The sequence below is a fragment of the Colossoma macropomum genome, unplaced genomic scaffold (assembly GCF_904425465.1).
Source record: "Colossoma macropomum unplaced genomic scaffold, Colossoma_macropomum, whole genome shotgun sequence".
NCBI classification, from domain to species: Eukaryota; Metazoa; Chordata; class Actinopteri; order Characiformes; family Serrasalmidae; genus Colossoma; species Colossoma macropomum.
In genome coordinates, this window is record NW_023494786.1 from 9,671,011 (window position 1) to 9,722,592 (window position 51,582).

At 39.3% G+C, this 51,582-nt stretch overlaps 1 protein-coding gene across 1 annotated transcript; it reads left to right on the forward strand.

The window, feature by feature from the left end:
* Positions 1–3,154: 3,154 nt before the first annotated feature.
* arhgap32a (Rho GTPase activating protein 32a) lies at positions 3,155–34,273 on the forward strand. The gene is made up of 22 exons (XM_036560517.1): positions 3,155–3,440; positions 5,850–5,967; positions 8,719–8,809; positions 8,910–9,004; positions 9,385–9,469; positions 21,080–21,166; positions 21,983–22,120; positions 23,194–23,286; positions 24,106–24,228; positions 24,326–24,403; positions 24,837–24,918; positions 25,303–25,452; positions 25,547–25,649; positions 26,640–26,784; positions 26,923–27,005; positions 27,173–27,280; positions 27,590–27,735; positions 27,844–28,045; positions 29,343–29,482; positions 29,599–29,670; positions 29,760–30,434; positions 31,290–34,273. The coding sequence occupies exons 2-22, from the start codon at positions 5,879–5,881 to the stop codon at positions 33,605–33,607; spliced, it is 5,103 nt and encodes a 1,700-aa protein (XP_036416410.1). The 5' UTR covers positions 3,155–3,440; positions 5,850–5,878; the 3' UTR covers positions 33,608–34,273.
* Positions 34,274–51,582: the final 17,309 nt, after the last annotated feature.

Consider the following 51,582-nt stretch of genomic DNA (forward strand, 5'->3'; position numbering starts at 1 on the left):
TGGGGAGTCATTTGGAGGGGCAGTGCCCCACCAACCAATCATCATGCCCCACTGCTTTTTGTAGATGCTTCTATAATGGCAGGTGGCAAAAACAAACAAAGAGAAACTTGCTGCTAATGCTTGCTGTGTGCACCATGATACACTATATGGACAAAAGTATTGGGACACCTACAGGAGGTTTTATGATATCCCATTCTAAATCCATAGACATTAATATGGAGTTGGTCCCCCTTTGAAGCAATAACAGCTTCCACTCTTCTGGGAAGCTTTCTACAACATTTTGGAGTGTGTCTATGAAAATTGTTGCCAATTCACCCAGAAGAGCATTTGTGAGGTCAGACAGTGATGTTAGACAAGAGGGCCTGGCTCGCAATCTCTGCTCTAGTTCATTCCAAAGGTGTTTGAAGGGCTCTGTGAGGGCCAGTCAAGTTCTTCCACACTAAACTCACCAAAACATGCGTTTATGGACTTTGCTTTTTGCACTGGGACAGTCATGCTGGAACAGAAAAGACTTCTTCCCCAAGCTGTTCCCACAAAGTTGGAAGCATACAATCATCCAAAATGTCTTGGTCTGTTGAAACATTAAGATTTCCCTTCTCTGCAACTAAGGGGCTTAGAATGAAAAACAACCCCATAGCATTATCCCTCCTCCACCAAACTTTACAGTTGGCACAGTGCAGTCAGGCAGGTAATGTTCTCCTGGCATTTGCCAAACCCAGACTCTTCCAACAGACTGCCAGTGGCAACATGGTTTACACCACTCCATCCAATGCCTGCCATTGTGCTTGCATGCAGCTGCTTGACCATGGAAACCTATGCCATGAAGTTCCGGGCACAGTTTTTGTGCTGACGTTACTGCCAGAGGAGGTTTGAAACTCTGCAGTTATTGAGTCAGCAGAGCGTTGGCGACTTTTATGTACTGTGCGCCTCAGCGCTCGCGGACTCGCTCTGTTACTTTATGTGGTCTGACACATGGCTGAGTTGCTGTGGTTCCTGAACGCTCCCACTTTTCAATAATACCACTTACAGTTGATTGTGGAATATCTAAGGGGGAAGAAAGTTCACAAACTGACTTGTTATTTGACTTGCTATTACAGTGCTACACTCGATTTAGTGAGCTCTTTAGAATGGCCCATTCTTTCACAAATGTTTGTAAAGGCAGATTGCATGGCTAGGTGCTTGATTTTATACACCTGTGGCAATGGTACTGAATAAAACACCTGAATTCAATGATTAAGAGGTGTGTTCTAATACTTTTGTCCATACAGTGTATATAAGGCTACATCCATTAACATAGTAAGCTTTTAAAGGATCACTCTGTGTGTGTTTTAGGGATGTGCTGTATTTGTAGGAAGGTAAATTAGCAGATTTCCTAAATGGCTAGCCCTTTGGTGATTTGCTGCAAATGTGGCTTTCCCCCACCCCCCATATTTTCCTTAATTTTTAGTTTTTTTTTGTTTTGTTTTGTTTTTTTGCTGCCATTGTTTTCAGGTGCCCTGCTCATGATTTATTTCTTGCACCTAAAGTCCACCTAACCTAAAATGGCTTGAACAATTCTGAGCAACTGATGGTAGTCTATCTGTAGTGAAAAGCAGCTACAGAATAAAAGTTCTAGTGTTTTAAAACTGTGTTAGTATGAATACTTGAATATCTATTCACATATATTTCATATAATCAGCATGTTGTATTTCAGAGAGAACCATAAGTATGGTACACTCTTAAATGTGTTTTTGTTTCATAATGAATGGTAATTTTTGCCATTTAGTATAGTCATGTACAAAAAGCTCTTGTTAGACATAAACATCAGAGCCCATAAAGCTGTCATGTCTAGGTCTACTGACCATCATCACAATGAAACATTTCCACAACATATTGATCTGTTATAATGGGTTTCTACATTCACTTGGGAAAATTTATAACTAAACAAACTGATAGTTAAACTGTACCACATGTTTGAGTAAGAAAAATTACTGCGTTTTAACTGGCCGCATGGAGTTGACCACACACGGCTCTCTCATATCTCTCTCACAGGACGCTTGTCCTTTCAAGCCTGTCCACTCTGCAGCCAATGGAAGAACAGTTTAGGCTACAAGTGACTTTCAAAGCTTAAATATAAACAGAGCTGGGCAGAATAGAATAAGAATCCCCAAAAGTCTTAATCTTAATGGAAAAATGAGTAAAAGTAGCTACCAAAGTCAGCTTGAGTTCTTCAAGTACTGGGTACCTACAGAGCTACAGTCTTTTTGAGCTACTTTTGGTCTAAAACAAAATGCTAAAGCTCAAAATTGTGAAGTGTGAACAGCTGAAAAGTAGTGCTGTCACCAACAAAACAGGATGAAAAACACTAAACATGAGCAACTAAATAGAATTGAATTTTCAAAATGTCCTCACAAAATAACTTGAGGATTAAACAAAGTCATTCACGGTAGTTTGATGTAAAATGATGCACAGCACATAAACTTACTGACCTGGAATTTCTTTACAGTGGTGGTGATAGGAACCAGGTGTCATGATGTCTGCATGCAAATATAGCAACATACATACAGATATATATTTGTGTTACAGACTGTAGTCCATCTGTATTTCTACATACTTTGTTAACCCCCTTTCACCCTGTTCTTCAATGGTCAGGATCCCCCACAGGACCACCACAGAGCACGTGTGATTTGGGTGGTTGATCATTCTCAGCACTGCAGTGACACTAATGTGGTGGTGGTGTATTAGTGTAGTATAAAACATAGTAAAGCAATGTGTCAGGCACTAGGCAGCGTATTAGTATCATTTCATTTTATGACATTTTATGAGGGAGATTTTAGAGGCATTTAACACCTGGTAAGTCAGAACATAAAGGACTTTAAATGATCCTTATAAGTTAATTATGCACACATTTAGAAGGAAAAACAACAGAATGCCCCAAGTAAAGGTCCATTTTGAAATACTAAAGTGTAGGTATCAACATTTGAAAACATTCAGGAAAGTACAAATCCGTCAAAACTGTATTGAAGCGCAAAACACACTGACACACCACAACACCCGCTTCTGTATACAGAGCAGTTGTAGTGACTAAAGTCCTCTGCTTTCATACATTACAGTGAGAATTACATCACCGCTTCTGCTCTGCCCGTTTAATGACGCAGGGAGTCACCGCATTAAAGGCAAAAGGTTCCTGGACGCCCCGCCCACTCTGCCTGCGTCACCCGGCCGACCACGCCCCTCGGCTCCGGCGACACAGCGAACTTTTTTTGCGCGAGCTGCGCTCGAGCCGCTGCCGTGCGGGATAAGTTGATTCGACCGTTGATTTGATCATTTATCAGTTCTGTTTTTACTCGCGTTTGTTTTGGAGGAGAAATGGAGGAAATGGGCAGTAGGACAAAACGAAACGCTCTCGGTTGAGCCAGCCGCGCTGTGTGTGAGATATTCAGACGTTCAGCCGTGGACAGGTGAGTCGTTAATAAGATCATATTTACGTTAGCCCTCTGGCTGTTTCGCCGTCGTGTTTTGTTTGTGGAGGAGGTGCTTGCTTTGTTCTCTTGGCGTGTCCTGTGAAATTTCTCTCTTTTTGGCCCTCTCTGACGGCTCATGAGCAGGTTACTGGGAGAAATACTCGGTTAAACACGTTACAGTCTGTGTACATGTGGAGTCTGAGTGTAAAGTGACCTCCTGTTCGGTTCCAGTGAGGGCTAGCTGTATGGCTAACGGTCGTGTTTTCATCCTATTGCTTGTTTTCCTGAAGAAAGAAACCATCGTCTCCTAATTTGTCATGTCTGCAAGATTTCAAGCCTCTGTTTTCTGCTTTGGCCTGTTCTGGTTGCTATAAGACTGTAGGAGTGAGCTTCAATATAGCAAACAAACCACACGGGCAAGACGTGTCAGTGTCAGAGGTGTATGTCATTTCATCTCATCTCACAGGTCCAGAAGCATCTTTATGGAGGTACCCAACTTATTCTGCTGTGTGTGCTGTAGTGGAAGAACTCCCGTCGCTTAGCAACTAAACATTAATCCAACGTTCATCTACTGCCATAAAATCCCACACACAGCTGTAGCAGATGAAGATCTTACAACAGCCATCAAACAGCATGGATCATCTCTCAGATTGTAGGGGGCTCTTCAGCAAAGTCACATAGCAAATCTTAGAGCATACACTGAAAACTGAGAATTTGCAGTTGAGAGTTTTGAATGAACAAATTCATTAAGACACAGGTCATTTCACTGCATGGTTACAGTCATGTTTAGCTAAAAAGGACTCAACATCATAAATTCATATTCTCTGTCCTGTCAGGTAAAGGTGAACTCTGCTGAGTCAAGGGTTCGGATGATCCTAGTCAGCAAAAGCATGTAGCTGTTTGAAGGAAGACTGCAGTGAGCTGAATTTTGCTATTGGCTGCTATGTCTGCTACATACAGGCCTAATGCAGGCTTGAAGTGTATTCTTTCCCCTTATGTTGTTATGTAGGCAGTGGAGGGAGGAAAATGCACATAGGTCTACATGATGTCTGAACTTCCTGTCTAATTAGCGACAGTCAACCTTAGCAATTGCTAATTCTCTATTAGTTATTGATTCTTACCACTGATTCTGTTACTCTGTCAAGTGGTTAAGCAGTTAGTAAGAGTGTTAAGTTGATCACCACTATTGATCCCAGTGATTATGTATCAAGTGTCAAATACAGTGACTGCTCTTTGTATGCTGGCCTTCTTCCATGCAGAGGGATAGCTGTCTAAATAATCATTGGGAAATTAATTTTATTTCCAGAGGCTGAATATCTAGATTGATTTTTCAAAATTAGAAAGACGAGCACTGTTGTAAGTAGGGGTGTGCAGTGCTATTCGAATCATATCAGTATTAACAGATATTTGCTTAAAAACAAAAACTATGAGCTTTGGACAGATGCTTACATTGATGTATATTTCAAAGCAATATTTGCACTAAAATGTCTGCATTTTAGTAATATTACTGTATTTGCAACCCTTTTCTGATACATTTGAGCACACCAGCTGTCCTTTACACCATGGCAAAATTCCATAATGAATGGGCCAATAGAAATGGTCCAAAATTACATAGAAAAAAAACCCTCTATACTGACTTACTTTAAAAGTAAATATCCTTTTTTGGCTAGTTACCATTTTGACAATGATAAAATGTTATATTTCTCTCTAATACTCTTCCGTAATCATTATTTCTTTATTTTATAAATGTATATGAATTGATATCTGCAGATATGTACATGAAAAATACAGTGTATTGGCACTGGCCCACGATTCCCATATTGGTGCATCTGTAGTTGTAGGTGTGGATTCGTTAGTCAAATTTATAATACATGCATTCACCAAATACATGCTTTACAATACATACACTTAGGACTGTCATGGTTACTCAGTTAAACTGATTTTACAAAATTATTGTTTGAAATTTTGTCTTTTGTATAAAACAGAACTGATTACAAGGTGATTTGCCAGATGGTAATACATATTTTAGAAACTGAGCCAGATTGACAAACACATTTATGTGCAATTTTTGCTATTTCTTCTTTATAAAGTCTTTTGAAAGGATTCCCTGTTTATCTTCTTGCTGTATTTTTTTTCCAGAATCTTTGAAAGGCTATACATGGTTTGTAAAAAAAAAAGTTCATTTTTGCTCTTCAGCTTTTGTTTAAAACCCTGATTACTTAATTAATAATCCAAATTAGATTATTTGGTCACTAGTATTATCGAAAGCGTCAGCTCTGCATATATATGTTCCAGCATACCTGCTGCCACAGCTCAGAGTGGGTTAACGTCTAGTCTTACAGCTAGCCAAGGTTGAAGCTTTATTCTGAACAGAGGACCAATCTCTTTTCCTCCCTCCCCTCGCAGACGGGCAGCTGTTGCAGTGAGTCAGTATCATGGAGGCAGGCAGTGAGACTGCTGCAGCACCACACAGCACAGCTCCAGCACCTCTGGGAGACGCATCCAGTCATGATCTGCTCCAAGGGTGAGTCTCAGCCTGCTTCCCTCAAAGCCTGCCGCTCCTCTCCTCATCGCTTTCACATTCGCTGTTGGAGGATTATGATTAGTCATGCTGTTGAATGTGTATGGGTGTGTATGTGCGTGTGTTTGTGTGAGGGACTTTTGAAAGGTCTGGCTTGAATCTCTGTATGTGCTATAAGACTTCGAACGGCATCTTTTTGGAGGACAATGTATGTAGAACACCATGGTTATGTTTACACAAGCATTTTCTGAGTTCAGATGATTGGTTGCTTCTCCTGTTCGCTATGGCCTATTTCAACAGCGCTGCAGCAGATCCCTGTACGGTTTGCCCACAGACAAGATAGATGAGACTTCCGTAGCAATACAACAGGTCATTTGTATGCGGCTAGAAGGCTATAAAGTGAAACTAATAGCAGCAGGGCTCAGGCATCTTTTACATGACACTTCCAGTAAGAATATTCTGTAGCAATGTACTTTTAATACTTTTATTAGTAATTTTACTTTCTGTATTGTGTTACAAAGTAATATTCCAATTAGAAGTGTCATGTAACAGATGCTTCAGATGCTGTTATGCAGTACCTTCTAGCTGCGTACAAATGACCTGTTGTTGTCAGTGGCATGAAATTTGTAAACTGTTTTTGCAGAATTATTCACAGTCTAGAATAATTTCTTTTCCGATAACATTAGGTATTCCCTCAGTGATACAGCATCAGATGGATGTAAGTTGCTGCTCTCATTTCCATTATAAAAGAATCAGGTCTCACTAATCTATGTGCTTGTCCTGATCTCTGGGGGCCAAAGGCTTTCCCCAGTTCACTTTGTCTCCACTGCAGCAGATGGGCAGTTAAACTCCAGTCTTTCATTTCACCTTTTCTGGGCACAATAAAAGGCTCCCCAGTCCCTAAAGCTACACAGGCTCACCTTACCTGCCCTGCACAACTACTCATATTTCAAGCTACATTTCAGGCCAGATCTTTATTTCAGATTTCATTTGTGGCTGACTGGCTCAATTGATGACTTTGTTAGCCACTAAAATGCACAATAGCTTGCTTGTTGTGCGCATTTTGTTGCTGTTGATCAGATTAGGTATGTCTGACGTGCTTTGCATTCACTTTCCTGTGTACTGAGTCATTTGGAGATTTAAAATCTAATGTGGAATAACGCTGCAGTCTTTCCCATATCATGGAAAAACAAACGTCCATCACTTTTTTTTTAAATATAGAAGGTTGATGTAGTATGTGAAACATTGTTAAAGTTTACAGCACGTACCTTTCACTTAGTCCAAAAAAAAATTGTGAATTCATTGTTTTTGTGATGTCACAAAAACCAAAACATTTACTTATATCCACATATTCACACACAGTTTAGTCCTGCCCATTCACGCTGAGGTTATAAGGAGTGTTTCAGGCTTTTTGACTGAGCCGCAACACAGAGCAGCCATTCAGGACTGAGGTCATTTACGAATATCGGTCTTAAAGGCACAATAAGAAATCCAGCCTGTTTAGTTCAGAGGGATTAAGGGAATTGGCAAATGCTCATGCCGAAATGAGTTATGATAAATTGTGTTTTTGGCACATAAACCCACACAAACATTATAGGTGGACCTCAGGGACAAAACAATAAAATAAAATAGAGTCATTTAAGTGGATCATGTCACTGTCATAAAAACCTTGTAACTCCAGTTTTTTCAGTTTTTTTTTTTCCAGCTGCTCCCATATGTTACCATTTCTCATTCAATGGACTAATGGAAGTGCTCCAAAATTACCTGGAGTAAAGCTTTGGTGCTTTTACTTGCACTGAAGAAGAGATTGTCTCTTACTACAGTGTTTTGTAGTATAAACAGTTTAGAATGTACTGTAAAATCTGTTTGGATATTGTAGAGCTGGTATGTGAAGCATGTGAACCTGGTGTTCTTCAGATATATGAGTATGTTTACATACTCATATATCTACTAGTATAGTATGTGCGATTGATTCTATTCCCTATCTAACCTCATGCTGTTGTGATATATCCAAAGTAAAGGTGATGATGGTGATTCTGTAATTGTGGGCACATTTCATGTTCGTGTGATATACACTATATCCAAAGTTATGAAGACACCCTTCTAATTAGTGAATCCAAATAGTTTGGTGAACCCATTGCTGACACAGGTGTTCAACTGTGCACACACATTTTGTATAATCTCCAAAGAAAAGCATTACCAATAGAATGAACACTGGAACAACAGCACATGAGCCTGAGGTCACCATGCCAAATGCCAAGCGATGACTATGGGGTGTATAAAGCCCCTGTTTAGCAGTGAAACTGCGATCTCTCAAGTGATATATATCACCATCCAATACCTTAGGGATGAGTTGGTTCTGTGAACCACAACTAATCATCCAACATCAGTACCTGACCTTACTAATGCTGTTGTGGCTGAATGCACGCTCCCAAGCCCTAGTGTCAGCTGGTGTTCTCAAATGGCCTTTTATTAAACAGTTACAAATTCTAGCAGTGATATTTTTGCAGTTCATTTTGTTAGAAGGAAGCATGGCAAGCAAGTTCTATTTGAGATTTTTTAAATTTCATTCATCTTCTTCATATATATCTTTATATTCTTCCTATATATATATATATATATATATATATATATATATATATATATATATATATATATATAAATGCATCAAAGATGTAGCACACCTTACATGGGCCATTATACAGTATTATCCAAGGACCCTTTTCTTAATGTCCTAACCCTTTTATATGTTAGTATGTGCCTGCCCAGCCCCCACGTGCTGGAGGAGGAGAGGAGGCCACAGACAGCGGAGAGAGCAGGCTGGGAGGACGCTATCGCTCTTATGGTCAGAATGCACTGCGCATGCTCCAGAACACTGTAGCTCTCCACCCGCATACGTATAGACTGCTGCTAAAGACTGCGTGCGTGTGTGCGTGTGTATGCAGGCGAGGAGTGCAGATGTGGTCCCCGAGCTGCCTGCTGAATCGTCTCTCCGCTCGTGCACCAGCACCGCCAGCATGAAGGTCAAGAACGTGAAAAAGTAAGTGCCCCTCCCCTCCAAGCTGCGCCTTTAAAGATATGATCGTGCCTCTCTTTTTTTTTCCCTCTCTCTCTCTCTCACTTACACACTCTTTCTCTCTCTTACACACACACACACACACACACACACACACACACACACACACACACACATATATATATATATACATATATATATATATATATATATATATAATGTATATGTCTCTCCCTTTGTTTCTCCTTTTCCATCTCTCCATCTCCCTCTGCTTTTCCCTCCCCCTTTTTCTTTCTCTTTCTCTGCATCTCTCTCTCTCTCTCTCTCTCTCTCTCTCTCTCTCTCTCTCTCTCTCTCTCTCTCTCAGCCCCAGCTGCATAATGATGAGTTCTGCTCTCTTGCAGGCTGTCTCTCACTAAAGGCCATTTTCCTCGCCTGGCAGAGTGTGCCCACTTCCACTATGAGAACGTGGACTTTGGCTCAGTTCAAGTGAGTGCTGGAATACGAATGTAGCCCAGATTAAAGTTCCAATTGTGACAAACACTTTAATTTTGCTGTTGGCGCAGGTCTGGGGAGGTTGCAGGAAAACAACTGTCTCGTTTCTCATCCTGTTAATTGAATTAAGCACCACATTTGAAACTACAAGCAAGCTCTGTCTGTTTTTTCTGGTTTGTTGGTGTGCCATGTCATCCATCAGGCTAGAGAATAAATCTTTTCCACTTTTGCTGGGTTGTTGGTTTGCCACAGCATCCATCAGGCTAAGTGTGAAGTCTTTTAGATACTCATTTTACATACATCTTCAGTTAATTTAGAGCTACAGTGTACTCAAATGTGCTGACAGGCCATGTGTTATTTGTGTTTGTTTATTGCTCAGTGCTGTACACTGCTTTCATATTGACTTTTTTGCAGTACCTTTGGGCCTCCAGTAGAGGACAGTAGTTATCTACATTATGCAATTGATTCTAAGCTCCTCACTTTGTCCGCATGTTCTAGAGTGCATTGATGTGGGGCATTGTTATTCTGGTAGTCATTCTGTACATCACAGTGCGGTAACATAGCCATGAGAGGGCGGATTTGCACTCACCTTTCTCCTAGTCATGTAATTTTTAATCTTTTCTATGGACATTGGGTTGAAGAATAGCTCCATGTATCCTCTCGGATTCAAGGTCACATACTGTGTGCGTGAGTGCGTGCGTGTATGCGCGTGTGTGTGTGTTTCCAACAGTACTGCAGTACATTGTAAGCTCCTCCCGTGACTGATTCACAGTCCTAAGTGTGTCACACTGCACATTGCGGTGTGGAGCTGCAGCCTTCGCTGGAGCACACACACCTTCACTGGAGCAAATGCAGTACTGCAGGATGTAGAAAGATGTACACAAATCACAACTACTTCAGTTTATTCGAATGGCCAACAGACATAGGGGAGGGCGGGAAACAACCTAAAACATTTTGTTTTCGTGAAATAATTTTAAAAGTATTTGAGCAAGATATTTTTAAACACCCACAACCTGCACATCTCTACTACAAATGAAAATGTAAAATTTGTCTCTAGCACCTACTGTTTTTAAACAGTTCAGTCAAAAGTGGCGCGAGTGCAAGTGTTACACCTTTCTTTGTTTTAACCATATAAATTTTCCAACTAAAATCATTGTAATACGTTATATCATAATAATGTGAAAATGGACCTTGTCAGATGTGGCAAATCTATTTTTTTAATCATAAAGTAGAACAGCAAATATTAGCACAATAAAATGTAAATGTATTTTACTTATATGGCGTCTGTTGTATGATTTTGTGCATAGAAACTTCCAAAAGATTAACCGTTTCGAATGTATGTGAGAAGGATATTGACTTCACACATCGTCTTTGAAACATATAGAATATGAAAACAGTTTTCAGGATAAATCTTGAAAAATGCCTGTCCGACTGTTGACAGAATTCACGGGTGACGTTACTGTGGGAATATGAGAAGATGACCAAAAACATGTTCTGCTTGAACCTATTTAACTGCGTAAAGTTTGTGTTTGTTTGTGGCCCCCTCTCCCTTGCTGATGACAAGCCTACTACATTAAAGAACTAGTCTAATATTTTTTGCGTGAAATTTGTAAAGGAAATACAAAAATCTGAACACGTATTGAGTCCAGATGCTTCCAGATAGGAGTACTGCAAGATACAATTAAGCTCGTAACATCCTACGTAACGTCCTTTGCTGTGTTGGCTGAGTTTTGGGTCATTGTCTTGCTGCATGATGAAGTTCCGCCCGATTAGGGTGGATGAATTTCTCTGTGAGCTGGCAGACAGGATCTTTCTGTAGACCTCTGATAATTGCTGCTACTATCGTGAGTTACATCATCAATAGGGATTAGTAAGCCCATTACTGAAGCAGCCATGCAAGCCCAGGCCATGATGCTCCTTTTATCATGCATGATTGATGAGTTGTTATGTTTTGGATCATAAGCAGATCCTTTCTTTCTCCACATTTTGGGCTCTGTATCTCTTTGGTAGAGGGTAATCTTGGTCTCATCAGTCCATAAAGCTCTGTTCCAGAACTCTTGTGGCGCATCTCTGTATTTATTTGCAAATTTCAATCTGGCCTTCTGATACTTAACACTGATGAGTGGTTTGCATCTTGAGGTATGGCCTCTTTTTGCTTTCTGAGTCCTCTTTGAACCATGATACCTTTATTGTGCGCTGTGGAGGTTGTTGATGTCACTAAATGTTGTTTTTTGATTTTTCTTTACAGCTTTCACAGTGTTTGTCATCAACTGCTGTTGTTTTCCTTAGCCAAACTTTTTGATGTCTGGTTGTTAGTACACCAGTGGTTTCTTTGTTTTTCAGGACATTCCAAATTGTTGTATTGGATATATCCAGTGTTTGTGTGATGGTTCTGATTGGTTTTCCCTCTTTTCTCAGCTTCAGAATGGCTTGCTTTTCTACATGTTTTGTCTTCACAATGGCTTGTCTTTATTGATAACAAATACAGTCTTTATAGGCAAACCCAGGGCTCAAACCAAGAATAGACATTCAGAGCTATTGATTGTTTAAACAATCAATCTAACAAGGCACATATGGGCAACAGGAAACATCTGTCAGTCACACACATACACACACACACACACACACACACACACACACACACACACACACACACACACATTTTCTAAGCCACTCATCCTCCTGGGTCACAGGGGGTACAGAAGCCTATCCCAGGGCTCACTGGGCGGAAGGCAGGAAACACCCTGGACAGGTTGCTAGTCCATCACAGGGGCCTGTCAGTCACATGTTCCAATATTTTTGCTCACTTTAAAAATTAGTGTTCAAACAAAATGTTGTTTGACACATCTAGATGTAAATATTAGGAAATAAAAGCTGTAATTGTGATCTGTAATCGCATATTCATCTTTGGATGCCTTGATGTCTTCAGTGTATAGCAAAAAGGAGACTGTATCAATAAATAGGGTTAGAAGTTGTGGTCACAAAACACATTCAGTCACTGTGGTGTTTGTGCATTAATGTGGTATGTAAGGAAAATGGACTGGTGTGATTTTGGACCAATGTTTTGAACACAAATTGAAGCAACCTCTTTTGGATAAATGGTGTTTCATCCCCCAGTACAATTCCAGAGACTTGTAGAATCTATACCAAGGCAAACTGAAGCTGTTCTGGTGTATTGTGCCAGTTCAACACCTTACCAAGACACTTTATGTTGTTTTTTCCTTTCTTACCTGGCTGTATATACCCCTAATACAATATTGCCGTGTTCTCCAACACTGTATTTTTTGTGCTATCGTAACACTTGCAGAATGCATCTAAGTTAATCTTACTGTTGTCTGTTCTGTTTTGAAACTTTCTGGATAGTTGTGCATTTCTTTATGCCATTAATGTCCAGTACAGTTGTGCGTGAACGTCAGACTCTCAGGCGCAGAAATACAGGTAGCTGAAGCTAGTATTACCGGAGTAATGGTTATCAAGCTAATTTGTAAAATAATAAACATTCAAGAATTGAATTGAGTTGAATAAGTTCAGCTGTGAAAAACCTTGGACTGTGCTTTTTAGCATGTCTTATAACTTCATAGTCAGGTTATGAAATGTGCTTAACTAAAAACCCTTATGAACTTTCTCTCAACTGTACCATATTTTGGATTTACCCCTTCATTTCATTTGCGGGTGTGAGTTATGTACGTTAGACCTGTGATTACTTACAGCTGTTTGTAGGACATATCAGTGGGTGTGGCTCTTTAAAATGTCTTCCCCTGCTTTGTTGGCCCTATATTGCTTTCAGCAGCGCAACAATGGAATATTAATGCCTCTGTGTATCAGATATCGGCAATATCCTGCCATCATGTAAAGAAGAAAGCCGTCCTATTTTGTCCATGTCATGCATTTACAGATTTAATCTCTCTCTATGCATGAGCACAATGGCTTTCCTCAGTTATCTGCCTGATAAATATGAAGCCGTGAAGCCATCAACCATGTCTTAACACTCCACAGAGAGAGACTGTCTCGATAGTTGACAGTGTTGTTTTTCCGTGTTCTGTTCTCCAAGCTGTTCTTAATGCAGGTACTTTTTCTTTGTGTCATGCTTTGTTTTCATTTACTAGGCTGTAGGTCTCAGAGGAAATTAATCTGTAGAGGGAATAGTGTTCATCCTTTAGATTTATATCATAGCATGTCATTAGTTTATTAATTTAGCTTCTTGTGCTGTTTCTACAGAGGTTCCCGAAAGGGGGTTCTATGGGAAAATATTTGTTTGGCTTCAGTATCAAGCCATTGATTCTAACATCCTACAGCACAATGCTCCTCCTTGCCATCTATTCTGCCAGCATACTAGACCTGCTTTTCCCCTGGCAGTTTAGGACTGGCTACAAATAAGAGTTGGAAGAATATTTGCAATAAATGCTTAGCATGTAGTGTTAATGTTAAAAGGCAAAAATCAAGGTTGTAAATGCACAAATAGCCAGTGGTTTTGCAGTGAGACAGTGAAGCACAGAGTTAAGCACCATCGAGCACTGTCTTTGCTGTATTCCCTGAGGCAGTGTAGATGTCCCACATACCTCGGGTCAGGTTTACGGAGTTCCAACAGCACCTCTTGCTCCTCTCTGAATGAGGAAGTGGGCAAAATGCAGTAGAACTATGTCATATATTTGCTTTTAATCATTATCATGATCTTGGCTTTTGTAATACTGTTATTGCAGAAGGCTGCAGTATGCAATTGAACCCTCTAACTAATCACAGTCTTTTTTACTGTATGTTGTGAGAATCTTGATCAATCACAGTTCCAGTTCTCAGTTCCAGTATTTATGTAATCCGAGAGAAGTAAGTTAAAATTGACTAAATAATGCAGGCTAATCCTTAAACATGTCACATAATTGGTCCACCAATGTGTTTTAACCTCTGGAAGTGCAGGCTTATTATTATTAACTGTATGACATAGTATTTGGTAACTCCTAGGGCTGCATGACATAGAGAAAATACCAAATGTTAAATAAATGTCTGTGTATTGTAATTGTGGTATATACAGTAAAGTGAAACAAGTATTCAGACACTTAGGTTATTGATATTTAATATACCTCCAGTGCATATATCTGTTTCAAATTTACACACATAATCTTTTGACTTTTGACAAAAAAGTATGTATTCATAAGCATAAACAAAGATATATTAAAAAAATCGATAAGGAACAAAGTATTCAGACCCTACAAATGAATAACAACAGTACTTTGTTGACAGTCACAGCTGTGAGGTGTCTAAAAAGAAGTTATCTTTTTGTGTCATTGTTGTTCAGTTTTGGCCCATTTTTTTTGGCAAACCATCTTCAATTCAATTCAGAGTTACAAGGGTGCCTCTGATGTGTTCACAATTTCAGAATCCTCCATACATTTTAAATGAGATTTAAGTCAGGAGATGTTTGAGGTTGTCGTCTTACTGAATCCTCTCCCCAGATTCATTTTATTGGCCAATGAGAGTAAATTCCCTTCCAGTGTCTTGGTACATAATTCCATTTTTTTTTCTTTCGAAGACGTGTAACGCCCCAGTACTGTTTGCCGAGAAGTAGCCCCATATCATGATGCTCCCACCTCCATACTTCACTGTGAGTATGGTGTTTATGGAATCATACACACAACCTGTCTTTCTTCAAACATGGCAGGCTGAATTATTGCCAAAGAGTTCTATTTTAGTTTTGTCTGATCAGAGTACATGGTTTGTCTAAATGCTTGTGTGCAGATTTTAGACATGCATCTCTGTGCTTTTTTTTTAGCAGAGAAGTCTTGTGTGGGGGGGAAGGGATGGAGATGATTGCAGTGAAGTTCATTGCTTATTGTTCTCTGTGTGATTGTTGTTTCTGCTGCTTTTCGAGCGACTGCAGGCTTCTCTTTTACTTTCATTATCATTAGTCTGAAAGCGTGTTGTGAAATCGTGCATGGCACACCTGTAGATGAGTAGTTGTTCCTTGAAATTTCCTTTTGCATATTATTGAACCTATTGTATTGACAGCTTAATCGCTTTTTTCCATTCAAGTGTTGTTTAGTATAATTTTCTCTGAGAATGATTGCTACTTATTGCTTCAAAAAAAACTTCCCAGTGACAACAAATTTTATAAAGGCACCTGTTAGAGGTGGGTGGTATAATAAAAATTCATACCACTTTATAACGTATATCATATTACTTCAAGACATTTTCAGAATACACAATATATCACAACATTGAAAAAGTTGAAAAAGACCAACTAGTGCCACATTTTAAAATATACTGTCAAAACTATGAATCCAATGATTTATATTCAACATTTCAAATACTACATTAAATCCAAGCAAATAGGACAAATTATGCTCCCTTTTTAATGAAACAGAGTTTCCACACTATGTTCAAAAAAGCATATTACGACATATTGTGACATAATTTATCACAATAACAATAAATATTGTTGTATTGCCCAGCCCTAGCACCAGATGCAATTTGCATGAGAACTTTTTTTTATAGTTTTTTTGCTGCAGCAGCATCAATATCTAGAACTTGATTTATTTATGTAATATGCAATATGGCAAAAATGTAAGACATTTTTACGATACACAGTGTTGCAGTATTTTGTCTGACTTTTTCTGACAGATCTGACAGAAAATGATCAAAATTATGTAAATTATTAACTATGAATCAAATGATTTGTATTGCATTGCACTAAATGCAAATAAACATGCAGTTGGGATGTGTTTTTTAAATTCTTGCCCAAAAATACCCATGATATACTCAGAGGAATGTATTGTTACATGTGATATAATGTATCATGATGATGGTACATTTTCTCATATTCCCCAACTTTATTCTGAATACTTACTCCCCCTCACTGTAGCATTATAATCACGGTTGTCTGCATTATTCTATTTTTTTCACAATTAAACTGGAGAGAAAAACTGCGTAATCTGTAACCTTACAGTAATAGTATTTTGTCCATCCTGTGCAGCCCCATAACGAACCATTGCATGGACAAGCTTTCACTGATCTGAGACTGAAATTTTCTCAGGTTTCCCCGTCCCAGTCTCTGCTGCTCCTTCAGACTCCAAGATTAACTCTCCTTCCCTTTATCCGTAAATCCTAGATCTGTAAAGGGAGGGGTCTATGTCTGGCTGTGGCCATCACTCAACGCTATGTTATTAGAGCGTTTCCGAACCTGAAGCTTGCCCTGGTCTCCAGGCACTGGTAGTATGAACTGGGATGAGTTTTTGGCAGTTCCTGAAACATCTCTGTCCTTGTGTAACCTCAGACCTTTCCTCTGTCTTATTTGATGATGGCACAGAAAAGATTACACTAAGCACTTTTCTTAGTAATTTGTCCCCTCAGATTTAGGGATAATATTCTGGAAGTAGTAAGGTCCTGTGGGTTTTTTGGAGTCTTTTTGCATTTATCTAGAAAGAGAGAAGATGAGCACATCATAATCTGGGTCAGCAATGGATTATGTTTTCTCATATTTTTGGGCTCTAGTGAAACTAGATTAATTTTTGGTCTTTAGACAAGAAGATATCCTGCTGGTGTCACAGACACGGTGGCTTACTGCAAGTCTGTGACAAAGCTTCCGTTTTATCCAGAATTCCAGGTAGGACTGCGCGGTATGTTGTTTGTTAAACAATATTGCAATATTTCGCCTTTGCCCTGCTGATATTGCACAAAGCCGCAATATGCAAACCAGTTAATTAATTAATATCACAAATGTTTATCTTGCACTTTGTGCATCCTCACTCAATTTGAGTTTCTGTGTTTTTTTTTGTTTTTTTTTGTTTTTTTTTATATGAATCCATTGCATTACAGCATTAACAAACATGAGTAAGTTTGGTAAAAATGCACAGGCCCCTCTAAACATGTAGGGCTCAATATCTTGTTTTATATACAGCATCAATCTTTTTTTTTAAAGTGAGGAAATTTAAACCCATAACACTGACTTTGTTAACTGGCAGTCTGGCACACTACATTCAGTCAAACCAATCGCAGTAGCATTGATAGTAGCATTTTGTCCATATCATGCAGCCCTGGTCCATCCACTTGATTGGAAGAGATTATATTAATGAAAAGCTGCAATAAAAAAGCTTTCTATTATTTGACAGGTTTGACACCATACAAGACAGTAAAAGGAGGCCGGGAAAAGGTGAACCAAAGATCAGTAGGTTATTTCTGTTTAGCCTTTGTGTAGCTTACTGAATTTTCTTGAGGATTATTGTTTCCTCAATTGCAAAAGGCTTATGCTGCAATTTATTGCACAATAGGAATTTTAAGCCTCGGATTGTGTGACACGAGCAGTTTCTATTGCTGTTGCATTCCCGGTGACCTTTTGGTGCTGCTTTTTACCTAGTTTTTGAGCTGCAGTGCACACACTCACCAGTGATTTTCCTCCTGGGTAAAACTAGAGTTTTCACTATTCAGTACTAATATTCTGAATAATATTCTGTAATATTCTGAAGTGTAGCATTGCATCCTGCAGTCACAACAGTTTGACAGAACTTAGGATTTTGTATCCTTTTGGTGTTTTTATTCATCAGTGTTCCCTCACTGCAATGCCCAGTATGCATTATTTAAACATGTCATACAACCATTGGGAATCCCACACTGTGATAAAGCGAGCATGACTACTAGCATAGCCACTCCTGTACAGACTGATAGATACAGTTGTGATATTTGGCTTCCTAGCAGTATTGTTAACTTGCTTCCTTCTGCATTAGACAGCTGTTCAGCCTGTCTGCAAGTATCCAGCCCAAAGTGCTTAGTTATTCAGAGGTTCCTTGCACCTTCAAGATACATCAGAAAGGGGTTTCCCTAGTCTTTCAACCAGGAAATCTCACTCTAGAAAATATTAAGACGCCACTGTAGGAGGTGAGTAGGCATGTTTACAACAAATGGCTAGTGATGGTTAAATTTTTCATTTTGGCCGGAGTGTCTCAGCATTATTGCTGATTCATTGAGAAGATCTGTTTGAATCTATGATTTTTTAAATTGATGTCTGAGTAATTGTGATGGCCATAATGACATTCAGAGAGGAGCGTTGGCCATGCATAACTGTCCTGAAGTCCTGCTCTTTCTCTCTGGGTTATGTCAGAGATATTTGTGGAGTGCTGAGCTGGTAGAGGGAGCTGGGCCAGCTCTCAGTGCCACTCCACTTCATCCCAGTGCTGTTCTCAGTACAGGCCAGGCCAGCCCAGCCCAGCCGTGTGCAGCCCTGCATAGCCTCAGGGCTGCCATCCAGCACAGCAGAGGAGGGGAGGGGAGAGGAGGGGAGAGGAGGGGGGGAGGGCCATAGGGAAGCTCCCTCTCTAGATTCGTCCTCCTCTCTAGTTGCATTTAGACACGGAGATATATGCGTCTGCCTGCTGCAGCAGTTGAGCTGGGCACGGCTTTAGAGGAGCAGCTTGTGGAGGGAAGTACGGAGAGAGTCTCCCAGGCTCTTGCTGAAAACGTTATTGGAAATCTTAGTGGAAATGCGCTTCTCTTCTGCCTGATCCAAATTCGGCTTCCAGCTGGTTGCATTTGATGAGCCTGAGCAGAAGCCGGCGGGATTGCGCGTGTCTGTGTGAGGAGTGCGAAGGACTGCTGCTCGTCTGTGTGTGTGTCGTGCAGAAGCCTTGCGGAGGGAATGAGAGACCAAGGCGTGCATCAGAATGGAGCTGGCCTCAGTTGATGAGGCAATACAGACTGCATCCTGGTGAGGACTGATTGATTGAGTCTTGGTTAGATGTTCATTAAGAAACAAGTAAAGGGCTTTCTGGCTGTACAAGTGCAGTCTGTAGTGAGAACATGCTAAGATGCAGCTAAGATTTTATAATTGTTTTTGTGTGTTTGTGGTGATTTCTCTGCTAACAGCAGGTTCTTTCTGCCACTTTTTGATTTCATCATTTTAAGACTTTTCCTTTGTGTTTGGTTAAAAACAAAGTAACTGTTTACACATGTACTCTTAATAAGGCACATCCATAATAATATTGATCTGTACCAAACTGCAGTCTATTGTAATGGTGAAGTTATGAGTGTACTTTAAGCCTTTCTTGCCATCCTCACATGAATCATCATCAGCAATTTACTAATAGTATTTTAATTATTTTGTTAATCTTTTCTGGGATATTATCTTTGTGATAATTGTACGTATTCAATTGGACGATGGTTCGTTATATTCTGCATGTGGTTTTTCAGTACCGCAGTACTTGGAAACCCAGCAACTTATCATTTCAATTACAATGAACCGCTTAACTAGGTCATTTAGTCTCTAGTGAGATTGCTGTAGTTATAACTATAAATAAGACATGCTTTCAGATTTTGGTGCTCTTTGAAGTTGTTTGTTATTGGTCTACTTCTCTGTGAATTGGGCATTCCAAATTTTTGGTTCTTTTATCCGTGGGGCTGATGTATATTGTATGATGCATGAAGAGGTTGCAGTAGTGAGATGATGCAAAGTAGTAAATTGCAGCAGACACTACAAAGCTTCCTTTAGTTTTTTTGTGCAGCTGGCACATATGTATTGTTAATTAGCAAGCATCTGTGGGAAAATATTTTTAATTTTTATTTATATATATTATATATATATATATATATATATATATATATATATATATATATATATAGGGTGATCTCTCAGTACGTCCATTGACAGGCTGATTTCTCGTGATGTTAATTGGAAAATCTTATTTTTTATTCACATTGCTTTTGTTGTATTGCTGTTTTGCTATTTGGTGTCAACCAGAGGAGGATGGGTTCCCCTTTTGAGTCTTTGTTGTCTTGAGGTTTCTTCTTCTTGTTCTTACGGAGTTATCCTTGCCTTTGTGACAATGCTTAGTAAATACAGTGGTGTGTGTGTGTGTGTGTGTGTGTGTGTGTGTGTGTGTGTGTGTGTACCTTGTATAGTATATAAAATTTCATGTTACTGTTACTGTAGATCTTCACTCTTGGGCACTGTTCATAAGGCTGCATGATACCTATGTAAGTCCTTAATGACAAGTGATATAGACCTACTTAAACGTTTATAAATGCTTATTCCAGTAGGCTTCATTCATTGTAATGACAAGATGATGTAGGTGTCTTGCAACCTTATGAACCCTGCCTTACGGTAAAATGTTTTTTTTTGTCAATGTTTTGTTTATTGATGAAATTTCCCAAGATTGAGAGGCTTCAGAGGATTAGATATACATAAGAAATGTATTTTAGTATGATTGTATATGAACACAATCCTAAGTCAAAGAAAAAAGGGAAAAAACCCTCAATCCAGTCATTCACAGATAATATCTGTAATCCCCTGCAATTTAGGACACAAAGTGTTTGTAAATGTGTTGGGTGCTGGCAGTTATGTTTATCTAAGCATTTGTAGTTGTATAAGTCTAGACGTCCAAGGCACTGTTCTGTGAGGCTCCTCATGCGTATTAATTCATAAATATTTAATTCACTCTTACAGGTTTAGCTCCCAGTGTTTTCCTCATTGTCTCTTTTTCTCTGTAGCGTTTAGAAGAGCTATAAAAGAGCTACCTTCCATATGAGAGCTGAGAATGCTGACATGACTCTTCCTGTGCTTAGCTCCAGCTACTGGGCTGTCCATCTTCCTCCTTAATCATTCCTCTCCCCTCTGTCTCTCCCTAGCTCTCTCTGGCCAAGGATCAAAATGATCTGACGCGCAGCAGCCCAGACTCAAAGGAGCTTGTGTATCTCGTCCAGATCTGCTGCCAGGTACGGCTATGCTCTTTAGAGAAAGCTCAGCACAGATAAGACTCTATGTGGATACATGTGTGAGAGCTCTGTAGGGTTCTAGAGAGGAAAGCACCACTCTGGATCACTGGTTTGTTATGGCAACAGTTCTGAAACCAAGCTTTGCCATTGTGGTTGAAGAGGGGAAGTTATAAAAAGAACTCAGTTCAGATCAAAAAGGCAAAGCAACCACATGCAGTGCCCTAGTCATTTTTTCCTTCCTTCAGTCTGATTGTGAGTTTAGAAAGAGACGAGATGTTTGGAGTAGAGAGACTCTGCATGGATAAGCTGGAGGTTGAAGGAAGAGCTGTATATGTTCCTATATGAATAGGAAAGGTTTTGTTTTGTGAATATGAGAAGTATCCCTTAACAAAAGGAGGTAAGATCTTAGGAATTTCTAAATATATGCTTTTAACTCCATTTTGTGGAATGAGGTATATTGAGGCCAGACTGTGTGTAAGAGAGCTGGGGGATTTCAGTCCTTTGAGGTGTGTGCTGCTCTACTGATAAGGAGTCGTCTTTCTCTACTGGAGCAAATCTTATTATCTAGCTGTATGAATTCTCAATGCTGCAGGGCAAAATCCACAACTGGCCAGTTGAATTTAGACCTAGCATTTTCAACCCACTAGTGTTTTTGTTTGTAGAATGATGCTAATGCCATAAACCTCTATGAGCCTCCACCAGGCTCCATTCTCCACAGTTTTACTGAGGTGATTTGAAGGTTATGCTCAGTCAAAAGCTCTTCTGTTCTCCCTACACTGTGCTTGGTTTATGTGACATACCCCTTCTCTGTGCCAGGGCCGTAAATGGATTGTAAGAAGGTCATATGAAGACTTTCGTGTCCTTGACAAGCACCTCCATCTCTGTATTTATGACAGAAGGTTCTCTCGGCTCACGGAGCTGCCCCGATTAGACAGCCTGACGGAAAATTCTGAGGTAACACCCCCGTCATATTTCTCTTTCTCATGAGTTGTAGCTATAGGTTATAGCCTAATAGTACTCATATATCTATAGAGAGGATTGTAGACAGATTTTTTGTGGACATTCGTATTGTTCCACAGTTTTAATCATGGTCAGTGGCAAAATGAATTATTTGATTAAAAGCAGATAAACTATTTAAAAATGTACATTCCCTAATAGTAATAAAAATAATTTAAAAAACAGACTGTGATAATGTTTTACAGTAATAGACAATGACAGATCAAGTTAAAAAGAAATACCAAAGAGGTGTAGAATAATTTTTTTACTGTATGGAAGGAAAATTTGGTTGCTGTTACTGGCACAGAACATTACAAAAAAACTATAAATAAATAAGCATGTACTACTATACAAAAGTTTGGAATAATTTGACATATTAACAATTTTTGTTATTTTATATGTAATACTAACTTCTGTGGTGAGAGTTGAACTATACCAATATTAGACATCATTTTTTTAAAGATTTTTTTATTCAATATTCAAGACTTCTGTGAGAAAAGTTATTAAATGAGACCTGCTGTAAATTCTATTTTTGCCAAGTCATCTGCCTTGAGAGTTGATCTTCACTATAATTAATTCTGGATATTAACTTTATTTTAATTTAAGTCACAGTGTTTCTCAGCCATTTTAGGATCATCTAGCTCTGTTCATCATTCTGGACACATCTAACTTGTCATAGTAACTGTTTGAAGCCCATGAAGTTGCACAGGACAAGTGTATCGGAATGATTTTATACATCTGCAAAGTTGCTTTTATATTGTTGTGAAAACATTGATTCCAGTTTTTCGAACTGTAGTTCCAAACTTTTATATTGTACAAACCAACCTGGCTCTTGAATGAAAAGGACATGGTAGTAGCTGAGAGAGAGAAAAAGCACACTGACAACATTTCTCTAATGGAAAGAGAGTACAGTGTAATGTATTTAAGCTGATTGATACAAATGCATTGGAATGTAGTTAGGTCAGCTTTTTAGTGAAATTGAGGAGTTCATTACTTTCCGTGTTCAGCGGTCTCTCCTCTTGCTTCCTCAGCCTCTTTCCCAGATGCTTACTGCCTACCTTTCCCGCCTCTCAGCCATTGCTGACAACAAGATAAACTGTGGGCCCGCATTGACATGGATGGAGGTAGAGTATACAATAGTGCGCCAGTCGATTCCACTTTTGCTGTGAGCTCTGTTAGTCCAGTGAGCTTGAAATTTCTTTTCTAATAGCTTAATACACAACATGCTTTTTATGTACTTGGAATAGTGGGATACGTACGTGTTTAATTGCAATTACATTCTAAGAACTGTACAATTTCGTTCTGTTCATGTGTTACAGTTTTTACCAGACAGTACAAGGCGGTTCAAACCAGCTTTGTGTTTCAAGGCTGAAGCAATTCTCTCACACCCATATTCTCATGTAACGTTAGTCATTTTACAAATACAAGGCATCTTTGTTCCTGAATCATCTTCTATTTCACAGACACAATGCGTCTGGTAGGCCTTTGTGTGGTCTGTACCTATTAGGATGTCAGTATTTAGACAAAATATATTGGAATTACATTTCGTAGTGCAATTCCCGTTTGACTTTCATTGTGACAAATTATACTGGTGAGCACTTGATATTTTCTCAAGAAATGGTTGAACTTAACAGAAAATTATATATGCTTGTGAGAATGAACACTCATTGAGTAACTGAGATGAGTCAGCATGCCGACGGCAAACAGTGGTTCGTGATGATTTGATCTTTTGTAGAAGGCACTGTTTAATGTTTAATACTAGAAATACTTGTTTTTCATTCACTGTACATACTCAATGTATTTTGTAGCCTTTTGCCATTATATTCAACAGAAAGCAGCATAGAAAGGCAGTTAACAAAAGATAATGTCCCTCCTATTTTGATCACATCAGTGGATTTGATTGCTGGCTTCTCTCTCTCTCTCTTTCTCTATCTCTCTCTCAGATTGATAATAAAGGAAACCACCTGCTGGTCCATGATGAATCCTCCATTAATGTTCCAGCGGTTGCTGCCGCTCATGTCATAAAGCGCTACACAGCCCAGGCTGCCGACGAGCTCTCCTTTGAGGTGACCACCTTTAGCCTAGGTTTTGCACTTCTGTTTGATTCTAAATTTTATTTTTTTTTAATCAGCCAATGCATTTTGCTGTCTCTTCTGTTTTTAGGTTGGAGACATAGTTTCGGTCATCGATATGCCTCCCAAAGAAGACACTGGCTGGTGGAGGGGTAAACATGGCTTTCAGGTGTGAGCAACATTTTGCATACCAGAAAAATATTGTTTTGTTTGTTTTACTTTTCTGACAATGGTATTTTTCTTGATGACGTCAAAAGAAGGAAAGATCAAAGTGTTATCTTTTAAAAATTCTACCTTAATCCAGAATCAGGCTTACCATTTTAGTGCTATTTTCCTTGAGCATTCATTATCCAGGGGAGTGTAGCAAAGATATCAATCACAGTAATGTGAACTGGAGCTCTGTGACCTTTCCAGCACTCAGAGATGCTGAACTGTATGAGAGAATAGTTATTCTTCTAACCAAAAATGAATGCTTCTGTATGGGAATGATATTCCTTTGCGTATAGAAGGAAAAAAGTGCTTTTGTGTTTTCTGTAGTTCAGATATGATAAGTATTTTTGTATGTTTGTCAACTATATCTAAAGCTCTTCTCCCAACTGCAGGTGGGATTTTTCCCTTGTGAATGTGTAGAACTAATCAGTGAAAAAGTCCCTCCACATGTGACCAGTTCACTGCCCAAACCAGGTATGTTCTGCAGGGTTAATAATCAGATGATTTGAATGAAATAACTGCAGATGGAGTTCATTGAAGATAATCAGACGATATGAATGAAACCAAGGATTTAGAAGCATTTAAACGTATTTGGATTTTAAATTGCTGTGTGGGAAAATTGAGAGTCCTCTGGGACAGACCCATTTTGTGTATAGCACTACAGCTTTGAAAATACAAGCCCCATCAGTCATTCTACTCCCTGCTTTGCTTGTTATAGTAAAGAAGCTTTAGGATATTTACCATTGCAGCATCTCTTTTAAATGCTCAGTTTCACATAGTATAATTCAAAATACATTTGGTCAGCACAGCCAAGTGTTACTCGAAACAGCTTAAGGTTTCGGTATTGGTGTCCATCAGTGTCTAAGAAGCATGGGAAGCTGATCACATTCCTGCGGACTTTCATGAAGTCGCGGCCCACCAAGCAGAAGCTGAAGCAGAGAGGGATCTTGAGGGAGAGAGTGTTTGGCTGCGACCTGGGAGAACACCTCCTCAATTCAGGCCATGATGGTGAGCAGAAATCAAAAGCAGTAGAACGCTGATGTAAGATACAACAGCCATGTATTATGCGTCACTAGAGTATGTTTGTATCTTTATCATTCAGTACCTCAAGTCATCAAGAGCTGTGCTGAGTTCATTGAAAAGCATGGAGTTGTGGACGGAATTTACCGCTTGTCTGGGATTGCCTCCAATATTCAAAAACTGCGGTAAGAAATTAAAAATAAATGCAATAAATCAGTGGCTCGTAATCCCAGTGTTCATGATTTCAAGTATTGTACATTTTTCAGGCTTGTCTTATGAATTAAATCAGATCAGTTGGACACAATACAAATAACAAACATACATGGGATCCCCCAGACTGGTGCTAAGAGCCACTGCAATAAATAGTGAATCAACTGTTCTATTACCATATTATGTGAAAGACCATCGTTCATTTATGTAATTTCCAGTCTAAAGGACAATAAGAAAAATGAACAGAAACCTCACCATCTAAACAAAATTTTATTTTTTTCATTTTTTAATGTGTATACTCTTTGCCTTCATGACAGCTTTCTGTTCTTGCTTTCAGTTTTTCAAAGAAATCTGCAGGGATATTTTCCCACACCTCCAAAGTTTAGTCTTAGAAGTTAGTTGAATTTTTTGCGTCTCATGATCCAAGTAATCACTAAAGACATTTAGTGATGAGGTCTGCACTCTCAGGTGGTCAGCTTCTTTGGTTTTCTTTTTCTCTGTAAGGGATTCTTAGCAGCTACACCTCCTTTCAGACCCACAGCACTGACTTGTCTTCTCACAGTGGAAGGATGGACAGAATTATCTTTGGATTTTTTTCAGATCTGAAGCAAGAGTGCAGCTTAATTTTCTCCTCTCTCTCAAAGATGAAAGCGTCAGGTGGTGTTTTTCTGGTGGTGACAGTTCTGGTGGTCTGGCAGGTCTTGCATGGTTGTTAGGAGCCCCATCTTTTAATAATTTTTTGACGTTTTGGAAACTGTTCTTCACTTATTTTCATTTGATTTCCCCCTTTCCTTATGTAAGTAGATTATGTTGAATCTAATCCCCTCAGAAATATCTCCTGTAAAAAATAAAAATTTGTTCATAATGGCTGTTTTGACTGGAAATTAAATAAATGCATGATCGTCTCTGACTTGAACATAGTATTGTATATAAATAAAAAAATGCATCTTCTCCTGTTTCCTTAGGCATGAGTTTGACTCCGAGCACATTCCAGACCTCACTAAGGATGCATATATCCAGGACATCCACTCTGTAGGCTCCCTGTGCAAGCTCTATTTCCGTGAGCTTCCCAACCCCCTTCTCACCTACCAGCTCTATGACAAATTCTCAGTAAGCACAAAGGCATTAGGGATTTAACACGCTAATCTTACAAATCTAATATATTCTAGCTAAAGTGCACTGTAATCACAGGTTGTGTAGTTGAACATATAAATATATATATTTTTGTGCATGTGTCTGTTTTTATAGGATGCCGTATCAGCAGCCACAGATGATGAGAGACTGGTCAAAATTCATGATGTCATCCAGCAGTTGCCTCCTCCCCACTACAGGTTTGTTTGGAGCACAGCACACTCTAGTGACCAGACTGAGAACAGCATTCTATTTTATATTTTCACCTCATATAGGCTACATACATCTGCCAAATAGATCTCAAAATAAATCTATTGATGAATAATATGTTGGTTTTAAATAAGATTTCTTGTTTTCCATTTTTCAGAACCCTTGAGTTTCTTATGAGGCACTTGTCCCGCATGGCGACCTTTAGCTATGTTACCAACATGCACTGCAAAAACTTGGCAATTGTCTGGGCTCCCAATCTCCTCAGGTGATTTGCCTTAAGTTGTGTGATTAAGCAGATTTGTACACAGAGATTTGTATATAGAGCAAGCCTGTCAGGAATTGCTGCAACTTGCAAACCATTTTTAGTACAGTAACAATGAATGTCCTTCAGCAGCAATACTTAAACGCTGTGTCCACTAAATCTCTACAGTAGCAACTTGTAATTACTTTTTCAGTGTTATTTGTTAATAATTGTACTGAGGTAGTTGGTACTGAAGTGCTGTTTCTGCAGCCAAAGTTTAACATTAAACATGGAGAATATGTTCACTTTCTTAAATGTTCCTGTGTGTTGCAGGTCCAAGCAAATTGAGTCGGCCTGCTTCAGTGGCACGTCTGCATTCATGGAGGTTCGCATTCAGTCAGTGGTGGTAGAATTCATCCTGAATCATGTTGATGTGCTCTTCAGCCCCAAACTCAGCACTCTGATCCGTGAGAGTACAGGTACCAAAAAACAAAGCTTTGTTTCACTCCACCAGTGGCTGCTCACTTGCCTGGATTGATTTTTCGATGAGGATCTTAAATTGACACGTTTTAGTAATGTGTTTGCAGGCCACAGCACTTTATCCCGGCCAAAATCGTTGCTGGTGTGCTCGCCATCCACTAAGCTGCTCTCTCTGGAGGAGGCGCAGGCTCGGACTCAGGCTCAACTCGTCTCTCCTGTGTCCCCCGACAGCAAGTACATTGAAGTAGGGGAGGGTCCAGCCGCCCTGCAGGGCAAGTTCCACACCATCATAGAGTTCCCTATGGAGAGGTGTGTCCATTTGTGTGTACTAAATAAATGCAGAAATGTGTAGGTTTTGTGCATTTTGAATAAGACATTATCTTCAGTAAGGAAGTGAGCTGTTTCTTGTTTTCTGAGCCTTTATGTTTCTTGGAACGCTGTTGTACATTTACATTCAAAAGTTTGGAATCTCTTGTTATATTAATATTTTTTGTTTTTATACACAATAGTAATTTGAAGGTATACTAGACATTAGTATTTTTAGAAGTTTTACTCAATATTTTGAGTTACCATACAGTGGGGTCCAGAGGTCTGAGACTACATTATAAATCTGGGATTTTTTTTCCATTAAAACAACCACAGACAATTTTAGAATTTTGAAAAAAAAATAAAACAAAGAAAGCTCAGTATAAATTATCATATAATATATTATATATATATATATATATATATATATATATATATATATATATATATATATAAAGTATCATATAAAATGAAAGAGATGTATTCAAGATTCTGCACTATTTCTAGGTTACTTATCCAATTTAAGAAAAACATTGTTCATGTTAAGGCCTTTGTACAAAAAGGTCTTATCCCTTCCATTTAAGCACATGTTCTGCTGGCTCAGGTGGATTTGATCTACTCATCAGAGCCTCTACACAAATGTTTGTAGTTCATGCCAGCTCAAGTGTACACTGCCATTAAAGCAAAAAGTGCACATAGAAGAAATACTAAAAAAATTCAGAAAATGATGTAATATTATAATATTATGTAATATTTTAAATTCTACTTCTTACTCAAGTTGGTATGCCAATAATAGAATTTGTAATGAAAAACTTAATATTAGAAAAGAATGCAAAATTGATGCATTCTTACTACTGGATTTTGGATCCCATTGTACAGTATAAATTACTGTATATGGTAAATTATGTACAGTAATAATCTTTTTATCAATTTCTTAATCAATTTTTTTTCATTATTACATACCTTATCTATCTAGAAGATGACTTATCTTCAACTATTCTGATATCTAAGGTTTTATGTCCATTAAACCAATTTGAGTCTTCTAACACTGTCAGATACTTATGGTCTTTAGAGGTCAGCTTTTTTTCATAAAATTCAATTTTGTGAAACTAATTAGGCTTAGTTTTGATTAAGACTAGGCTGCCGTGATTATATGATCAAATTGTTGTGTATTGAGGTGTTGTTTTTTTAAGTAACTGCCCTCTCTGTGTGCATTTGTCTTTGTTTAATTTCCATTATTGTTTACAGAGCACAAACAAGTAATGTACCTGTTGTGTAATAATACTGTATGTGCCCATAGAAAGAAGGCCAAGGTAAAGAAATCTCCTGTGGCAAGCTGGCGTTCATTTTTCAATATGGGAAAATCGTCCACCACAGCTAAGCGCAAACTGCACCGCCATCCCAGTGAGCCCAACGAGATAAAGACCATGGCCCTCCCAGGTTAGGACTTTTGCTTGTGCATTGCCCATGTTGTTTACAATATTTCAAGTGTATAGTAAGTGTAATGCACTGAAAGGATTTAAAATGTTTAGATAGAGCTATGACTTATTTTTCAGGTGGTAGAGGAGACACTGGAACATTGCGATCAGCAAAAAGTGAAGAATCTCTTTCCTCACATAACCTTGAGGGTAAAGTTAGATTTAATTTTTTTCAGTGTTCATTTTTATAGTCAGTATTTTTGTTCCTCCATGTCAAGTGAACTACTTTTCTATTTCAGGTGGATCAGGTGTCTATCGACCACGCAGACCTCGGTCCACTAGTGATGCCCTGTCCAGCTCCTTCAATGAAGAGCTATTGAACAGTAAAATCCACAGAGACTTCCAGTCCGGCCAAAAAGACAGCAGAAAGGACCCAGCCGTGTCCACCTCTTGTGTGCCTGCTCTCATATCACCCCCTCACTCTGCTGATGCTGCTCTTGGCATGGCTTCTCTAGACTTTGACCCCATGTCCTTTCAGTGCGGTGCACCTCCAGCTGAGTCCACTGTATCTGATGGAAGAAAGAGGGACAGCAGAAGGAAGAATGGAGGTAGCTCCAGTGAGTCAGAACCTTTGAACAAAGTCACCAGTCCTATTTTTGCACCTGATGTCATCCCAAAGGCCATGGAGGATGCAAATCACAGACAGTCAGCTTTAGGGAAATTTGTACCAGCTATTAAAGCTAAAGTAGAACTTGAGTCTTCTGAGAGTGTTCCAGAGGGCCTGACCCAGAACTCTGAGGAAGCTTTGGAGACGAAAGGTCTGTCTTTGCCCCCCCCTCAGGGGATCCAGTCCAGTGAGTCAGCAAGAGGTGATGAGGGTCAACATAAGCTCTCGTCCTTATGCCAGGCAACGAGTGAAACCCTAGATGAAACCCACAGTGAACAAGCTCAGCCAGTGAAGCAAGCAGAATCAGGTCAGTTCAAAGACCTTTGCCTTAAAACTAGGGGTGGAGAGAAGAAATCGAGACATTATACTATCATGATATTTGGGGTTTAAAATTGGTGCATGGCCCAAGTGTTGATGTTTTGTTATTAATAATCTATGTTAAGCTTGTTGTTAGCTTAAACTTACAAAATGCACTTCCGTCTTAATCCACAAGATGGTACTGGTGGGGCCAAGGTCTCAGTCTTCAGTTATTATTAAGAACAATTGCACACTCGCCCTGAACGTGGAAGAACAGAGTTTGATCATACCATTCAGAAAGTAATCAGAACTACTATAATCTGTCAAAAAGACAAATAAAGCGAGACTTCTAACTTTGCCTTAAAACTAGGGGTGGGAGAAGAAGCTTAATAGGCTGCACAGGCAGCAGGTTGGGATTGGGGGTGAAGAGGGTATTGCAGTTCCATCTTCCAGAACTGAGATGCTTGTCTTGCGGTTTCAGTCTTGGTTTCAGAAATCATATATTTAATATGTAAGGATAAAGGCTGTTTTGAATGTTGCTTTGTCTACTTTATAGTTCTTTTTTGCTTCAATAAAAGATTGAAGTGAGATGAATAAAGTATAAAGTTTATTAGATAAATCAAGGTTATCTTTTGGAGAAATAACTAGCATAAATCACTTTATATTGTGTGATGTCTTATTACAATACTCAGCATATCACAATAATAATGTTGTGCTTAAAGTATAGTCATAATATTGTATCATAGGACCTGTTGTGATTACCAGCCCACTTCATTTATACAGGATGATCACCTTCTTGATGATTATGTATAGTTTTGCTGTTTCATAGTTCATATGTTTCCTACTTTCCTTTTCCGATGTTTAGGTGCAGTGACATTTGACTGCACTCCAGGCCTGGTGAGGTCTGTGTCTCTCATAACCCCCCAGCCTGCAGTGAAGAGTGCTGCCCGTATGCTGGCCCTAGCCTTGGCTGAGTCTGCCCAGCAGGCCACCCAGCTGAGAAAGCGAGGGAGTTCTGAACCACCCACTCCTCTCTCTCCAGTTCATCTCCAGGATCCACTCTCTTTGTTGCAGTGGCCCCCACCATCTGCTCTACAACCTCAGACATCTTCCACTAATAGAGAAGATCGCTGTGTCAACTGCAAACCCTTTGCAGGTCCTTCAAGCACTCTTTCCACTGGGAGCCGCACCGAGGCAGGGAGTCTTCAGAGCACCTGCGCCTGCCATGGCAGTGAGAGTGGACTTAGCTACTCTGATGGAGGTGATGTATCTTCTGCAAGTCATGGGACCAATGTGCTACCCAAGGACTTATCTGCTGTTAAAGGTTTAGACACACAGCAAGCCCCCGAGAGCCATGCAGCCATGAGAGAGAATGTCCGGCATGTTGGAGTTGGAACAGAAGGTACTGGCCTGGGCCAAAGCTCTGACATGGACTCATACAAGAGTCTGAAGCCCTCTCTCTCTCAGACAGAGAGCTCTTTGCACTGCACAACTGAGAGTCAGTCAGCTACAGCTGCTCTTCTTAGCAAGCAGGTTGCCAATGCATCCAACTTCCGTGCCATATTAGCTGAAGCTTCCATGCCAGCTTCCGTGCATGAGGTTCTTCCGCATGCACCAGTGTCACTTCCGAGTTACCGGTACAGCCCCAAAGAGGAGAATATGCTGAGGTCTTCGGGACACATGTTCCCCCCGCACTGGTCAAGTCCAGTGGGGCAGAACACTTCGTATATTCAGCCTGATTATGTGCAGCACCAGGCCAAGATTCCCTCCAAGGACCACTACAACACCCTGGCACCAAGGTCGCTCCACCAGTCCATTAAATACAAAGGTCAACAGAGGGACGAGTACTCCCCAAGTCGTTTCTACAGACATGGTGGACCAAGATACCCACCAATGGATGGCGCCTCTGTGTACCCCACCATTCGTAGGGTGCGTTCCATGCATGCACCACCTGAGGACAAATTTTTCTTCTACCAGCATCCCACCTGCCAGAACAATCCTTACCAAATACCAGTTCCCTCAGATATCCACCATGTGCGGCCTTACTTTGAGGACGGCAAAGTTCAGTATAGATACAGCCCCTATTCAGAGGCCCGATATAACAATGTGGATCAGTACAGAGTAGACAGTCACGGATACAGCCACTCCTACACCCTCCGCAGGCTGCCCTCTCATCCCGGCAGGGTGATGAGTAGTATTGAAAACTATCACAATCCACGCCTCAACCCGCCCTTCAGCAGAGAAGCTAGTTTCATAAAACAAGACATTGGCACTAGAGGGAAAAACACTGCTCTGTACGAAGCTTTGGATTCTGGTTTGTCTGATCAACATTTCAGTCAGTCCAATAGACAAGGAAATATTGGGAAAAGGCGCCCGCCAGAACCTGCTGTGCACCATCCCCATCTTCAGAAAGGAACCCGGAGGTGTCAAGAAACAATGCACATGAGGAGCAAATCCGATTCAGGTAAAGATCTGCTGATTTCTACCGAAGGTGCTGACGGGAAATACAGGGTTACCATGGTGTCCCATTACTCCCCTGAGCATCCACTCTCTGAGCCTGACATATCTCTCCCCGTTCGTTTGGAGAGGCAGGGGAGTGGGCCTGGTGCCAAAGCGGCACTAATGCTAAAGCAGAGCCGCTCCATGATGAACTACCCACAGCACATTCTGGAGGCCCAGCCACTGCCACGCAACCTGACTCTGCATAAGGAATACAGCTGCCCTGATTTTAAAAACACCGATTCTTCTGAGAGCAGCAGTGCACGATTTCACAACCAGGACAAGCCCATGTATAAGACCCTTAGAAGTTATCCAAAAGAGGACTACCAGTACGTTTGGGTTAAGGGCCATGATCTGCAAAGGTCGGAGAGATCGCAGAGTGTGAAAAGTCGTCAGCCACCCGGCCGTGCCAAAATGACTCTGGAGCGAGATCACAGACTGTCATATCCCATCCAGAACAGGGCGAGGACTCGTAGCATGTTTGTGCCGTCTCGCTCTGATTACCTCGATGGCTATGTGTCTGTGCAGGCGAAAGTACCCAAGCCCATTCGAATGGGGACTGGCATTTTCCCTAACTACGGCTGCATGCCCCCTCATAGTAACAGATTATACTCCACAGCTGTGGGCCAAGGAGGCTTTCTCCACTCTGAGCTTAGGCCTGAGACAGAGATATATGCTGAATGAACTGATATACTATGCTAATGGAACTCTAAAACCTTGGATGAAGTGTAAAAACAGCCTCTGCTGGCCAGTGGTCTTTTATTGTTCAGAGTTATTGTATAAAAGACAAAGAAGCATTAAATATGTATCAATATGGGTATGAAAGTTCACTTTGGGGTTCATATCATTTCATATTAAATCACACCAAATGACACTAGACCTCACAGAGCATGGAGCCACTAAGTTTGAAGATTCAATATGATGTCAGAAGTTCTGTTTGAGTGCTTTCACAAGATTTTCATTAAGAAGAAAATCAGTCGTTTCGTGTTCAGTGAAAACCTTTAACTCAGACTGATCTCGTAGTTTAAACCAGGAGTGAAGCCCCTGCATCCTACAGTTTGACTAGGCTGCATATAATGTTTTGCTTTGTTTCTCATCTCAATGTCCAGTAACATGAAGGGTGGTTCATGATCAAGGGTAATTTAATAAAATTTCTACATAATAAAATTTCTACATAATTAAAAGGTCATCATAATGTAAAATGCTCCGTTGTAAAGAAGCTTACCACGAATTTTTCCACAGTGGTGGTGATAGGATCCAGATGTCTGAAGAGTTTAATGGCACTAAAAGCTACCTGACAGAAAGTTAGTACTGTCTGGGACATTGTTTTACAATAGTTAAGGTTTAAAAGGAAATAAACACTAATGGCAGAGAGGTGTGTGTGTTTTTATATATATATATATATATATGCAGGGTGTTGTAAGGTAAAATAGTCCCCAAAGAAAAATTATTTTGTATAGGTTCACATGTCATTTTGGATAGTAAAAAAAATGACTATACGTTGTAAACAATGGGACATTGGTTCCTATCACCACCACTGTAAAGAAATCTTGCAAAATAGCAAGACCAGACCGGATATATCAACACTTAAATTCATGCCTGGGGTAACTGGACACAGAACATTAAATTACCATCTGTTATGTCTGTATTTGAAGCATATAAAACATTTCGATGTCATTGAGTTCCTTTCATTTTTTACTAGAAATGGCAAGATATCACATTTCCTTTTTCAATACTGATATTGACACTTGAGTATCAGCCAATAACAATCTGCTATTTTTTTCTTTAAAGACTGCTAAACTTTAAAATGAGCTATTTTTAATTGCAGCCCTTAAGATAATCATCAAACAGGAGGCTATAATGCTCAAACTACTCAAACGCTCGGCTACCCCACTGGAAGAAACACACAGCTAACATTTACATCACACAGTGTGAGGGAGTGATATTTCAGGATAGATTTGTTACAAGATTGGATCTAATTCTTTTTTTTTTCCTTTCAGTATCCCATCCAGCATTTTCTGCTGATACTCATTGATACTGATATGCCATCTTTAATTTTAACACAATTAGAAGTAAGTATAGTGTAAAAGCATTCAAAAAAAGTGTGAGACAGTTAACTTTCACTATTAAACACTTAATTTTCAAGTAGTTCTGTGTACCACTGTGTGTTTTCTTATGCTGTGGCTCCAAAATCTATGAGTAGTGTTAAAAATTGTGGTGATTTATCATGGAATAATCATGTGCTGTTCTTTTTCACTGTATGCATTGCATACCTTTCACTTCATGCTTATATCTGTAGCCTAAATATTGGGTGGGTTTACAGAAATCACACTCTCACTTTTGGGTAAAAGGGGTGCACATGTTTTAGTTGCTCATTTGGCTGCATTTCTGGTTGGGTGGTTTGTTTTGGGGTTACATTAGTTGGATAATAGAGGTCAGAGGATTCAAAATATTTTAAATATATAAAAGCATATATTTTAAATATATAAAACGCCCAGTCATGGTCAGTTTGCTGGCTTTTTATTTTGATGACATTTCTAACGCTCATTGAGGCACGGCTGCGTAATGTTTACATACTTCTGTTTTTATTTAACGCTGTGAAAGTGCATCACAGTCAGAGTTGTCAAATGAAATGAACTAAGTAAAGCTTTAAAATAGAACAGCTGTCGCAATTGGAGCAGAGGTTGCTGTTTCCCCTGTAATATTGTATGGTATGAGCCTCTTGTGGTGTTGAATATCTTTTCCTGCCATTTTTGCTTATCTGTAGTTTATGGATAGGCAAGCACTTTATGGTTAGGCCTAGTGTGCGTTATGTAACAAAAAAGGCACTTTTAAGAAAACAGACTTCATTATTTTGTCACCTTGGTGTGAGATGCAGAAACAAGGATGTGACCCTAAAATGTTTCAATAAACAAACTAACAGGGTCATGTGAGGCTGAATCGACCATTAAATGGTTACAAATGGAAATCTGTAAATTCATATAATCATTCAGATGAAACTCTTGCTGTGTTGTTGAACAAATGTGTACTGTTCTTTATTCTAAGATTATTTTTATGTTGTCTACTCCTTTTTATGTTGTACTATTGCTTTCATTAAAGTTATCTGTTCAAAATTGCAAAAATGTTATCCTTGTTAACCATAATCCTTCTTTTCTTTAAAGGTTTGGACTTGAGCATTCATTTTATTTTTTGTGAGTTATTTATTTGTCTAATTTACTTTTGTCTTGTTGTAGTTGACTAGAACATAATATAATTTAATTAATGCAATCAAATAATTCTTAAGACTAGAACACTGTTAGCGCTCTGTGTTGGGCTGCTAGGGAGCAATGAGGGTTTGGAGGGGGAGGGATGAGAACCTCCTGCTCTGAAATCAGTACATAATTTGCATTTTTCCAGCAATTGCATTTTATGACTACAATGAAATAAAGGTTAAAGTCAGCATGAATCAGAAATTATAGTGAGTGTTTTTGCTCGATGATAGTCGGCGGTGGTGAAACATGATTTTATCGGTTAATAATATTTTTCCCTGCCAGCTGGTGCACAGTGTCATAGCCAAAGTGATACACTGCATTGTACTATATGTGACCAGCGACATGAACTAACAAGATAAAAAGGTCAATTTTGATTTTAGGTTGACTTTAAATATATCTTATATTAAGTACCTCTTTGTTTTACAAGTCAATACAGTGACATTTTTGACAGAGCTGGTGTTTATGTTACTGGGGCTTGTCATGTCTCTTCTCAGAGAGTACAAGATTATTTTGAGCTGACTCTCAAAACTATTTTGGAGATGCATTGTTATATTGTAAAATTATAATATGACAGAAGTCGCCTGGAGTCATTTGTAAATGAAACTGTTTTTTTTTTTAATAAACTGTAGAGGGCGCCACAGCACTGGAGAACGATGAAAGACTTCCATATGAAAATCAGTGTTCCTCACTTGTTTTATGTACAGTTGTTTCTTTTCTATTTTTTAAGTAGTGGAATTTCTATTCAGTGTTTTATATCTGTAGTCTAGTGTTATAAGGAATAGGCTTTATTCCTGGAGTGGTTCGTGTTGAAATAATCCTCTTAAACTGTTACAGTAAAATGAGACACCAGGACTGAGAGGCGGCTAATTTCGTCAGAAATCTTTTTTTGATGAAAATCTGACAGTCCGTTCATTTTCCCTTCTGCTGCGTCTGTAGGTTGAAGTCTGGTAATAATTCCCGGCTGAAGCTGAAGAGCTGCAGGCTGCCGGTGGTGTGGAACTCATACAGTAGTACAGCATAGTGTCTGAAAAGAGCAGAGGCACTTAATCCAAGTCGAACTGCATTATGTGAACTCGCAGCGTTGACGTTTGCCCTCTGTGATTTGTCCTAATGTTTACAGTGAGCGTTTCACAGCTGCTTCAGCTGCATTTGCATGTTAAGGGACGGTTACCATGGCGAGGGTTTAAAGGCTTGTTCTTCACCACAGCTATTTTCCTGTATTTCACTGTCAGTCAAACAGCCCGTGAACCCCGCTGACTGTTTGTGCGGGAACCGTGTTTTGGTTATCAAGCTGCTCAGTAAAGGTACTGTAGCAGAGGCTAACACGACACTGAGGTACATTAGCCCCGCGTTAGCCTTAGCTTTAGCCTTCACGCTGACCCGCTGAGGAGCAGCCGGCTGTGGGACAAGCTGGAGAGGCAGAGAGGCGGGGGGCACCTCAGAGCTGGACTCCATGGCGGCACCTCAACCTGGACTAAAAAGTTTGTAAAAATGCTCTGAAATGCACTTCCCGCGATTTTTCAAATATTCTTATGAGAAGGTTTGATATTCTTCAGAAGATTGTAATTGTTTTCGTATATAGGTTTTTTGTCATGTAGACTATGAATGGCGTTATATTTTACAGATTTATTCTAACAACTATATTTTGTGATACCGTTTAAAGTGTTTACCCAGTCAGGTGCATCATCTCGCCCTCTAAAATCCTCAAAATTCTCTGGCATGAGCAAAAATCTTCGGGCTCCTTTTGAATCCCAGCATTTCGTCACTCTGGATTTGACGTCGTCGTTGTTTGATACTTGCGAGTGACGCAGAAGACACTTCAAAATCCGATGTGAGCGTCCAGACTGAGACGCTTTGGAATTTCAAACCGCCTCTGAATGTGGTTTGGATCCGATTTGCAAAAAAATCGGATTTCATGTGTTTTTGCTGTCCAAACTACCAAAAATCAATCTGGATTTGCCAAAAAGCTGCGGTTGCCCCTGACGCCCATTTCACACTAGATGTGACGCGGGCGCGCATTAATCCGTAACCACTCCGCGACGGTCGTTATGTGAAACCGGACGCGACGCTCACGCGTCGCTAAGCAGGATCAGTTGCTGTTTGTGTTGCGTTTTCACGTAATAACTTATATAAACGTCTCGATTGTCCGTTTATTACTCAAATAAACTTTCAACAACAACAGTTTGACCAGCTACCTTGACTGTTGCCGGCCTTCTCACCAGGTCGGTGCAGCGCTGTCTGAAGAGGAGATGACTGTTCACAACATTAACCCACTGAAGGGTTTTCAGTCCAACTGTCAAGGAGTTAAACTGTCTCTGCATAGACACTGTTGGCACTGCCGCGGTCAGAAATAGACCCAAAGCGTGTTTTTTCGCTTTACGCTCGTTAAAGATTCGCTGTTTGTTTACAGTGAAACGTGTGTTTTCCATCCTAGTGACTTAACACAGAAAGTGTCTCTGTGAGAGAGTCGAGTGGCTGTGAATGCTTTTGATTAGCCAGCTTTGAGTCCGGGTAATTTTTTTTTCTTTTTCTGTCATTCCGTGTCTAACTGTCCGTGCACGTTACAGAATATTTAAAATGAACTGAAAAGCAGTCTTTTTTCTCACTTTAAACCATTCATGTATGTATGTATGTATGTATGTATGTATGTTATCATATATTTTTTCCTTGGATGCCACATCCAGCGGACATCCCGGGCTGCTTTACCATTATTTTCTCCCCCGTTTTGGAATAAAACAGTTTATCTCAGATGTGTCTCACGTAAAAAAGTCCGTGTATTTTTTCCTATGTGCTCAGAAGCTCTACAGGAAAAAAGTTTATTTCATGTCTGAAGTTAGTTATTAGTGTTGACTGTCTAGCAGTATGAAGGGGTTTAGTCCGGCTCTAGTGAAGAGCAGCTCTGACTGAACACCGTTTTGGTCCCGATGGTTTAAGAAGTGGACCTGTCACCCAGAGAGGGCGCTGTTGATTTATATGGTCACAAGGACGCGCTTCACTCTCAGCGCGCTCCCGACAGGCTCATGCTTGCGCACATCGCTAAAAAAAACAAAAAACCCAACATGTTGTATTTAAAGTGGTCGATAAAAATAAGAAAGCTTTGAGTGTAAATGTGTATCAAACCCTGCTTTTATGTAACAGAGAGAAATAAACTCATTAGACATGAAACAAGTAAAGCGTCAATGCTGAGTAATTCTTGGTCTGATTAGGATTTTATTTTTCAGTTCACTTCAGAGCCTGTCCAACAATTTGAATTACTGGGAATGTGGTGAATAATTTTCAGTGTAATTTTTCTTGGTACTTACTCACTCAAACCTTTTCAGATTTTCTCTGTTGTCACTAAGTTGGAGGGATGTGTGTGTGTGTGTGTGTGTGTGTGTGTGTGTTGGCGAGGAGTATTATAATTATAAACCCAATTACCCTCACCCCAACCAAACATACACGGATTAATGAAGAATTTCGTAAATTAAACACATTTTTTGCAACAAACATTAAAAAAGACCATAAAAACCTTCTTAATCTGACATTTCATATTTAGTTGTTATGTCTTGGTGGAGTAAACATGGCGAGGCTCTGTGTCTGCCGTTTCTGGACGGAATTTAAAAAGCAGCAGTTTCTCAGACTGAAGCGGCTCTGAGGGGATATAAGTGAGAGCGTGAAAGCTCGTAACGCTCAACATGGCGTCCCAGCATGGCAGCCCCGCCCTTCAAGAAAAAGAGCCAATCAGCTCGCTGGTTACGCCGCGAGCGGGGGAAAGCTTGCTCTCGTTGTGGAGCTCTGCGCATGCGCAGTAGACAGAACAAGTTGAGAAGTCGCGTTTTTCGTTGTTATAACAGACTTAAAACATGTTCAAAGGGTTGCCAGTTCACCGAAAGGCCAGAGAAGTGAGAAATTTAGTTTTCCTGAAACTCCAAGTCTCCAACCTTTCTGACGGTGAGTGAGTTTGTGTTTATTTACTGCTGTGTTGCTTTAGCCCTGTTGAATGAAGCTGATAAATGCAGGGTGCTTGTGGTTGCTCAGCTGGCCTGGTGTTGGAATAAAGAGCTGTGACATTACATGTGCAGTTTGTTCCGAGGAGGTGTGGGAAAGTGCTGTTGTATGTTACATTGAGCTAATATTGCTAATAGTGTAGTGTGGTGTGGTACAAAAGAATTTTAAGTGAAAAGAAATGCAACTGAATGAAGTTTTCTGAGCTGGTCAGACACAAGAGGGCTCACTCCAGAGAGTTGAAAATGAATGGGTTCCTATGGAACTTTTGTGCAAAATTGTAATTTCTTTCATTGCTCATCATCTAACCTCTTTAGTCCCAAGGGGGTGGGGGGTTGGAGCCTGCCCCAGCGCTCATTGGGCAAAAGGCAGAAAACAACCTGGACAAGGTTGCCCGTCCATCTCAGGGCAGACACACAGACATAGACATTCACACCTAGGGGCAATTTAATATTACCGGTTGACCTGACTGCATGTCTTTGGACTGTGGGAGGAAACCAGAGCACATGAAGGAAACCCTTGCAGACACTGGGAGAACATGCAAACTCCACACATGGAGGCCTGGGGAGTCGAGCCCAGACCCTTCTTGCTGTGAGACAACAGCGCTACTCACTGCCCAAAACTGTAATGTGTGAATGGTTAATGGACTCTTTTTTTTGTTTGTTTTTTTTTCTCTCAATGTAGAACAGCATAAAATACACTCTTATAAAAGATGGTTCTTTAAGGGTTCTTTAGTAAAGGGAGTGGTTCTATACAGGCTCTATACAGAATCGTTTTATGCTTAAATGGTTCTTTGCATGGTAAAATGGCTCTTCAGACTGATGGAGAATGTGCTGTATATGGCTCCATATAGAACCTCCTTGAAAATGGTTCTGTTATTGTTAAGCTTGACATCATTTTTTAAATCAGATATATATATATATATATTTGCTTTACTACTCTTAAAGAACCATCTTTTTAACACTGATCACATTTGTGAACGCATGTCAACTCCATTATAAGGCTTTTTAAAGGCCGCTGTATACGGAAAAAACACAAACGTTATGGTGTTCTCTGTTGTTTCTAAAATGTTCAGAAAAAGAAAAAATAAAATGAACTAGAGTGAATGGGGAGAGAATATTTTAGTCTTTCAGCTATCAAACACAGGAATGGCACATCAGCTCAGTGTTCCTGTTTGTCCAGTCGGTGTACTCTGGCCTTTACAGTAGCTGTGTCTCAAAGCTAAGAATGCAGCTGAGAAAAGGCTGCGATTCTCAACCGTTATGTTAATGAAGGCTGTTTCGTTTTGTAGGATTCTTCTAACGTGGCTGAGAAGCTCGTCTTTCTTGTCAGAGAAATCAGTCAATTGACTGTCCTTTGAGACCTCCAGTCACTCCAATCCCAAGCCATGTGTAAGCAATGTGAAAAACTGTGGGAACAGTGAATGGTGAGATGCAGTGGTACTACAGTTTGTAATTAAATGTGAAATTGAATTTCTTGTTTTTAAAGGTAAGATTTAAACGTGTCATGTTGCTCACATCTGTAAGCCATGATGTTTCAGTGCAGCTTGCTCAGGCAGTCTGGAATGTGCTTGAGTGAAGCCTTTTTTTATTAGTGCTATCAAAGCTTCTACCTCAACTGCAGTCTTTACTTTGAGACACGTCTAGTGCCTTATGGACATTCATAACATCTGTGATTGCTAGCAGCTTTAAGTAGCTCTCAAACTATCTCGGCCATCCACTTTTAAAGGAGCTGTTGTTTTTTGTCCATGGCAAAAGTTCAGATTTTTAGGCTATTTTTTGGCATTTTGTTACTGTAGAGTATCAGAACCTTGTCTACATTGTTATTTTTCTTGAATCATAAAATAAGCAGTTAAATTCTGTGTTTGGGGAGTTTGCTGGATGGTTTCTGCCTTGAGTACTAGAGTAGTTCAGTCTTGCTGCTGTGTAGAGCAACACACATTTGCCATGACAGATTAAACTCAGTTCACCAACCAGTCAGCACTCAGTAGCAGTAATGCTAGCATCCTACTACACATTAACATTCAATTAACATTCAATTTTTTTTAATGCATTCATTGATTTTCACATATTTTGTTATGTAATTAATTCATTTAAATTACAGAAATGTGCGAAAGATTTTTTAGCTGTTTAGCTCCATTCAGCCCTAATTATTGATAGAAGATTACAAATGACCCAACATGATTACAAATGCTGTCTTTATCTGCAAATCCAGTGGTAGTTTCCTCCAAGGAGAATGTTCTCCTAGCTTGCCTTGTTTGTCGCCTTTATGTGGTTCATATATCAGAGATAAACTAATGTCTGTGAAATAGTTGTTATAGTTTATTAGCGAGCAAACAACAGGGACAAATGTAGCAAAAATAAAATGCAAATTATGCGAAAAAAAATTACACTGTAGAGAATACTTTTTGCCTTGTTTTCTCGTCCTTGATGAAAATGTTATTGATGCTACAGAATTTGTGTTGCATTGTGATTTTTTTAGATGTATGTGTTGGCAATATGATGATATTTTATCGTTATTGAACGAACTTATGTCACAATATGCTTTTCTGTGCATATCTTCTATATTGTCCATACTTTACACTGATGACTAGTGCATTTCTTTGAGCACAAATGAGCAAAAATAGGCATGTTTCATTGAATTTAGTGCAGCACAGATTGTAAAACGTGAAATAAATGTCATTGTAGTTGTGAGATGGTGATGATTTGTCTTATTATTATTATTATTATTATTAATAATGTAGTTGTTTTGTATGTTTTATGTTGTCTGTTCTAACTTATTAAATCTCAGAAAAACTAAATATGAAGCATATTGTGTATCATGAAAATGCCTTGAAATATCGTGATATAATTGTTTGCCATACCACCCACCTCTATTTCAGTGTACTCTACTCCATCAATTGACAGGCCTTTCAGAGAGGTGTAAGCAGACAATCAAGTGCTTAGAATATAAACATAACTTACTCATAGTTTAAATGAAATTTTGAAATAGAAACACATTTTTAAGATCACATTTGTTGTCTGTGAGTTTTGTAATGGTATTGTGGCCAATCAAAATCATGAAACTCTCCGCATCATTCCTGAGGTGGTTCAACCGAAGCCCCGCCTTATTTCCTTAGTTCTCCAGTCACTGCTTAGCAACGATAGCTATCCACCATTACGCCCTTTAAGCTTTCAGTTACTTAGCAGTGCACCACTGTTTGCTGTGAATGTATTTTGAATCAGAGCTCCAGACACTGGTCAAAGGTTGTTCCAGGGGGCTTTTATAAGACACCTAATATCCTGTGGAGCAGCAGGTTTTGTTCTTTCCAAAGTCTTTTACAAAATAGCTTAAATAGGCTGTGTAGAAACGTCAAAGCAAATATCTGCTTTTGCGTATTGAGTCATCAAAAGTAAGATAAAAGCTCCACAAACATTTTAGCCTAGGATGCTTTACAGAAAAAGGATGTCTTCACAGACAGTGGATGCTTTGTCTTTGTCTTTTAGTTGACTTTGTTGTGTAAGTTACATCTCAGCTATCTGACTTATAAAGTTATATCAAATGTGTGTGTGTGTGATATTATGTTATATATAATATATATATATATATATTGGATAGATATTATATAAACATGTAAGTAAAACTTGCTGCAACCCCACAACCGAGCCGCAGACCCTTCCTCTATCCACCAACCCAAAACTGCCATTACTTATAAGTGAAAATACAATAATAATAATAATGATAATAAACAAAAGAGCAGAGAACACAAAGGAGAACACTGAGTGCGTTACATGCACTTATTAATCCGATAATGGCAGAAAATCAGATTTTGTCAGAAATCTGATCAACACGTTTACGTGCACTTGGATAATCTGATAATAGGGAACTCCAGGTCTACATGAGTCAGGCAATAATCGGATTTCTGCTTTATGCTGCCAAGAAACTTGCAGAATGAGACGACTTAAACGCAACATAAAAGTCAAACTTCGTAGTGTGGCTTTTGAGTCACTTTCATGGAAAATGTGAATACACATCATCTAAAAGTTAAAGAATATTTAAGTTCTTCATTTTATCAAGCAGCATCTGTTTTCAGCATCGCTTTAAAAGTATTTTGGCGGGTGTTAAACGCTGTTTGCTTTTTCCAGTACTGCACTCTGCAGACTGAGAAAACCGAAAAAAATCAAAGTGAGGGTGTACATGCACTGAGAAATCCAATTACTGAGCTAAAATCTAGCTCTGTTTATCAGATTTCTTCATCAGATTTCTAGACCTCACTCTGATCTAAGAAATTGGAGTGTGCTGTTTACATGACCACTTGAATAATCTGATAACAGCAGAAATCTGGTTATGATAGGATTATTAAGTGCATGTGCACACTCACTCTGTAAATTCAGACCTACAGTTTAGTCAATGTATGACAATGTAGTATTAGTCGCATGATTGCTCTTATGTTCTTTTGGAAAACTGGTAATGTTTTGTCTTGTTTAGTCTAAAGCTTTTCAGGGTAGGATGGTATGGGCTCCCAGGTTGTATAACATTTTTTTAGTCAATCCCCTTAGTGAAAATTTAATCTTTTCTAATTTGAGAAACAGTAAGAGGTCCCCGAGCCAGTGTGAGACTGTAGGTGGGTATGCTGACTTCGAAGTCTAAAAAAAAAAAATCCTTTTCTGTTTTTTTATTTTGGAAGTGGGCGGGGTCTTCTGCCAGTAGATGACTCTAAGGTGTTGTCCATACGTATCTGGATATTTTTCCCTGGTTTAAAACCTTCCATACCAGCAGTGTTTTCGAAAATCTTTCTGTCCACACAAGAATGCAAAAATGACCTGAAAACACTCACATGAGCATGCCAGCCCAGTAGGGGAAACAATCCAAGAGAATTTGCAGTGAGGAGAATTGTCACTAATTTTCTGAACACAGAACAGCATCAAGTGTTCCAACACTGATGGTAAATTTTAAAGCGCTTTTGACCAGTTCATCATTGTTCCAGTTCCTTGGAAAAGTATTCAACCCCCTTAAGTCATCAGAATTGTTTGGATTACAAATGACACAAATGTTCCAGACTTTTTATTGCAAACCAGTCTGCTCTTCATGTCAGATTTCAAAGTTAAAATTAATTATATGTCAGCAGATCTTTAACAAATTTTTAAACTGAAAAATGCTGCCTGCATAAGTATTCAACCCCTTCAGAGTAGTACTTAGTAGAACCAGCTTTTGCTGCAATAACAGCTTTAAGTCTGTTGGAGTAAGTTGCTACCAGCTTTACACACTGTTAGGGAGTTTTGCCCATCCTTCCTGGCAGATTTGCTCCAGGTTGTTCAGAAGATGCTTGGGAATCTAATTTTTTACATAGTAACACAGATTCTTGATTGGATTGAGATCTGGACAGACTGAAGCAGGTTCTTTTGCATGATCTCCTTGTATTTTACACCATCCTTCAGTTATGCCCAGTCCTCTCTGAGGAAAAGTATCTCAAAACATGATGCTGCCAGCCCCATACGTCCGTGTTGGGAAGTTGTTTGTTGCGTAATAGACTGTGTTAGGTTTGTCCCATACATAGTGTTTTCAGCTCCATTTTTGTTTCCAGTTTTTTCCTCCTATCACCGCCACAGGCACGACAAATAAGTCATTCTGACATCGGGACTAGAAAGCAGTATAAGCTGCTTTTGATGCGCCACCATTTTTGTATATTTTATTTAAATGGATAGATATCATACAAACATGTAAGCAAAACTTGCTGCAACCCCACAACAAACTGCACCCACAACCGAGCCACAGACCCTTCCTCTACCCACCAACCCAAAACTAATGATACCTGATGATAAAGCCTTATCCCACGTTTTAGCTGGGTCACTTTGATGCTTTCTGGGAAACTGTAGATGTGCTTTGATGTGGTTTTTCTTCAGTAATGGCTTCTTTCTAGCTACTCTCCCATACAGGCCAGTTGTATGCAGAGCTCTTGGCATCGTTGACTGGTGCATCTTCACTCCAGCCTCAGCTACTAAACTCTGCAACTCCGTCAAAGTGATTGCTGGCCTCTCTGTGGCCAGGCTGCCTACTTGTTTCCCTCACAAGTGCTCTTCTTGCTCTGATGCTGAGTTTTAAGGGATGGCCTTCTATAAGCAATGCCTTGGTGAACAGCACCCACTGGAATATCCAAACATTTGGATATTACTTTTGTAGCATTTTTCTTTTTTCTATGCATTCCTTAATGTTCTTTGCTCTTCATTTTCCTTCAGATTCACAGTCTGACCAGTGTTACTTGAATTCAGGGGATCTTTTATCCAGAATTCACAGAATTCCAGTATTCACAAGTAGAGGCCAATTGTAAGCCAGCTGTGTCATCATTAAGGCAGTATCTTTCATTGTGTAGACTAGGAGCTTCCACAGTGCCAGGGTTAAATGCTTATGCAAACAGCATAACATATTCACAGAATATTTTGTTAATGAACCCAATATCACTTAAAATTCATTACTTTTGAGGCTCTTTTAAAATAAAATATAATGCAGTACAAAATATTAGTGTCATTTGTAATCCCAACAAATGTGATGACTTTTAAGGGGGTTGAATACTTTTGCAAGGCACTGTATGTTCATGATGTCATTGAGAGCAAACCACTTTATTCAGCCAATGAGCTACTCACCTCACCAAACAAACAGCACTCAGTAGCAATAATGCTGGCGTCCTATGGCCCAAAACCTGTTTGCTGTAGAAAAACAGACAAAGTACTGCTAAGTTATCTTTAATTTTCTTTTGTACAGTGAAATACTTCTCTCTGCTTTCCGAAATTAAATGTCAGTCCTTTGAAATTTAGCTCCATTCACTCCCATTCACTGAGGACTCGGTCACAGGTGTCCTCTAATTTTTTGCAGTGATGTTTGTTATAACAGGAGAAATAGGAAGTGGCCAGGCTGCCTCCAAACCGGCTGTAATAAAACCTCATAAAATTTGATGTCATATGCACAGAATGTATAGCATGCTGTGAAGCTAAAGCATGTAACAATCAGCACAACAAATGTAACAGCAGCATTTTACAAACACAGTACACTTTGACCCGCAGACTGCCAGACCTCAGTAACTTTATATTTCATACTGATTCAAAGTCCAGATTTGTTTGAAAATAAAAGCTTTCAGAAGCGAAAGAAAACCTACCGCTTGTGGCCACCTAGATGATCTGAACTAAGTTTATGTTACAAGAACATGACAAGATGCCGTTAGTTTCTTCAGTCACTTTCAAACAGTGGGCAAAGAGGTTAATATGTGAAAATGATCATTGTTTGCAACAAAGACAATAAGGTACCACATTGTTTTTGTCTGAAATTGATTTAGTTGATGGGAAGTCTCAACTGCTATGAGACCTTAGCGGCCATCTATGATTTACATTGCAAATAGCAATTATCAGGGTCCAAGCACCACTCGTTATTTTGGCGGCAGTAAAATTTGATGGAAAATTTTACCTCTATAATAGAAGTGGGGCCTCAAAATGTCTGCCAGTTTCGTCCACATTGACAGTTTTGTATGGTGATCAACAAATTTGTAATAAATAAAATAAAGTTTTGGAAACAACTTCCAAAAACCGTAGTACTTGCATAGTAGTTGTGTTGTGCTTGAGCTCAGTAAACTATAAATAATTAATAAATGATAAATAATTCCACAGCAATTACCCCTGTGTTTTGGCTCTGCATACACCAGAATCTATGTTAAAATCACTAAAATGATCTCCTCGCCACAGGGTAGTAGTTTCTGAACTTCAGAAACACAGCTTTTTCACAGCTAACTTCATGTCTGATTATTTACTAAAACAAACTTTGTGGAGCACTAAAAATAGCCATTTCCACACTGGGCTGCATCCAAACATCAGATGCTTCAGATAACGATTTAAATATAGTTGACTAAGACAGAATAGCACAAGTTAAATGTGTCACACACCACCTTTTTAATGACTTGACTGGCCGTTTATTTTAACTTACTAACTTGCATTTAAAATGAAAAATGTTTTAACATAGCAGGGTGCTTGTACATGGAAAAGTGGGAAAGCGAGTTCTTGTGACAATATTATTCAGCAGCGCCATCTATGGGGTTTTTTTGTAACTTAACACACTTTAATGTAACACCTGACTACACCTATCAAAGTCAATCATCTGATGATGGTTTTGGAGAGAATCCAGGAGCAGCTCAGCTTCTGTTAGTGGGGCTTGGTTTTTCAAGTTTTATTCCCACAGTGATGCAACATCTGATGGGGACCAAAACTGAACTAAGCCCAGTGTTTGTCGCATTTCATGTGTAATATGGTGCACATGTACTGTGTTCATTGAGATAAAGGTGGCCTTGGGTTTAATAATATTCGTCCACATGAGTGAATAAAATATTTTACATATCTGTGTTTCACTGAACACACAAAATCTTTCTCATTCCACTTGATGATTAGGCCACACTTGATGATTATATTGCCCTAAATTAAGCTTACATGGTGATTACAGAATAGAGTACTGCAGTATCTATAGCAGAGAGTGTTCAGATTCAAATTCAGTTGCAGATCTTTCCACTTCTTGGAAAGAAAGTGAAATTGGTTAAGGATTGCTTATATTGCAGAATGCTTATGTCTGAAATTTGTTGAAACTTTTAAATAAAACATGCTAGTTTTCATCGTAAGGTAACTTCTCTACTGATCTCTTCTGATCAAATTGTGGGTCAAATCCAATCTCGACACACACCGAATGGCTGTGGTCTGTCTTATTCCCAAATTTAATCTGAATCACTACATTTCGAGAATTAATTGAATATTTTTGGGTCAGTTGTCGTTAGATAATAGTTGTGATGCTCATTCCACATCATTCGAACTATTCAAGCAAAATAAATGAAGTGCTCTGATCTGAGTCAAAGTTTTCCAACGGCACATAGGCTAATAGTGTCAGGATACTACTTTCAGTTTCACTTCTGGACACTAAATAATTATGTTGTCGCTGGATATAAAAGAGTGTAAGTAAATAATAATTGTTTCAGTTGACCTTAGACTAATTTTTATGCCATTAAACTGTTGTGAATTCATTCTAAAAGTAGAAGTTTTGTGGGCTGAGGCCAAAAAGGGTGGTAATAACTCTTTTTCTCTCTCTGCCCCCCTCTGTGGAAATTTTTGAAGCTCCAAGGCAGTTTCATTTCAGCCCTTTGTCAGTTATACACAGTAATAAGACGCATCACTGTTCTTGCATAAGCAGCAGTGGAGCAAGTTATTTTGATTGTAGAGCTGATTCCAGTACATGATGGCATAGAGAACCTGTGTGTCATACTGCTTTAAACACAAGAGTTCCTAAAAAAATTAAAGTGTTCCAGACAGTCCCACTCCTTTCTGCCATTATTATATAACTGTGATTATGCATTTATATTAAAGGGCACATATTGTATAACTGTGTGCAGATTTATGCATCATCGTCTTGCATGTGCTAAATTCATGAACAGATGTGGTTTAGCTTTACAGTAAATAGGCATTGTTCTTAAGGTTGGCATTTTCCCCATTTTCCCCATCAGTAAATGAATTCACTTTGAAAGAGAGTGAACTGTGGTGAGAGAATGTGAAACGCACGCTGCTGTATGATCCTATAAAGGAAAAACTGTGTGTTGAATCCCAATAAACTTGAAATTGCATAGCTGTGATCTGAAGCATGCGAGCTATTAAATGTGGGTTATGAAATTTTGTCTCATGGGTGCAGTTGTATGTAAACTTTAGGCTCCCCTGGTCAAATTAGGGTATGTTGATTTTTCTAAATGAAAATAAGTGAACCTCTATAGAGAACACACTTCTGCATACTTTACTGCACAAATATTGTTTATTTAGTAAATTTAACATGGGAGATTACAATTGAAACATAAAATGTGGTCTGTGCAAAAGTAATGGCACATTTTATATTTAATGTTTTTTCCAAACATTTTAAAGTCAGCAAATAATAGAAATTCTGCACTAAAATTTGCAGGAAAAAATGAGTTTGTTTACTGTTGAGGGCATATTAACTTAATTTTACTTTAAAATCAACAAAACGTCATTTGGAGTGTTCAAACTTTAATCTGCCTGCAAGCCTTATCTATAAATGTCCATATCAGTTATATCTCTGTATCTCTGTGTTCTGTAAGGGAGTAAACTGTGTCTGTGCACAAGCGAATGATGCAGTATGTGTGGAGTGGATGCACTTGATTATGCTCTTTCACTGCTTATGCTTTCGTGTGCTTAGTGCGTTTGTGATAGTGATTGGTCACAGAGAGGGAAGACAGCTCTTTTGTGTTGCCTCAGACAATCAGACTGTTCAACTGATTGCTAGTTCCACACAGTGAGCAGTGCTATCTGGCCTTTCTTAATCCCTCAGGTACTGCCTGATGACCACTTTTGATGTTTGCAGTCCTGAATGTTGCTTAAATTTCTTTTTTAATAGTTTTTTTATTGACATCTTGTAGCTATAGCACTGATACTCTGATGACGACTGTGTGAAAAGGATCACAGCATTTGCTGTGTAACTCACCATACGGAAAGTCAGACTGAAACAAAGGGTACTTGATGAGTTGGCAGATGTTTGCATATCCCCTCTCCCTCCCTCTCTCCCTCACACACACACACACACACACACACACACACACACACACACACACACACACATCATTCACTCAGGTTCATTCAGGGTGCCTCTGTGGATTTATCTTGTAATCTAAACCATCCTGCTTCTGCAGGCTCCTTCAACAGGGGGTTGACTCAAGTACCAGAAGCACCAGATAGTTCTAAACAGCTCACTGGAGAGGGACCTGAAGCAGTTCTTTAGGTCATACACCCAGGAGCTGTTCTAGAAATTTTGAGCCCCCTGGAAAAAAATAATATATAAATAAATAAATAAACAAGTGTAATAAGGACCCCCTGGATTGTTCTTACTTTTGCTGTCCTCCTGAATGCAGGATATGTTCTTAACAAACATCTGTAGGTCTTAAACAACTACAAAGCCTGAACTCAACCCTTCAGCTTTGTTTGCTGCAGTGAGATACATTCATTAGTGAGAGGAGCTTCACCTTAAATTGTTTCATTCCACTGAAAAATTGCAGTATTATGAGGTTAGCTCAAACAACACACGTTTTAAATAATCACAGGAAGTTTTACTTTGAGTTCAAGCTGGCATTGAAAACATTGTGGCTTGGACATAAAAAACAGAGGAGGTTGTAACTAGGGATGTGCATTCTGGATGAGTTTGATATTCGAGTGTCTGTAAAAGTAATGAACAGATATTCAGTTAACTATGGGGAAGGAAAACAATGGCACAAAAACAACAAACCTGGATAACTGAAGAATTCAGTACCACAACAGTTTAGCAGCAAACGCAGGACTACTTTTGAAAACATGGTATTGTTCAAAAATAGATGAAATCGTAGCTTTTGTGTCAGATGAGTAGCAAAGGCTGCTTCTTCAGATGAGCTAA

Coding starts and splice junctions, on each gene's coding strand:
- arhgap32a (XM_036560517.1), top strand. CDS start 5,879: ATGGAGGCAGGCAGTGAGACTGCTGCAGCACCACACAGCACAGCTCCA. Junction 5,968..8,718: donor AGTCATGATCTGCTCCAAGG/GTGAGTCTCAGC, acceptor TTTATATGTTAG/TATGTGCCTGCCCAGCCCCC. Junction 26,785..26,922: donor AGCTCTATGACAAATTCTCA/GTAAGCACAAAG, acceptor CTGTTTTTATAG/GATGCCGTATCAGCAGCCAC.